General features: G+C 46.6%; 9 non-coding genes across 9 annotated transcripts; all 9 read right to left on the reverse strand.

Annotated features, from left to right (window-relative positions):
• Positions 1 to 958: 958 nt before the first annotated feature.
• Trnak-uuu (transfer RNA lysine (anticodon UUU)) lies at positions 959 to 1031 on the reverse strand. The gene has a single exon. It is a non-coding gene; the product is annotated as a tRNA-Lys (tRNA).
• A 1925-nt stretch (positions 1032 to 2956) lies between these two features.
• On the reverse strand, positions 2957 to 3029 carry Trnak-cuu (transfer RNA lysine (anticodon CUU)). Its single transcript has one exon. It is a non-coding gene; the product is annotated as a tRNA-Lys (tRNA).
• Positions 3030 to 10232: 7203 nt separating this feature from the next.
• Positions 10233 to 10305, reverse strand: Trnar-ucg (transfer RNA arginine (anticodon UCG)). The gene has a single exon. It is a non-coding gene; the product is annotated as a tRNA-Arg (tRNA).
• A 5985-nt stretch (positions 10306 to 16290) lies between these two features.
• Positions 16291 to 16363, reverse strand: Trnak-cuu (transfer RNA lysine (anticodon CUU)). Its single transcript has one exon. It is a non-coding gene; the product is annotated as a tRNA-Lys (tRNA).
• Positions 16364 to 21894: 5531 nt separating this feature from the next.
• On the reverse strand, positions 21895 to 21967 carry Trnak-cuu (transfer RNA lysine (anticodon CUU)). The gene has a single exon. It is a non-coding gene; the product is annotated as a tRNA-Lys (tRNA).
• Positions 21968 to 39936: 17969 nt separating this feature from the next.
• Trnak-cuu (transfer RNA lysine (anticodon CUU)) lies at positions 39937 to 40009 on the reverse strand. The gene has a single exon. It is a non-coding gene; the product is annotated as a tRNA-Lys (tRNA).
• A 1421-nt stretch (positions 40010 to 41430) lies between these two features.
• Positions 41431 to 41503, reverse strand: Trnak-cuu (transfer RNA lysine (anticodon CUU)). Its single transcript has one exon. It is a non-coding gene; the product is annotated as a tRNA-Lys (tRNA).
• An 18187-nt stretch (positions 41504 to 59690) lies between these two features.
• Positions 59691 to 59763, reverse strand: Trnak-cuu (transfer RNA lysine (anticodon CUU)). The gene has a single exon. It is a non-coding gene; the product is annotated as a tRNA-Lys (tRNA).
• Positions 59764 to 67292: 7529 nt separating this feature from the next.
• Positions 67293 to 67365, reverse strand: Trnak-cuu (transfer RNA lysine (anticodon CUU)). Its single transcript has one exon. It is a non-coding gene; the product is annotated as a tRNA-Lys (tRNA).
• Between the last annotated feature and the right edge of the window lie 4724 nt (positions 67366 to 72089).

Below are 72089 nucleotides of genomic sequence, written 5' to 3' on the forward strand. Positions count from 1 at the left end.
TGTACCGCTTTGACAAATGCTTTATCTGCGCCATTCGCCTTAATCACATCTGAGAGTAATTCTTAATAAAACGAGTGTCGCTAATTGTTCGTCATCCCAATTACTGTTTGCTATACGGCCACGACGCACAACTGATATCCAAAATTCGTCTGCCTCCTGTGAGAATCGAACTCATGACCCCTGGTTTACTAGACCAGTGCTCTGCAACTTCTTTTTTTTTTTTTTTTTTGATGTGGTGAGAGTGATTTTGCCCCAGTGAGTAAAACGTGTACCTCTGGTGGGACTCGAACCCACAATCCCCAGTTTAGGAGACCGATGCCTTATCCATTTTCTTTAACGAGCATTTCCGGTACCGGGAATCGAACCCGGGCCTCCTGGGTGAGAGCCATGTATCCTAGCCACTTTTTTTTCTTTTTATCTTTTTTTCCCTTCCTCTGAGGGTTGAACTCACGACCCCTGGTTTACCACACCAGTGCTCTGCCACTTTTTTTTAATATACAATCATGTATATGAAGGAGATTATAACTGAAAATTATCGCGGCTCCATTGCCTTGTGGTAACAGAAAAACGACAAAGAAGTGAAAGGAAAAGGGAAAATTAATCCACTGAGCTAAAGATGCGCGGCCTAGCGGTACTTTTGCGTACTTCGTCCTTACGGTCGTCTGGATAATCAGTCTTCAGCTGACAACACTTCATATTACCGACTAATATTTGCAGCTATGGATACCCATTACTGCTTGGCTACACATCTGACACGTAACCGCTGTGATCTCCGACCAACACCACTTGCATTTCAGAACATGTCTTTCAAACATGTCTACAAAATCACCTTCACCTTCAAATACAGTTTCCTTGCGACTGACGGAGACCTAGGCAAAGTTTAAAGTTGCAATTTCCATTAAATCACGTTAATCAGAAAAATGGTAATTTACATCTGCAGCGGAACAAAATTCCGTTCCGCCCAGCGTGGGGCTCGAACCCACGCCCCTGAGATTAAAAGTCTCATGCTCTAGCGACTGAGCTAGCCGGGCTGCCTCTGTGAACACATGCCGGGTACCACGTCACACAGTACTCGTTTGGGTTGGGTGGTCCAATACAGAATCTCTCCATGCTGCCTAATGTGTTCCTAACGTCACACTCGTCACGTACTTCACTTTTATTTCACAATCATTTCTGAGAGGTAAAGGAATTGCATGAAAACCTGCAGAGCTAGTGGCGTCAAAATTAACACACATACTGGATGTGCCTCATAAGCCGAACGAGTTACTTTCCGACGTTGTCTTAGATGTACAAGTGCCAGTCAAAACTCGCGGCGACGGCACTCTGCCGACCATTTCGCTAGTTAACACCGGTCTTGTTGTGTGTGTTTCAAGCTGAAGAACATCTCCAAGCAGGAAATGGTCAACAGCAACATTCAGACGGTTTCGTACTGCTCAATTGCTACATTAAAACGGTATGTTTCTTTTTCAGAACTGGAAAAACACGACCGTGACAGAATTCAAACCTGCAGTCTTCGGATCCGAAGTCCGACGCCTTATCCTTTTTTTTTTTTAATCTCATTTTGTGCGCTTTTCTTTGTTGTATCTGCTCGGGGCGGGCGTTGTAAGACATCCGATGAAGTTCATTGATGATCGATCAATTCAGTTCACGGTACGTAACCCTCTGACCGAACACTCTGAGCTAACGTGCCGGCAAAAATCTCATATTGTTCGTTTCATCTGCTAGTGGCGGACGTCGTAAGACGTCCGTTTCAGTTCGTCGTTGATCCCTTAACTCAGTTGTTTTTTTATTACAGAGGCAGCTAACACTGACCGAACACGCTGAGCTCCGTGCTGGCAAGACCATTTCGCTAGTTAACATCGGTCTTGTTGTGTGTGTTTCAAGCTCAAGAGCATCTCCAAGCAGGAAATGGTCAACAGCAACATTCAGACGGTTTTTGTACAGCACAATTGCTACACTAAAACGGTATGTTTCTTTTTCAGAACTGGAAAAACACAACCGTGACAGGATTCGAAAGTGCAATTTTCGGATCCGAAGTCCGACGCCTTATCCATTAGGCCACACGGTCACTGACGACTTAGTATAACTTATATACGACTCATCTCGAAACGCTCACACCCCTGAGGAATTGTGTTTTCGTTCTACACAGCCGCTGCCCCTTGCTCTTTCCCACCCATTCGTTACTTTCAACCTCTTACGAGAACGACCAAATATAAACTGGGAAACAAGACCACACTCTTAGTGCATTCGGAATCGAAGGCGGGGCGTCTCTCGCCGCATTTGCTACGATGGCCATTTGCTACTTCTGCAGAAGCGGCGGCGACGACGGCCGCAAGAGGCTCTGAGATATGTGAAATATACATCTATAAGATATAATTCAGACTGCCTCGTCCCACCTTATGCTGTACCGCTTTGCTTTATCTGCGCTATTCGCCTTAATCACATCTGAAAGTAATTCTTAATAAAACGCCTGTCGCTAATTGTTCGTCATCCCACATACTGTTTGCTATACGGTCACGACGCGCAACTGATTTCGAAAATTCGTCGGCCTCCTGTGAGGATCGAACTCACGACCCCTTGTTTACTAGACCAGTACTCTGCCACTGAGCTAAATAGGCGCGGCGTAGCTGTTCTTTTGCGTACTTCGTTCTTACGGTCGTCTGGATCATCAGTCTTCAGCTGATAACACTTCATATCACCGACTAATATTTGCAGCTTTGGCGACCCATTACTGCTTGGCTACACATGTGACGCGTAACCGATGTGCTCTCCAAACAACAACACTTTCATTTCAGAACATGTCTTTCACACAAGTCTACAAAATCACCTTCACCTTCAAATACAGTTTCCTTGCGACTGACGGAGACCTAGGCAAAGTTTAAAGTTGCTATTTCCATTACATCACGTTAATCAGAAAAACGGTGATTTACATCTGCAGCGGAACAAAATTCCGTTCCGCCCAGCGTGGGGCTCGAACCCACGACCCTGAGATTAAGAGTATCATGCTCAAGCGACTGAGCTAGCCGGGCTGCCTTTTAAATTTTTTTTAAAATTTTTTAATAGTTTATTTTCTTTTTTTATGCATCTCAGCGCTAGGCAGTCGGCGGCAAGGCGGGCAGGCGTCGCATCCTTAGGCCTGGCCACGATGTCACCGCCATACCCCGCACTCATTCGCATGGTTTTGTGATTTTATGTTATGGCTATTTGTGTATTATTCATTTTTGTATTAATTTTCAAAGTGGCATCATGTGCGCCAGTGTTTTTATACATATAAACAGAATGTTAAAATAAATCCATGTCTGGTCTTAGGATCACGCAGCACACTATGAAATCCAGCACAGCAGATACTCTAAGTTGGTCTTCGCGTACAAATAATTTTCCCAGTTTCCATGTCGTTTATTAGTATGGTGAATTCTGTTGCCAGATGGTTGATTGTGGATTCCTGCTTCTCAAAACCTTGAGCATGCTATGCGTTTGAAGATGCGCGCTGGTAACGTGGGGGCACCATAGAGCAGGGACATGCCAAACAACCATTTCCCGTATTATAAGTCCTCTTGATAGGAATAATAGAAGCTGCAGAAAACTTCTGGTTCTTACTAAATCTTTGTGCAGCTTTGATGAAAGATAATGCGAAATGAAAGTAAACAAATGAGTATCCTCTTCTGGGTGTCGCACTGCGGAACCAAAAGTAAAGTGCTTTCATTGCAAAACGAAAAGGAACACCAAAATACAATTAAATGTTCGAGGCCGAGTGCACGATGTACTCTGTACCGTCTATTGATCCATGATGCAAATCACCCACATCTGACGGTGCGGAGCAGACCAATCCATGGAAACAATAACAATAATAACAAAGTAGTGAAAAAAAAGAAAAACTCCGCCCAATGGATTTAGAAACTTAAATTCTTCCATCACTTAAAGCAATAGTGAGAAAATATTGGAACTGGTCTTTATACTGTCGCAATTTCCTAATCGCATAGTACTCTTCGATGAGGTACATCTGATAATCGTGTAGCGTTGCCGTTGTATGGACGAGCATGTAATAGACGAACTGGCCCATGAGCCAGACATAACTATTATTCTTAGATTGAGGATAAAGCTGCCAGTCCGGTCGGAGCGCGTCTTGAAGTTGAATGGAAGTATCCGACGTCCTATTAATGGCAGCGAGTTTCTTTCGTGTCCACTGCCATATCTGTGTTTGATCCCTGCAGTGGAAGAGATGCGGCAGGGTTTCCACTAGGTTACACTTGGCACAAAACGGGGTGGGCCGCAGCTTGATTTTGTGCAATTTCTCTCCAGTGGGAATCACCTTATTGACAGCGTCATGCCAAACAGATCGAACTCTGGAACGAAGGAACGGATAACTAATGTTCTTCCATATATTTCTATAGTTTATGCCTAAATGTTTCTTCTCAATTGGGTTATTCAGCTGCCGTTTAGTAAGAGCACGATAGATCTCCGCCGTGTGGAACGGATGCGGGTTATCCTGAACATAGCTGAGCTCCACGTAATAACGCCAGACATAGCTGAGCTCAGGATGAATGTGTCCCACATACGTTGGCGCAGACAACTCCTTTGGACGTAAGGTCTTGAAAAGCTGTTCCGTAAGGCTATTTTGGTTACTGTGTAGTATGCGGGAAGTACGAGTTAAAAAAGTAGCAACACATTGGGATTCAACGTCTTTGACGCCTAAGCCACCTCGGGAACGAAGTAACGAAGTAGCTTTAAAGGAAACTTTAAAGATGTTCCCTCCCCAGACATACCAGCAAGCAAGTGCTAAAAATTTTTTCGCAATGGCTGTTGGGATTGGTAAAACAGCGGCAGTATGATAGAGCTTACTGAAAACGTAACTATTAATAAACTGTGCCCTCTGCATCCGGTCTAAAGACCGCATGTTATGTTCTTTGATCACCGCACGTAAGATGGTAAGCTTGCGTTCCCAATTCGCGTTGAGCATTGCCTGGGGATGTGGTGATATAACCAGTCCTAAATGCCACAGATGTTCGGTCTTCTCCAACCAAGAAATATCGATGGAGTTTGGATTACGACCCAACGGCATGATTTTGGACTTTCGCTCATTAAGTCTGGCGCCACAAGCGACAGAGTACTGATGGACAATCCGACGAACTGACCCCAGCTCTTCGGTGGTGGTAATAATCACACTGATATCGGCGGCATAGGCGTGGTAGACCGTTTTGTTGTTTAACGTTTGCAACCCATGTAAAGTTATGTAAAACTTTTTAAGAAGTGGCTCTATAGCAATCGAGAATAAAGTCATGGAAAGGGGGCACCCTTGTCGTACTGATTGTCGTATAGGCACAGGGGCGGTTAACTGGCCGTTAACCTTCACGCGTGAAGACGTTCCGCAGATACATTTCTTAATAAGCTGTCGAAAACGCTGACTGAATCCCATTTTACTCATTGTGCGCAATAAAAATCAGTGATTAATTCTGTCAAACGCCTTATCGAAGTCGAGAAACAGTAACGCCAAATCAGTGTTGGTAATCCAAGTTAAATAAGCCAGGTCACGATATTCACACAGGGCATTTAACATAGATCGACCACTGACTGCACTCGTCTGATAAGGGCCAAGTACTTTGCCAAGAAGCACTTTAAGCCTGTTGCTTATAATCCTAGTCAAGATCTTGAAATCGGAGTTAAACAACGTAATGGGCCGAAAATCATTTAACATAGTCGGATTTGATGTTTTAGGAACCAGGACAACCATTCCTTGCGTGAACTGCGGGGGGAAGGCAGAATGCGAGAACAATTCATTGTACATTCGGGTCAATTCGTCACCGATCACATCCCAATACTGTGAATAAAATTCGACCGGTAAGCCGTCTAAGCCGGCAGCTTTGTTCTTGGCAGCGCACGCAATAATGGACTTAACTTCAGAGTTGGTGACATTGGCCAAGAGATCAGCGTTATCATCCTGATCCACTGTGGAGGCGATGTCGGTTAAAAATCATCCCCCGCCGATAGATCGGTATCTGACTCGGAATAATGTTCTCGAAAATAATTGAAGACATACGCCTTGATAGCACCCTGCTCATTGTACAGATGCCCCCCAGCATCCGTAAGATGAGCAATAAGTTTTTGTTTACCACGTTTCTTTTCCCGTATGATATGGAATAACGATGTGGACTCGTGGGAAACGTCATCAGAAGAGCGCGATCGTACCCGATTACCAACAAGTGCTTCACGAACTAAAGTTGTAAGTTTTGCTTTGATACGCTTGATGCGGATCAGGTTGTCGGACAATGCGGAGGGATCGCTGTACAGCTGGCGTAAACCGAGGAAATAAAATTCTAGAGACTGTTTCCTCCAATAAGCCCTGGTCCTGGCAAACTTGCAGAGACATTTCTGAATCCGCGGCTTAACAAAATCCGTCCACCAAAGAATGCGCTCCCTATACCGAGCTTGCCTCTGGAGGCACTGCTGCCACGTGGCAACGAGGCAACGCCTTCTTCTAGCAGAGAGACATTCAGCTGCCACGTGCCGCGTCCCAAAAATGTCTTCTGTCGCAAATGCCGTAACGTTACGTGGTATGCGGAGTGGTCACTAAAACTGAGCGGCCATAGTTCACAATCACGAATGGTATTTAAAAGGTCTTGAGAAACATAAAACCTATCCAGACGGCTGGAAGAAGCAGCGCTCACATAGGTATATCCCATCGTGTGTGGTCGAAGGTGACACCAACTATCTTTTAAATGCAGTCCATCTGTTAACATTAGTAGGTCGGGACAAAAATTAAAATTCGGACGTTGATCTGCTTTGCGCAAAACGCAGTTAAAATCCCCACCCAGGATGATCTTCAGACGAACGTTTGTCAATAATGGCACAACTTCAGCCCTAAAAAAATCACTTCTGTCCCGTCCGCCAGCGGACCCTGTCGGGGAGTACACGTTCAGGAGAAGCAAATCCTGTAATTGGGCGGCAATGCCGCGTCCCGTTTCTAAGATCGCAGTAGGTTGGTAAGCCATGCCAGCTTTGAATAAAATCGCAGTTCCCGTCTCAGTGCCTAGATTTAATATGGCATCATACCCAGGTATTTTTCTAACCTTGGGTGACACAACTTCTTGGAAGAAAACTATATCGATATCTGCTGCATGTAGAGAGTCGGTCAAACATTTAAGTTTGACATCGGATGCGATCCGATTTAAATTAACTGTGACAAGTGTGTAATCTTGCATGGTGGGGATAGGAAGGGTCCGTTTTATTCACTGTCGTCGGCCCAAGACTTTTCGGATGGCGTATGCTGATGGCCAGTATCCATCAGCTCAGGACTCGGACGGTCGACATGCATGTCCATATCGGCCTCCCCCACGTGGCGGGCGACGGAACCCATTTCATCTGTGCTGCCGCGGTCACTGCCGTCTTTTCGGATCTGCTTTATGGTGCGCTGCAGTTTCTTTTCCAGAGTGCGTATCTCCTCCTCACTCTGCTTCCGTGCCGCCCGCTTAGATTTCCCCGTTCTTTGGGGAGGTGCGTCGGCGTCAGAAACGGTTTTGGTATCCGTCAAGAGGCTGTGCGTAGAGCCTTCCTCAGATTGGTCACTGCCGGGAGGGAGGGGTGTGGGGGGCGCAACGTCAGGGGTGCAAGAAACGCGCGACCTGTCGCCACCATCCGACAACTGTTTCAGCTCAGCGAACATGGTTGGAGTAATGACGGGAGTCGGTCCTGCATGGTCGGCACGACGGCCGACAGTCGCGCTATTCGTTCACGAGACTCAAAGGGCCTTAGACACGGGTTCACAGGTAGATGCCGTGTTTCTTGACTTCCGCAAGGCGTTTGACACAGTTCCCCATAGTCGTTTAATGAACAAAGTAAGAGCATACGGACTATCAGATCAATTGTGTGATTGGATTGAGGAGTTCCTAGATAACAGAACGCAGCACGTCATTCTCAATGGAGAGAAGTCTTCCGAAGTAAGAGTGATTTCAGGTGTGCCGCAGGGGAGTGTCATAGGACCGTTGCTATTCACAATATACATAAATGACCTGGTGGATGACATCGGAAGTTCACTGAGGCTTTTTGCAGATGATGCTGTGGTGTATCGAGAGGTTGCAACAATGGAAAATTGTACTGAAATGCAGGAGGATCTGCAGCGAATTGACGCATGGTGCACGGAATGGCAATTGAATCTCAATGTAGCGAAGTGTAATGTGATGCGAATACATAGAAAGATAGGTCCCTTATCATTTAGCTACAAAATAGCAGGTCAGCAACTGGAAGCAGTTAATTGCATAAATTATCTGGGAGTACGCATTAGGAGTGATTTAAAATGGAATGATCATATAAAGTTGATCGTCGGTAAAGCAGATGCCAGACTGAGATTCATTGGAAGAATCCTAAGGAAATGCAATCCGACAACAAAGGAAGTAGGTTACAGTACGCTTGTTCGCCCAATGCTTGAATACTGCTCAGCAGTGTGGGATCCGCACCAGGTAGGGTTGATAGAAGAGATAGAGAAGATCCAACGGAGAGCAGCGCGCTTCGTTACAGGATCATTTAGTAATTGCGAAAGCGTTACGGAGATGATAGATAAACTCCAGTGGAAGACTCTGCAGGAGAGACGCTCAGTAGCTCGGTACGGGCTTTTGTTGAAGTTTCGAGAACATACCTTCACCGAAGAGTCAAGCAGTATATTGCTCCCTCCTACGTATATCTCGCGAAGAGACCATGAGGATAAAATCAGAGAGATTAGAGCCCACACAGAAGCATACCGACAATCCTTCTTTCCACGTACAATACGAGACTGGAATAGAAGGGAGAACCGATAGAGGTACTCAGGGTACCCTCCGCCACACACCGTCAGGTGGCTTGCGGAGTACGGATGTAGATGTAGATGTAGAACCTGCAGGTGTGCAGCGTGGCTGTCGGCATCGGTGACATCACTACGAACGGGACATTGGGGGGTTGTCGCAGAGTTGTTGACAATAACTGCGCCGGCGTCTGGGGTCACCGCAGCCGGTTGGTGGAGCGTCGGGTGTGTCACAGGCGACTCCATCAGAGTCTGGGCGTAAGACAACCGATTGTCATCTTGCCCATCGAGAGGCGTAAGACAATGTTGCATTCTTCGTCGACCCGCCCGGACACGGGGACAAGCAGATTTTAAATGGTCGGTAGAACCACAAATTACACAAGTTCTCGGTTGTCCTTCGTACATCACCACCGCTCGAAAACCCTGCACCAAAATGTTGGACGGGATGTGCTTCGTCAAATCAATTTTCGCATTCCTAAAGCCATTATCTAAATTGAAATGTCTGTAACCCCTCCACTGCCCGGCATGAATTTGCAGGACATTACTGTAGCGAGACAAAGCTTGCCGAATTCTATCGAAGCTAACTTCGAAAGGCAAATTAAATATCCGGACGGTTCGTAGCCCTAGGCCAGCATGACTAACAGACACTTTGCATATTTCGCCTTTAGAATTTACAAAATCCGCTGTGCCCTCAATGAGGGTCATAATACGAACGCAAGGATCGTCACTAACAAATTTTACATACACAGCGTTCGCAAGAAAATCATATGAAAAGCCAAGAACTTCTTCATCTCGCAGTCCTAAACGATCGTAAAACCAGTCAACGAGTTCGTGAACCTGAGGTCAAGCATATCCATACGGAAATCCAAATCGTAGCGTGTAACGTCTCAACTCATCTTCCATCACTTTCTTGAAGTACTACTTACAGTACCAACAGCTGCGGGCGACGCCAAGCTCAGGCGAAGCGACCACTACCGCACGTCTGCTCATGGCCGCGGCCGCGGTGGAACTATCTGCCTAGGTGAATATGTGCCGGGTAGCACGTCACACAGTACTCGTTTGGGTAGGGTGGTCCCATACAGAATCTCTCCATGCTGCCTAATGTTTTCCTAACGTCACACTCGTCACGTACTTCACTTTTATTTCATAATCATTTCTGAGAGGTAAACGAATAGCATGAAAACCTGCAGAGCTGGTGGCGTCAATATTAACACACATACTTGATGTGACTCATAAGCCGAACGAGTTACTTTCCGACGTTGTCTTAGATGTGCAAGTGCCAGTCAAAACTCGCGGCGACGGCACTCTGCCGACCATTTTGCTAGTTAACACCGGTATTGTTGTGTGTGTTTCAAGCTGAAGAACATATCCAAGCAGGAAATGGTCAACAGCAACATTCAGACGTTTTCGTACTGCACAATTGCTACACTAAAACAGTATATTTCTTTTTCAGAACTGGAAAAAACGACCGTGACAGGATTCGAACCTCCAATCTTCGGATCCGAAGTCCGACGCCTTATCCATTAGGCCACACGGTCACTGACGACCAAGTATAACTTATATACGACTCATCTCGAAACGCTCACACCCCTGAGGAATTGTGTTTTCGTTCTACACAGCCGCTGCCCCTTGCTGTTTCCCACCCATTCGTTACATTCAACCTCTTACGAGACCGACCAAATATAGACTGGGAAACAAGACCACACATTTTGTGCATTCGGAATCGAAGGCGGGGCGTCCCTCGCCGCATTTGCTACGATGGTCATTTGATACTTCTGTAGAAGCGGCGGCGCCGCCGCCGCCGACGACGACGACCGCGAGTGGCTCTGAGATATGTGAAAAATACATCTATAAAATATAATTCAGACTGCCTCGTCCCACATTATGCTGTACCGCTTTGGCAAATTCTTTATCTGCGCTATTCGCCTTAATCACATCTGAGAGTAATTCTTAATAAAACGCCTGTCGCTAATTGTTCGTCGTCCCAGATACTGTTTGCTATACGGCCACGACGCACAACTGATTTCCAAAATTCGTCTGCCTCCTGTGAGGATCGAACTCACGACCCCTGGTTTACTAGACCAGCGCTCCGCCACTTTTATTTTTTTTATTTTTATTTTTTTGCAGGCTGTGTGTACTATGTCCCTCTTGTTGTAAGCACTAGACAATCAGAACAGCTACAGGGCGGAGTAATTCACATCCTCAGCGGTAATTGCACAGTCACAAAGGCAGAGCAATTCCATAGGCGTCAGCTTCAAAAAGATCGCATGCCGATACCCGGGTTCGAACTAGGGACCTTTAGATCTTCAGCCTAACGCTCTCCCAACTGAGCTTTTTTTTTTTTTTTATCAACAACTAAAACACTCTTCTTTGCTTGTCTCTGATTGCTTCTGGAGAAGTATAGAAAAAAAATAGCTCCGTTGCTAACAGGAGAATTGTCCTCATTTTCCGGAGTACTGGAGTATGCGAGTGGCGGGGGTGGGAACCAGGACGCGTGACAGAAGCAGTGGGGCCTCTTCGCGGCACCACTGGTGTCCTGCGGCCCGGGCTCACCCACTTACACTCACATGTCTCACCCTATACCCATTCTATTAAATGTTAATTTAAGCATATTGCCGAATATGTTGCCATGATTAGGATATCCGCAGGTTTTTGCGAATTCGATGTCCATAAACAGCTTGAATTCTAAGTGATCGTCACCACCAAGTTTATTAAAAACATAGCTGGAATAAGTGCCCAGCAACCACATAACTACATTATTTTTCGACGGCGGATAAAATCGCACGTCGGGTCGAGACAACATAGTTGAAGGTATGTTGGTGGTTGTGGTCCTCGTAATAATGGCTAGTTTTTCTCTCAGCCAACCCCAATTTCGTGCACGTTCTCCGCAGGTATAACGGTGCATAACGGTATCCACCAGTTGACGGCTATGGCACAGAGTTGTATCACTGAGTCCGATTTTATGTAGCCTCTCACTTGTACTAATCACTTCATTGATTGCTTTGTACCATGCAGTTCGAGCGGCTGAAGTAAGGATCCTGGAACTGACATTACGCCACACTATATTCCAGTTGATGCCACTGCACTTCGTAACAATTGGATTTGGTCCTTCATGTTGTCGCCAGTATGCCAATATTGCTGTAGCTGCTAAATGTCGAGAATTTAAGCTCTTGACTGATGTTGCTGCATGCAAGGAAATAGTCGCGGATGTATTTGAGCTTGTAACTGATGGTCTGAATGTTCAGCGGGTGGTCAAGACTTTGCGGCCTGACAGCATAGAATAATTGCGCCGTAATGCCCGAAGGGCAGTTGGTAAGGATAGAGACCGTCCTTGTGACATAGAGAGCCGCTGCCTTTTTCTTGATGTCGACTAAGCCCATCCCTCCGTTCAGGGGGTGGAGTGTAGCAGTTTTGGCAGATACACGAAAAATTTCCACGCGCTAAATAAAATTTGTTATCGTCGACATAATATTTCTAGCAATGACAGCAGGGAGCGGCAGAAGCTGCGCCATGTAGTAGGCTTTTGATAAGATACAGGCATTGATAAGTTGAATGCGATCAAATTGGTTGAGGCTGCGATGGTAATTATCAATTAGGGCTCCATTTATTTTACGTGCTACATCTCGCCAGTTAGCCGCTATCATCTGTAGAGAGGACGCCGTCAACATGATCCCCAGAGCCTTGTGTTCTCTGACTTGTTTAGCATAATCAACACGCAAATGCTGGAGGCCACAGAGGTTCAGAAATTTGCTTTTGTGTTCATTTAACTGCACCCCTGACACCAGACAGTATTTCCGAAGTTCAGCCTCTAATACCGTGACATCATCGACATCGCGAATCACCACACCCACATCGTCGGCATAAGCTCCGATTACACTTTTTACCCCAGAAATTGTAATCCCAGTGAGTTTCGTCTACAACTGTTGTAACAGAGGTTCAAGGAAAAGTACAAAAAGCAACATAGACAGAGGGATCCCTTGTGGAACCCCTCGATTTTGTCCCCGATGATGTGCCAATATTGCTTGTAAAATTCAATTGGTAAACCATCAGGGTCCGGCGATTTCCCAATCGGCGAACTGCAGACAACCCCCAAAACATCTTTATTACTGAAGGCCAACGAGATAGAGTCATTGTCTTCCCTAGTTACGGTAGATGAAATGGCACTAAACAGTCCATCATAGCAGTCATCGTGTAGAGTCACTGATGCGTAGGTGTTGACAAAATAGTCGTGCAGTGCTGTGACACTCTCTCGTTGTGTGTCAACCGTTGTTCCATCCTCGAGTTTCAGGGCGCCAATAAAAGTCCGCCTCCTGTTCCTTGTATGTTTGACGAGGTGGTACAGAGCCGCTGCTTCATCATCTCTGACCGACGTCACTTTAGATTTTATCTTAAGGCCGTCCAGTTGGCTCCTCTTCAGACAGATTAATTTTGCCTTTATTTTCCGAATGTCGTCAATTCTGGTGGCCGTCGCGTCTGCACGATCGTACAGGTCCCGTAAGATTGTGTAATAAAATTCCATCGTCTTTTTGATTTCCGCCGCCCTTTCAATTCCGAATGACATGATAACTTTTCGCAGTTTCGGCTTTGCCTGCGGAGTCCACCACTCTATAGTGCTGCGAAACTTGTGAGTAGCGCGCAAGCACTGCTCCCAAGCACGACGCACCCCCTCCTCCAGCTCAACATCCGATAACAAAGACACATTCAGGTTCCATTGATCTTTATACCATCGCGTGGGTTGGGGAAGTAATTTCAAGCACGCGATGACACCACTGTGATAGGAGAAACTGGAGGGGATCGTCTCTACTTTTAATAAATCATTCTCGATAACATCGGAAACATAAATCCGGTCGATTCTGCTACAGGAATTTGCGACGATGTGAGTGAAGCGTACCAATGTGGGGTACCTAATTTCCCACGCATCTTTAAGTTTGAGGTCGGTCACGAGGCGCTTTAATTCAGACGAATAATTAAAAGTTGGGGACTGATCTTTCCTGGATAAGACACAATTAAAATCACCACCAATGATAATGTGTCGGGGATTTTTCCGAAAGAAAAAAAGTAGCTCGTTCCGCTCTATAGGTATTACCAGAAGGTGCGTACAAGTTGATGATGGTGACGCCGAAAACGGTGATCCCGATCCTTCTACCCGATTCCAATTTGTCGATCTGAGTAACTGGAATCCCTTCTCTAATTAAGACTGCGGTGCCCACGGTCGTTTCCAGGGAAAAATTTGCAATGCCGACAAACCCAGGAAGAGTAAATTGTGGCATCGACACCTCCTGCAAAAGTGGTATATCAGTACCGGGCTCATATAGATATTGTTTTAATGCATGCAGTTTCACTTCTGATCTGATTTTATTAATATTGAGGGTCGTGATCGTATAGGCCTGTGACATAATAACAGGACGTCTGAGAGAAGGAGGGATCAACTGCCGTTAATTGCCCACATCTCCATGCCATTCCATGTGAGCAGCGGCCGCGGAATTCCTGTCTGGAACGTCACTGAGTTGATCTCTTGCATCTTTGTTTTTACTCTTTTTCCGGACAGCATTAACATTGGGTGGTACTCGGATCCTGTGACGGACACTCTGCAGCACCGCTGCAGTCGGAGGTGTGGGAGGGTCTTGGGTGATGTCAATCGTCTCTCCCGACACATCTTGCGCCGGGAGCGCATGCGCCGAAACCGCTGGCGAGCGATCAGCTGAGCCACCACTTTCACTATCAGCTTGTTTGGCAACACTCGCTGCCCGAAGTTGTTTGTTGTCACTGACAGTCCCAGGCTGCTGTGTTTGTATACCGTCGCGGAGTTGCTGACATTCATGTTGTTCTGAGGCTAGGGTCGGAGCAGTTGCCACGTGTTGTGTACCGTCCGCTCCCGGAGACATTGTTTGTATACCATCACGGCGAGCCGCGATGTGAGTACTTCCAGTAGATACGTGAGCCACATCTACTTGTTGACCTTCCTGAGTGTGCTGTTGCGGAAGTTCTGAGACATGAGCCTGTGGTAACTGAACGGCGTCGACGGAAGTATCGACGCTTGAAATTGCGGTAGAAGAATCGTCCAAAATCGCTGCACCGGTTATAACTTTAGTATCCGAAGCGATCCCCCGTACGACAGATTCCGCGGTCTCGTGCGCACTGAAGGTTTTATCATCAGAGTCACGGCTGTCACAAGTTCAACGCCTCTTATTAGTCGTGGCATCGACCTTCGTGGGTGGCTTAGCACCATTGTCTCTCCTAACCAGAGCTGGAAACTCTTCAGGGCGAAATTCTTTTAGCTCTTCCGAAGGTACGGCAGAACTAGGGACCTCACCCTCTACGATAGGGTTATCCGAAACTACATCAGCCAACGTAAGACTTTTACGCTTCTGTAGCGAATTTTTTAGCACAAACATTCGCCTGGGACAGTCATGACGCAGGTGACCACTCTCATTACATATATGGCATGTGGGAGTTTGGCCACTGTAAGTAACATGAGCCCTATAGTCACAAACGGTAACATGCGAGGGTATATTCTGCTTTATATGCATTTCTACTGATCGGACGCCACTGTAACATTGTAACCTGTGCTGGTTTGACCACCGTTCGTTACGAATCTGCTTGATATCCCCGAATTTGGACAGAACTTCCTTCAGATAACAATTTTCTACTTCAAGGGGTAGGTTAAAGATACGCACATTGGTATACTCCACATCGGCATTGGAAATGAGCACAGTACTTACAGACTCGTCCCGGTGTCGAAAAACAGCTCTCCCTCCGTGTTTCGTCAGAATCTTTTCCAGTAATACAGGATTCAGCAATTTTACAAAGAAGCAATATTGCTCGGTATCATAATACGCCGTGTGCACTTGATCAGAGGTAATTCCAATGACATCCACAACCCAATCTGGTATTTCCAAGGAACTAGGCTGCACAGAACGGGTAGACTTGTCAAATTCAAATCAGAGTGTACACTTTCTAGGAAATAACCTGGACATTGCAAAACGATAACTAGCAAAGGAACCGCTAGAAGAACACAAGAATGAAAATCAAACTCAAGAACAATATACACTAAATAAAAACACTTCACGATAAAGAGAAAACTTAAGTTGTTATCACGACTTGTAAACACGTGGCGGAGTGGAGCACTTTACACGTCCGATCAGCACGGTGTCACAGGCGCGACTTCCACTGAGCTAAAGAGGCGCGGCCTAGCGGTTCTTTTGTGTACTTCGTCCTTACGGTCGTCTCGATCATCAGTCTTCAGCTGACAACACTTCATATCACCGACTTATATTTGCAGCTTTGGCGAACCATTACTGCTTGGCTACACATCTGACACGTAACCGATGTACTCTCTAACCAACACCAAATGCATTTCAGAAAATGTCTTTCTCACATGTCTACAAAATCACCTTCACCTTCAAATACAGTTTCCTTGCGACTGACGGAGACCTAGGCAAAGTTTAAAGTTGCTATTTCCATTACATCACGTTCATCAGAAAAACGGTTATTTACATCTGCAGCGGAACAAAATTCCGTTTCGCCCAGTGTGGGGCTCGAACCCACGACCCTGAAATTAAGAGTCTCATGCTCTAGCGACTGACCTAGCCGGGCTGCCTCGGTAAATATGTGCCGGGCAGCACGTCACACAGTACTCGTTTGGGTTGGGTGGTCCCATACAGAATCTCTCCATGTTGCCTAATGTTTTCCTAACGTCACACTCGTCACGTACTTCACTTTTATTTCATAATCATTTCTGAGAGGTAAAGGAATTGAATGAAAACCTGCAGAGCTAGTGGCGTCAAAATTAACACACATACTTGATGTGGCTCATAAGCCGAACGAGTTACTTTCCGACGTTGTTTTAGATGTGCAAGTGCCAGTCAAAACTCGCGGCGACGGAACTCTGCCGACCATTTCGTTAGTTAACACCGGTCTTGTTGTGTGTGTTTCAAGCTCAAGAGCATCTCCAAGCAGTAAATGGTCAACAGCAACATTCAGACGGTTTTTGTACAGCACAATTGCTACACTAAAACGGTATGTTTCTTTTTCAGAACTGGAAAAAAACGACCGTGACAGGATTTGAACCTGCAATCTTTGGATCCGAAGACCGCCGCCTTATCCATTTTTATTATTAATATTATTTTTCTTCTGCTTACGAGATGAAGCTTGAAAATCTTGCCAATCGAATCCTTCAATATGGTTGTAACTTGGGAGTCGGTCAACATGATATATTATTCGCCTTATAGATGGTCCGCCTTTTTGCAGTGAATATCTGCTGAACGTTCTGTAACATGAAATTCAATCAGTTGACCTGTTAGTTTCTTTATTTTACGTCACAGTTTTGAGCAGGTAGTTGGCGAAGTGATCCTTGTAGTTTTGTGTTTTCATTAGCAGATGGTGCTGAGTTGTAAGATAGACCCAGAAGTCTTCTTTACTCTTTTCTTCTTTTGTAAATAAGTAGTGTACTGTAGCGGATTTTACCCAGTTTAGTGCGTTCCTTCTCGTCCGTGGGTACGGAGTATCATCCGGCGTTAGAATGGCAGCAGGCGTTATATATCTGGGAGATGTTCTGCTGATGAGCGCCAACTTGTTCGTAATATATGCCCATATATCTTTTACTTTGTCGCACACAAATCTGTGTTCATCAGTATCTATTAAATTACACGTGATGCATAAAGGTGATTCTGCGAGGTGTATGTTATGTAGTTTGGAGTTAGTGGCCAATTTTCTGTTAACTGCGAAATACCAAGTGGCATGCATTGTTGACGGCTAGTGTGGACAATGGATGTTCACCCAGATTACCTTCCAGTCGTAAAAATTGTATTTGTCTTCGACGTTATTTGGCTTCTTATCTTTCATGAGTTCCTGGTACACGCGTTTCACTGCCGTCATTGCTTGTACGGGGATCCTTGTCTGTGCATAACTGTACTCCAATAAAAACCGTTTTAAATGATAAAGTCCGTTTGGAATATGTTGCACCGTGATGGGTGGACTGAGGTTGGCCGGAGCTATCTCAGTAAGCAGGTGAGCAGCGAGACTATCAGCTGAGTGTTTCCACTGGTGGAAAGTTTTTGATATGTATAAAGCTTGCGCCTTCTTTCCAACATCGACAAGCTTTAAGCCACCATTTTTTGTGGCCAGCGTTAAGGTGTCAAACTGAACTTTAAAAATGTGACGATGGCTGACAAACTGTCCTAATGCTGACATAATTCGTTTTGCAGTGAGTGCAGACATTGGTAAAATTTGAGCGATATAATTGAGTTTTGAGGTGAGATATACATTTGCGACCGTGACTTTCTGAATTTCATTTAGTTTTCGTACACTGTGTTCCCGTATGCCTTCACGAATAGTCTGTAGAAGCTTTCTATAGTTGGTTGCAATTGTGTGCCGGATACTACGCTGAAAATCAATTCCAAGACACTTGAAGATCTTCAGCTGACGTAGTTGCCTGTGAGGGCGCGATCCTAGGCCGCGGCCAATATTGAATATTCCAGACTTTGTTCAGTTTAGTTGTGCAGCGGACGCTTGCTCATATTGCCTGACTGTCTGTAGTGCGGTTTCCACTTCAGTTCTATTTATGATAAGGAAACCGACATCGTCTGCATACGCCTTGCACACAACTCGGGATCCATGTATGACGATGCCCTGTAAACTTTTCGTCAGGGTAGCTAACAAAGGCTCAATGGCAATCGCAAAAAGCGCCATGGACATTGGGCAGCCCTGCCTGACGGAAATGACTATCTCTATTGCTCTCGTAGGCTGGCCATTGATGATGATTCTGGATGAATTAGTCGCTACCATCTGTTGTATAATGGCAACGAACCCAGGTGGAAAACCCATCGCAGACATGGTACGAAAGAGATACTGGTGGTTTACCCTGTCAAAGGCTTTGTCGAAATCTAAGGACATGATGGAACATTTCAGTTTACAGACTTCCGCAATGGAGATTAAATCACGGTAGTCGCATAAAGTCTGTTGAATTTTCCGATCCTTGCCCACGCTGGTCTGGTAAGGTCCAATGATGCTGGTCATCGTGGATTTCAGCCTTTGGGCCAATAGTCTCGCAAAGATTTAATAGTCGCTGTTGAGCAGCGTTATCGGTCTTAGATTTTTTACGTTGGCACCGCCTGAGTTTTTTTTAATTAGAACGATTGCGCCTTCACAGAAGCTGGTGGGGATCACGTTGTTGTGGTCTAGAAGTTCGTTACACATGCAAGTGATCTTCGCCTTTATGGTGTTCCAGAATTTTTGATAGAATTCGGCGGGAATTCCGTCAGGTCCGGGGGATTTATTCTTAGCACTTTCCCAGATGACATATTCCACGTCGTCTTCGGTTGCCACGGCTAATAGCTGTTCCGCGTTCGCGAGACTGACTCTGTTGTGCAAATTATTCAAAAGATCGTCCCGCACTTGCACGTTAATTTCTATTTTTGACATCAAGGTGGTGAAGTAGTTTAGCACCGCCGCCTTAATCTCATTGTGCTTAGTCAGCGTTGCGCCATCCTCAGCAGTTAACTCCGTCAGAATTTTACGGGATCCTTTCCTACTTTCTTGGATCATATGGTAGACTGAGGTGAGTTCTTGGTGTGCAGTAGTCTGGACCCGCGACCTGACTTTATAGCCTTCTAGCTGCGTCCTCCTTAGGGTTAGGATTTTGGCCTGGATTTTCTTAATTCGTTTACATTGCTCGACGGCCGAAGTGCCGAGCGCATACAGTTCCCGCAGACAATGAAAATAGAAATGGATCGTCCTGTGAAGCCAAAAGCTCTTTTCCCGTGCGTAGTTCATGAAACACCACCTAATTTTAGGTTTGGCGCACCTGAGCCACCAATCAATGGCTGTATTGTAAGAGGCAAATCTCTGTTCACATTCTCGCCAGGTTTGGAGGAAGGCTTCTTGACACGCCGAGTCTTGAAGATGTGAAATATTTAATTTCCACAGGCCCCTGTATCGATACGTTCGTTGTCGGTCTAGAGTGATAGTACAGATGTATGCAGCATGATCTGAGAACGCCACTGGCCATACTTCTGACTGCAGAATGTTATTCCTCAAATTAGGTGTGACATAAATTCGATCGAGACGGCTTGCCGAATGGGTCGTAATATGGGTAAACCCAGGTGCAGCCCCATGCTTGAGCTCCCAAGAGTCAATTAAGCGTAAGTCTCGTACAATTCGTTCCAGTTCAAGTGATCTGTTAAGATTGGGAGTCTGGTCCTTTGCACTGATGACACAGTTAAAGTCACCTCCGAAGATAACATTGTCGTGGCGGACGCCAAAGATTGGAACTATTTCTCCTTTAAAAAAATCTGCTCTTTGACGTCTATTACTGGAACCGGATGGGGCATATACATTAATTAGTCTGTTTTTATAAAAAGTGCCCGCAATGCCCCTACTGTTCGGCAATTCTGTGACGTCAGTGATAATAATACCTTCCTTGGCAATAAAAGCTGTACCTAGTTCACAACCGGCTCCAGGATTAGTAATCACATTATAACCTGGTATGCAATCAAGTCCGACCTCTGTTATTTCTTGGACAAATAAAATGTCTACATCAGCTGCATATAAAAAGTCCTTTAAATGTTGTAATTTACAAGCGCTACGTATCTTATTAATATTTAGAGTAGCAAGTCGATAGGCCTGTGGCTGAATTGTGGGTGACTAAACAGAAGCAATGCCTAAAACCCGTCCAATATCAATCATAAATAGCGCTGGAAAAGCAAACCACGTCGAAAATGCACTGTGCAAGCAATTTAAAAACATCTATGGACAGTCACTGTAAAGGCAGAATTAAAAATATTCTCCGTTTGAAAATGGATGTCGCGAGTTCTTTTTGCACAGTAGTTTCTGTCGAGGCGTTACCTTTCTCATTAACATCGTCGTCCTTGGGGACCGAAGTTATGGCTGTCACCGTTTCTGAAGTATCCATACTGTCTACTTCGACATTGGATTCTGTATCGTCTGCCCAACTAGTTGGCTGTGGGCCTGTCGAGGTGGTTATTGACGCTTCAACAGGATAGAGGTCGATCATGTGGTTATCACGGTCGGCTCGAAGTGTAGCTGACTGTTCGGGGTTCAGAGGTAGAGCATCTGAGACATTGTCAAGGACTGATGGTAAACTAGCTGAGGGATGATCATGGTTTGTGCTATCAGATGCTTTTGCACTGATTTGTTCACCGATCTGTTTAGCCTTTTCGCGCAGAACCGGTGCAATCAGTTCGGCACCCTGGCGGGCAACTCTCCGTTTTTTAGTTTTTCTGGGAGATGCACACTTTTGTGGGCTTTTATCATCACCTGCTTGAGATTGCCCCCGTGGAGTAGCATAGGCCGGTGGAGACGCAGCCGTTTGCAACGCAGATGCCCGTTCTTCGGTGACTACGATAGACGTCGATATTTCTACTGGTTTAGGTTGACTCTGATCAGGCGTTTCAGCAGTCTCTATTCGTCTCACAGTCGCAGGCAGTTCAGTGGTTTCACTAACTTCTGGGACCGTGGGTATAGCCGAAAGCACACGCGCCACGGCCACATACGTTACAGACAGTGTTGTCATTCAGGGGGGCGTGGCAGCCCCGCCGATAGACAGCTGCGCCACTCGCCTCTGCATGCATTCGGCTTGCACGTGACCTGTCGAGTTGCATGCTGCACATGTTCGAGGCTGGTCATCGTACATTACTATCGCACGATACACGCAAACGTGAACATAAGACGGGATGTAATTCTGCAGCTCGATTCTTATTTGCCGCACCCCGTTAAGAACTGGGAATTTATGTGCACTAGACCAGCGTTCCGCAATATTGCTTATGATTTTACCGCAAGGACAAAGCACTGCGTTTATCTGTTCACTGGTTATTTCAAATGGAAGTTCAAAAATTCGAACGGTTCGTATTCCTAGGCCGGCATGCGAAATAACAACTTCTCCCACATTTCCATCGCTATGTTTAAACGTTAGGATACCACCACAAGATGCAACAATTTTCTCGCACATGTCGGATCTCGCTAATTTAACGAAAACGGTGCTACTGACAATCGAAAGATGTCCTGGCGACTGACAGAGACGTAGGCAAAGTTTAAAGTTGCTATTTCCATTACATCACGTTAATCAGAAAAACGGTAATTTACATCTGCAGCGGAACAAAATTCCGTTCCATCCAGCTTGGGGCTCGAACCCATGACCCTGAAATTAAGAGTCTCATGCTGTACCGACTGAGCTAGCCGGGCTGCCTCGGTGAATACCTACCGGGTAGCACGTCACACAGTAATCGTTTGGGTTGGGTGGTCCCATACAGAATCTCTCCATGCTGCCTAATGTTTTCCTAACGTCACACTCGTCACGTACTTCACTTTTATGTCATAATCATTTCTGAGAGGTAAAGAAATTGCATGACAGCATGCAGAGCTAGTGGCGTACAAATTAACACACATACTTTATGTGACTCAAAAGCCGAACGAGTTACTTTCTCGTCGTTGTTTTAGATGTGCAAGTGCCAGTCACAACTCGCGGTGTCGGCACTCTGCCGACCATTTCGCTAGTTAACACCGGTCTTGTTGTGTGTGTTTCAAGCTCAAGAGCATCTCCAAGCAGAAAATGGTCAACAGCAACATTCAGACGGTTTCGTACTGCTCAATTGCTACATTAAAACGGTATGTTTCTTTTTCAGAACTGGAAAAACACGACCGTGACAGCATTAGAACCTGTAATCTTCAGATCCGAAGTCCGACGCCTTATCCATTAGGCCACACGGTCACTGACGACCAAGTATAACTTGTATACTACTCATCTCGAAACGCTCACACCCCTGAGGATTTGTGTTTTCGTTCTACACAGCTGCTACCCCTTGCTCTTTCCCACCCATTCGTTACATTTAACCTCTTACGAGACCGACCAAATATAGACTGGGAAACAAGACCACAAACTTTGTGCATTCGGAATCGAAGGCAGGGCGTCCCTAGCCGCATTTGCTACGATGGCCATTTGCTACTTCTGCAGAAGCGGCGGCGGCGACGACCGACGACCGACGACCGACGACGACGACGACGACGACGACCGCGAGAGGCTCTGAGATATGTGAGAAATACATCTATAAAATGTAATTCAGACTGCCTCGTCCCACCTTATGCTGCACCGCTTTGGCAAATGCTTTATCTGCGCCATTCGCCTTAATCACATCTGAGAGTAATTCTTAATAAAACGCCTGTCGCTAACTGTTATTCATCACAGATACTGTTTGCTATACGGCCACGTTGCGCAACTCATTTCCAAAATTCGTCTTCCTCCTGTTAGGATGGAACTCACGACCCTAGTTTACTAGACCAGTGCTCTACCACTTTTTTTTTTTTTTTTTGCCGTCAATTGAGGCCGCGAACCATATTTTACGTAGTTTTCTGCAAGCGTCAGCAGAGCGCCAGTCGAGCTAAGTCGGGACAAGTCGCATAAGAGGAGCAACAAAATGTGCATTTCCGGTACCGGGAATCGAACCCGGGCCTCCTGGGTGAGAGCCAGGAATCTTAGCCACTTTTTTTTTATTCGCCTTAATCACATCTGAGAGTAATTCTTAATAAAACGCCTGTCGCTAATTGTTCGTCATCACAGATACTGTTTGCTATACGCCCACGATGCGCAACTGATTTCCAAAATTCGTCTTCCTCCTGTGAGAATGGAACCCATGACCCCTGGTTTACTAGACCAGTGCTCTACCACTTTTTTTTTTTTAATACTGGGTGAGAGCCAGGTATCCTAGCCACTTTTTTTTTATGACCCCTGGTTTACAAGACCAGTGCTCTGCCCCGTTTTTTTTCTTTTTTTTACCATTATTTTGTGTCGTTTTCGTCTGCCATTGTTTAAAAGTTAGGGGTGACAATCAGATTCAGGCCTACGGAAACAAAGCGGGCAGGGGTCGAAACCCGATGCCTGGCCACGATGATTCCACCGTCCTGTTTCCGAATGGCACCTGTACAACGGCGTCGTACTTTCCCCTACTGTCTCGGTTCTTGGTCTTACGTTTGTTTCTCTTGTTCGCCCTAAAGGTCCACGTAAACTTCAGTCCAGGTGTAGAGAAGAATTTTACATAAAGGCGGCAAAACCAGCTACAGTATAAAAGAAATCTGCTCACACAGGCGACCTTAGCCAACACCCTCCCTTTCAAATGTCAGGCTAAGCATATTTGCAAAATTTTTACGGAGTCCTGGCAAGCGCAGTCGGTTCCAGTAAGCAGTAACGATGTACTGCCGAAACGTTAGGTGTTCTTCCTCTTCATGACAACTATTGACAAAATGTACGAAGTGTCCAAGCAACCATATAACGGTATTGAGCTTCGTTCACGGATAAAAGGAAGATTCGGGCCGTACGATGATGTCAATGGTATAAGCGGTTTCAGCAGTCCTAGTGACAAAAGCCAGTTGTTTCCTGAGCCAAAGCCAATTAGCAAGGTGCCCACTGCAGGTGAATCGATGCTCAAGTGTGTCCAGGAGACCACACCGAGTGCAGTTGTCCGTGTCGGAAAGACCAATACGGTGCAGTCGTACGTTGGTGGGGACCAAACCATTAACTACCCTATACCACGTGGACGCCACAGCCATAGAGTGGATCGGCAGACTAACATTCTTCCAGACGTTCCTCCAGGACACTGATGGAGACGCCAGTTCGATTGGATTGGGACCAGCCAGCCCCTCACAACGGGCAATCAAGCTCTTGGTCGTTGGCACCGGTCGTCGCAAGAAGACGTCACCGAGGTAACTAACCGCAATATAAAATTCCCGGACGTGTTTCAACTTAAAATTGAGGCGACCGACGTCGGCAGGTGGAGCAAGGCTCTTCGGACGCAGAACAGTAAAAAGTCTGGATGTAATTGAAGTCACTTCTTGCGTAACAATTAGAGTCGTACGGTGGACGTACAAGGCAGATGTCTTGCGAGTAATGTCAGTGAGGCCCAAGCCTCCGGAGATACGCGGTTTCGTCATAACCTCGTAACGCAACTTGAATAGATGACCCTTCCATATAAACCTGCTAGATAATTGGCGCAACCTTTTCGCCACCATAATGGGAAGTGGGAACAGCTGAGCAACATAATAGGCTTTACATAACACGTATGTGTCTAAAATTCTGACTTTTTGCAAAATGGTAGCAGAGCGCTGCTCATGGACCATCAGAGCCCCCTGTATCTTCTCGGTGACAGATTTCCAATTAAGAGCCGCCATTTTTATTGGACACCGATCAATGGTAATCCCCAATGACGTATGGCGATCGACAAAAGTGGCCCAAGGGACACCAGCATCGCGAAACCCTCGAATATCAAGGAACTTACATTTACCCTGATTGAGACGCCCTCCAGAGACACAACAGTATGCATCAACTGCCCCTTTCAACAATGTGATATCATCACGTTGACGGAGGAGAACAACGACATCGTCCGCGTACGCCTTAACAGTGAGCTTCCCACCAGAGAGGGTCATACCCTGAAGCTTGAAAGCAAGAGTCCGAAGCAGCAGTTCCAGGGACAATATGAATAGAGACATAGAGAGCGGACTACCCTGAGGTACCCCTCGGCGGATAGCAATGGGCGGCGTCAGCTGCCCATTGACTGACACCCGAGCAGTTATTCCCCTATACAAATTGCCGAGAACACCACGTGATGAAGCGTTAAAACCTATTGTATCTAAAACACGATCTAAAAACACATGACTGACGTGATCAAAAGCCTTATAAAAATCGAGGAAAGCAAAGGCACAATGAACATTTGTAACCGCCGCAACCGAGACAACATCCCGATATTCGGCTACTGGGGTCACAATAGATCTACAAGGAAAACAACATTGATGTGCACCAATCACACGCCGAAGCAGAGAAGACAATCGACTATTTAACGCTCTAGCAGCTGTCTTGTAATCAAAGTTCAGCAATGTGAGCGGACGAAGATTGGCAGCAGATAAACGACCAGTGGACTTCGGAATTAAAACAATTTTCCCTACTTTAAAATCGGCTGGCACATCCATCCCCCTGACAATGTAATTTAAAATCTGAGTGAAAGTGCCACCCAAAAGAGGCCAAAAACGGAGATAAAATTCTTTAGGCAGGCCGTCTGGACCCGGCGATTTACCGGACGGAGAGCAAGCAATAAAATCAAAAACATCATCTACCTGGAACTCCCGGAGAAAGTCGCCGTTCGCGTCAGGCGAGATCGTCGCAGGAAGATCCTCAAGAACATCATCAGAAAGTGACGCACCAGAATCATCGGCAGAATAGAGACTAGCGTAATACTGATGAAGAGCACGAGTCACTTCCTCCTGTGCAATAAGCTGTTGTCCATCACCCACCATAAGAGAAGAGATGAAGGAGCGACGACGTCGAGTCTGATGCCGCAGCAGGTGGTACAAAGAAGTCAGTTCACCTTCAACAAGAGAGTGAGTTTTCGACATTACTCGCAGACCATCCAATTGTCGTCGTTTGAGGGTCAAGAGCTTGGCTTTAATACGACGAACATCATGGATCCGCAGAGGAGAAGGACCCGCCGCGTCATACAGTTCACGCAGGACACAGTAGTAAAATTCATACGTGTTCTTAAAATCACGCGCCCTTGCGGCACAGTAAAAAATCAAAGACTGACGAATCTTGGGCTTGGCAAACGCAGTCCACCAAACGAGCAAGGAGGGGTAACGCGGGACAGAGCGAAGACATCGCTCCCACACGGCACTTACAACTTCATCAATGGCACTGTCGGCAAGGTGGGAAACATTTAACATCCACTGGGAACGAGAAAGTTTTGCTGGTTGGTGACTAAGATTTACAGTTGCAGTAAAAGCACAATGGTCAGAAAAACTAGTAGGAATAACATCGACAGAAAGTAGGTTATCACATAAAAAATCAGAGAAGTAGAATCTGTCGAGTCTACTGCATGAGGACGCGGTAAAAAACGTAAATTTCACCAGGGTGGGATATTTGTGTTCCCAAACATCACGCAGGTGCATCGTACGAACCAAGTCATGTAGATCTCGGCAATAATTAAAAGTCGGGGACTCGTCTTCAGGGCGTAAAACACAATTAAAATCGCCTCCGAGCAGGAGACTCCGAGGACTCTTGCGCAAAAGATAAATAAGCTCTTCCTTATAAAAGCGCAATCGAGCCACAGTGCGACCCGAACCAGAGGGGGCATACAAAACAACTAGGCAGATATCAAAAAGACGACAACCAATCCCACGGCCAGAGTCAAGGAATTCAATGTCGGTAACAGGAATACCTTCTCGAAAGAAAAGAGCAGTTCCTGTTGAATTTTCCGGTGCGACATTAAAAACAGTTGAAATCCAGGTAGAGAGAGATCAGAAAACAATACTTCCTGCAAAAATACTACGTCCGCACAGGAGTCGTAGAGAAACTGCCGTAAAGAGGCAATGCGAACGAGAGACTCAATACGGTTAACATTTAAGGTAATAAAGGTGTATGCTTGAACCATGGAGAGAAAAGCGAGAGAAGAAACCACCTACACCGACGCATCAACATCACAGTCCATATCAGGGGAGACGGAGGCATCCGAGGGAGGGGGACTGCTACCCCCTTCCACGGATCCCTTACGTTTCGGTTTTTTACGAACAGCATTGACGTTCGGCTGAACGCGCAACTTGCGTCGGCTGACGGGCAAGGAAGCGGCAGCCCCCGGTGACGTGGGAGGGTCAAGTTCTGTATCCGACACCACCCGCGCCGGTCCACAGTCAGGGTCCGGCGTCGCGGGGGAAACATCCGACGAAACGGACTGGTCTACACCAATACTAGCTTCCGGCAAACATGGACTACACGGAGGTGAAACGTGAGCAGGAAGCTCCGAAGCTGCTAAGTTGGAAGGAAGCGGAGCAGCTCCGCTGGCAGAGGTGTGGGGCAGCGAAGCAGGAAGTTATTGCGACTCAACTTGTTGTGACAACGAAGTCGGTTCGGAAGGCGGCGCCAACAGGCCCGACCGACGAGCCGACTCGAGAGAAGCCGCGTCGGAAGCCGGAGGGGCGTCAGCAGCCGCTACTGGAACAGCTACTTCAGGGGAACAGGGAGCATCTACACTACTCTGTGGCTCGGAGGATGTCGGTCTCTCGGAGTGGGTCATCTCGGGGAGATCCTCATCCGTACTATTTCCATCTTGTGCGCGACGCCGTTTATTATTCAAAAGCGGCACACCCACCTGAGGAACAGACTGAACAACATCAGATTTTGCACGCAAAGGAGGAAATTCTGTGTCAGGGGCGTGCAAAACCTGCGGCTGGGCGCTACTACCACTGGACTGTTCGACACCAAGAGCAGAACCACCGGCAACGAGGTCAGCGACCGTTAACTTGCGACGCTGTTCGAGAGAATTTTTTAACACAAAAAAACCTCCGCGGACAGTTGGTACGCACGTGGCCACTCTCATTACACAAAAAACAGGTGCCAACCTGACCACTATATGTTACATGGACACGATATCCACCGATCTGCAGGTGCGAGGGAATATTCTGCTTCACGTGCATTTCGACGGAACGAATGCCACTGTAACACTGCAGGCGATGTTGGCTGGATCAGCGTTCAAGGCGAATACTCTTAACATCACCATACTTGAGTAAACACTCCTTAAGATACACATTATCAACCTCCGGCGGAAGGTTGTAAGCACGAATACTGGTGTACGTAATGGAAGCATTTGAAAGCAGTACGGTACTGACAGAACCATCCCGATGCCGAAAGAGAACCTGATGACCAAATTTGGAAATAATTTTATCAACCTGAAGGGGGTCCATAAATTTAACATAGAGTTCTGTATCAAAATAGGCAGTGTGCACCTGATCGGAATGAATGCCAAAGGTATCTACTAACCAATCATGAATCTCAAGGGAACTAGGTTCCACATGGCGGGTGGCCTTGTCAAAAGCAAAACTAACTGTAGCCTGACGAGGAATAACCTGAGACGACATTTTCAAAAACTACGCGGTCTAAACCGCTACACAAAAAAACACTGAAATACACACAGAAAGTAACACAAAGAACGAAACAACGACGGAGAAAAACTCACAAAAGGTACAACACTACACATAACCCAACGATATCCCACTATACGTAACGCTACGGCGGAGCGGAAGACTAGGCACGTCCACACTGCACGACGTCTGAAGCGGAACTGTCACTGAGCTAAAGAGGAGCGGTCTAGCGGTACTCTTGCGTACTTCGTCCTTGCGGTCGTCTGGATCATCAGACTTCAGCTGACAACACTTCATATTACCGACTAATATTTGTAGCTATGGCGACCCATTACTGCTTGGCTACACATCTGACACGTAAACGATGTGCTCTCCAAACAACAACACTTGCATTTCAGAACTTGTCTTTCACACATGTCTACAAAATCATCTTCACCTTCAAATACAGTTTCCTTGCGACTGACAGAGACGTAGGCAAAGTTTAAAGTTTCTATTTCCATTACATCACGTTAATCAGAAAAACGGCAATTTACATCTGCAGCGGAACAAAATTCCGCTCCGACCAGCGTGGGGCTCGAACCTACGACCCTGGGATTAAGAGTCTCATGCTGTACCGACTGAAATAGCCGGTTCCCTCGGTGAATTCCTGGCTGGTAGCACGTCACATAGTACTCGTTTGGGTTGGGTGGTCCCATACTGAATCTCTCCATGCTGCCTAATATTTTCCTAACGTCACACTCGTCACGTACTTCACTTTTATTTCATAATCATTTCTGAGAGGTAAAGGAATTGCATGACATCCTGCAGAGCTAGTGGCGTCAAAATTAACACTCATACTTGATGTTACTCAAAGGGCGAACGAGTTACTGTCTGACGTTGTTTTAGATGTGCAAGTGCCAGTGAAAATTCGCGGTGACGGCACTCTGCCAACCATTTCGCTAGTTAACACCGGTCTTGTTGTGTGTGTTTCAAGCTCAAGAGCATCTCCAAGCAGAAAATGGTCAACAGCAACATTCAGACGGTTTCGTACTGCTCAATTGCTACATAAAAACGGTATGTTTCTTTTTCAGAACTGATAAAACACGAGCGTGACAGCATTCGAACCTGTAATCTTCAGCTCCGAAGTCCGACGCCTTATCCACTAGGCCACACGGTCACTGACGACCAATGCCAACTTGTATATGACTCATCTCGAAACGCTCACACCCCTGATGATTTGTGTTTTCGTTCTAGACAGCCGCTGCCCCTTGCTATTTCCCACCCATTCGTTACATTCAACCTCTTACGTGACCGACCAAATATAGACTGGGAAACAAGACCACACACTTTGTGCATACTGAATCGAAGGCAGGGCGTCCCCCGCCGCATTTGCTACGATGGCCATTTGCTACTTCTGCAGAAGCGACGGCGACGACGACAACGACGACGACGACGACGACGACCGCGAGAGGCTCTGACATATGTGAGAAATACATCTATAAAATGTAATTCAGACTGCCTTGTCCCACCTTATGCTGTACCGCTTTGGCAAAGGCTTTATCTGAACCATTCGCCTTAATCACATCTGAGAGTAATTCTTAATAAAAGGCATGTCGCTAATTGTTCGTCATCACAGATACTGTTTGCTATACGGCCACGACGCGTAACTGATTTCCAAAATTCGACTTCCTCCTTTGAGAACGGAACTTACGACCCTTTGTTTACTAGACCAGTGCTCTACCACTGAGCTAAAGAGGCGCGGCCTAGCAGTGCTTTTGCGTACTTGGTCCTTACGGTCGTCTGCATCATCAGACTTCCTCTGACAACACTTCATATTACCGACTAATATTTGCAGCTATGGCGACCCATTACTGCTTGGCTACACATCTGACACGTAACCGATGTCCTCTCCAAACAACAACACTTGCATTTCAGAACATGTCTTTCACACATGTCTACAAAATCACCTTCACCTTCAAATACAGTTTCCTTGCGACTGACAGAGACGTAGGCAAAGTTTAAAGTTGCTATTTCCATTACATCACGTTAATCAGAAAAACGGTAATTTACATCTGCAGCGGAACAAAATTCCGTTTCGCCCAGCGTGGGGCTCGAACCCACGACCCTGAGATTAAGAGTCTCATGCCCTACCGACCTTTTTTTCCAACTTTTTTTTGTTTAAGTTAAAGAGTGTTCGGTTATAAGTAGGTGGAGACAAGGCGGGCAGGGGTCGGAACTCGAGGCCTGGCCGCAATGTCTCCCCCGTCCCGTCCCTGAATCACTCCCTCAAACAAGCTTTGTTATTTATGGTTGTTTTATTTTATTATTTTTATTATTTTTTTTTCTTCTCCAGGAACAGGGTAAATGAACAAAAGATCTTTATTGGTACAAACTTAAATACAAGAAAAATGCCATCCTTCCGGTGAAAATAACACAAGACATGATATTCGTATAAGGTGAGCAAGTTTCTTTTTAGTATGAACAAGGTGTAGGGAAAAAAAACCTAATAATACTGATGGAAGCTAAGAGGTGTAAAGCAATTTATAGTGGAGTGAGGGAAAAGCCAGTGTTTATCTGGTGTAGTGCATAAAAGAAAGGAGGCGTGTGTCCATGCGCCTACTCCACTATGGGTTACCATGTAGAAAGCAGCGCGAGGGGTCTCAGATGTCAGCAGGGGGGGCGGGAGTGCTGTCGGCGTGTGGTACCATCCAACTGAGCGGGGGTGACGTAAAGATCACGTGTCTGTAATTAGCGAAGAAGGCGCGGTAGCGCGGTCGCTGTTCGACTTCGCTGTGGGCGGTTTGTAAGTACTGCCAGAAATCAAGGCGTGATTTGTCGCCATCATTATACATGTAGGTGATGGTCCATCCCTTGACCCATACAATCGCATGATTTTTAGTGGCGGAGAAATAAGTAATCTCAGGATGGATAAAAGTCCATGGGTCAATCGAATCCGGCGGAACATGGAGGTAACAGGCAACGAACTGTCGGGCAAGTTTCCAGACGTCACTGGTGGCAGCACAAGTCAGTTGATGGACATCGTCATCCATGAGGTGGTACATGGAGCAGAGTGGAGAGTCCTTTAGTCCTATGGCGTGAAGACGATGATTTGTGGCGAATTTTTCATTTGCGACCTGGTACCATGTTGTCCGGACTTTGGAGGGAATAAAAGGCTGGTGGATGTGTCGCCAAACCGTGGGCCACCGCGTGGACGGATGTCGCAGTTCGATATTGTTGCTGGATATGGAACGAAGGAGTGGGGTGTAAAAATCTTTAGGTCGAGGAGAACGCGTGGTCGGTAAGTGTGTGTGAGCATAACTGAAGTCGACGATGAAATCAGAAATGTGCGTCAGATGGTGCTTGATGCGTCCGACTGGTACTAGTGGTGTTATGGTCGCGGGCACAAGAATTTCCAGGAAAGCTGCGCGTAAGGGAGGTGCCCCCGTGCAACTGCTTGTGCATGGTGGACATGTACAAGGACGCCGCGCGGAGTCGCACATTGACAAGACCGAGGCCACCCGCTCGCGGGGGAGGGGTGAGCATGTCGTAGCGGACCTTAAAGAGCGTACCAGGCGTAAGGAAGTATCCGAAGGCAGCCTGGAGGCTACGTCCAATAGTTGATGGCAGCGGGAGGACCTGTGCAATGTGGACCATTCTGGACGCCACATGTTGATTGAGGTATTGGACACGTTGTAAAGAATCGAGTCGTCAGAGAAGATTTTGTCGCACCGTCGTGCGGATGGTTTGAAGAGCACGCCGAAAATTGATGGCAGCGGAGCGGCGCACGGTGGAGGTGAAAATGATACCAAGGTATCGTAGTTTCTGTACACACGGGAGAGGTGATAAGTTGTCGTGTGAGAGGCCGCGTCCAATGGGCATCGCCGCGGATTTAGTCACATTCATGTTACTGCCCGCTGTAGTGCCGTACGTTGATATCAAATCAAGTACATTGTGTGTTTCACTCCGTGAGCGGATCAAGAGGAGGAGGTCGTCCGCATACGCACGACATCGAAAACTGTGCTGTCGCAAAGTGAGACCAGAAAGGTGGCTCGTCAGACTCCCGATGAGTGGCTCCAGGCTGATGGCATAGAGTAGGGTCGAAAGTGGGCAGCCTTGCCATACGGAACTTCGGATCGCCACTGGTCCCGCCACACGGCCATTAACCTGAATCAGCGATTCGGCGGTGCCGTACAGGCGCCGGATTACGTCGATAAAGGCTGGCGGAAAACCCATGCGGTTCATCACGGAGAACAGAAAAGGATGTCGCACTTTGTCGAATGCGCTGTCAAAATCAATGGCAACCACTGCGGCGCGGTGTCTGCACGCCGCTGCCAGTGCAATTAAATCGCGACATTCTCCTGTTGCCGTTTGTACATTAACTGACCCGCCCGGAGTTGTCTGTTCCGGGGATAGAATGCTAGGCAGGACCTTGCGGCATCGCGTTGCCAGGAGGCGTGTAAAAATTTTACAGTCTGCGTTAAGCAGAGTCAGGGGACGGTAATGTGCTGTCGTCACACCTGGTGTCGGTCTGTGGATGGGTATAATAATTCCCGTGACGAAGGACGGCGGTACGCCGTTCCCCATCGTCAGCAGTTCATGAAACATCGTTGTCCACCGTGACGCCATTAGTGTGAAGAAAGCGCGATAAAATTCTATCGGCAATCCGTCGACGCCAGGTGACTTATTCAGAGCACCTTTTTTGATTGCATCGTGGATTTCGTCACGCGTAATGGGCTCCATCAGCTCATCCGCTTCGTCGCTGGTGAGGGTGCGAGTTACGTGTGGTAACACAGACTCCTCAGCGTGGTTGCTGGTAGTCTCCTCCTGGTACATTGTGCGGTAGTAGTCAACAAAGGCACTGACGATTTCGGCCTGGCAAGTGACGTGCTGGCCGCGACAAGTTGTGATCTCGGTGATGAGTTGTTGTCGCCGGTGTTTCCTATCGGAGGCGATATGATGCATGGTCGGATGTTCCTGTTCCGCCGAATCTTGATATCGGGTTCGCACCATAGCCCCCTGCAGTCGACGGCGTGTCAAAGTTACAATTTGGGTCTTAATCCTGCTGCGTTCCCTCTGGGTGTCGGGTGTGGGCGGTTGGGCGTCCAGGTCGCGGAGAACGGCGTAGAAATAGTCGGTAGTGTGCCGGCGCCACGTAGCAATTTCCTTTCCATACTGAATCAAAGTACGTCGAATGGCAGGTTTGGCATATTCCAGCCACCAGGTCAAGGTCGTGCAGTATTTAGGTAAGCGACGTTCACAGGTGGCCCATGTCTCGGTGACACGTTGAAGACATTCGGGATCATGAAGATGGGAGGTGTTTAGCTTCCACGGTGCACGACTATGCCAGACCACTTGCTTGGGGAAGAGAATGTTGCAGATGTAGGGACAGTGGTCCGAAAAGGCCAGGGGCCAAAGTTCTGCACCTTGGACTGCAGGTGTGAGTTCCCGAGAGACGTAAATTCTGCCCAGGCGGCTCGCGGAGTGACTAGTCTGGTAAGTACGTCCAGGGGCGTCGCCGTGCTGAACTTCCCAAGTGTCGCGGAGCAACAGATCTCGGACGACAAGACGCAGTTCTTGACAGGTGTTGTAGTGGGGCACTTGATCCTTAGGGTGCGAGGCACAATTAAAATCACCCCCAAACAAGTAATGGTCGCAGCGTCCAAGAAACAGAGGAGCGATTTCTTCTGAATAGAAGAGTGCCCTGTCGCGTCTGCGGGTGGAGCCCGACGGAGCGTAAATGTTGACGATACGCGTCCCCATGACGGTGACGGCCATGCCTCTGGCAGATGGAAGGTATGTTATATCGGCCACTGGAATGCCTTCTCTGGCGTAGATGGCTACGCCGCGTCCCAGGTGGTCACCAGGCGAAGGATAAGTGTTATATCCCACGACGTCTGGAAGTGTGGCCAAGTGTACTTCCTGTAGTAGTGCTATATCGACGTCTGACGCCCATATCATCTCTTGCAGCAGTTGAAGTTTCACGGGTGAGCTGATAGTGTTAGTGTTGATCGTCGCTATTCGGTAGGTTTGGAGCCGTCCCCCGCCGTGAAGGGAAACTCCACCGGCGGAGGATGAAGAGGGCGAGGCAACGGCGAGTCGTGCCGTGCGCCACCTGACGGCGTTGTCAGCGGCGTAACGATGCTTCCGTCTGGGGTAACTCTGTCCCCAGCGTGTGCTCCGGGTCCTCATCGACGTCCTCACTCCACACCATTGAGGGCGCTGTCGTTGTGATGGTCGTACGTTCCACTTCGGTCGTAGAGGCGGAGGACGTCTCGGCGGCAGTAGCATCGGTGGAGTCCATTGGTTCAGGAGCACCTGAGCGAGCCAGTAGAGTTGGCATCGAAACATCCACAGTCGGCGTCATGTTGTCGTCATTCGTATCGTCGTGTAGGTTCTCTGAGGCCTCGTCGTGTCGGACGGCCTCTGGAGCATCAGGGGGAGGTGATCCGTCTCGTTCCGAGACCATACGACGCCTCCTCTTGCGCCTCTTAGGTGAACGTTGTTTGCGGGTTCGTCCCTCTGTGTCGGAAGACGGAAGGGAGTCGCGTCGCTCTGAGAGGAAGGCCGTCGCGGGAACGTCAAATGAAGGGGTGTCCATATATTCAGGCTGGTGGGTGTCGGAAGTCGTCGCTGTTGGTAGTGGCGCCGTAGTAGCGTCTGGCTTTGAGCGCGACGTGTCGGCCCCGGCGGTATCCATAGCAGCTGGCAGGGTCACCGGTACATGGTCCGATGAGCGGCGGCCGGTGGGAGGAGAAGAGAGTGCCGATGCGTAGGTGATCGGTAAAATCGTCGGAGCCGTAGGTGCCACGGTAGCGCCTGGCAATTGGGTGATCCGTAGCTGAAGACACTCAGATCTGAGGTGGCCTTCTTTTCCGCACCCGGAACAGGTCTTGGGTTGGCCGTCGTATATGACAACCGCTCGGCACCCGCTAATTTGCAGGTAAGATGGCACGTGGCGATGGAGGTCGATGGTGATCTGCCGTACTCCGTTAAGAACGGGGTACGTTTGGAATTGCGCCCAGCGTTCGGCAGTGTGGCCATGTACAGTACCAAAGGGGCGGAAAGCCACGATAACGTCTTCCGCCGGTAGCTCGAACGGGAGTTCGAAAACTCGTATGGTGCGCATTCCTAAGCCGGCATGGTCGACAGTGACCGCTCCGACATTGCCGTCGGCGTGGCAAAAGCGTAATCCATGGTTGGTGTCACGAAGTATTCTTTCACACACCGCGTCGTTGACAACTTTCACGTACACAGTACTGCTTAATATGGACAAATGGATGCCCAAGATGTCGGAAGCTGGGATCTTAGCAACGTCGCGTAGGAAGCGTTCCACTTCCAAGGCCTTTGGTCGTGCGTAATCGTTGCAGAAGTTGAATCGTAAAGTTGATTTTCGAAAACGATTGGCCATGGCTCTAGTGCACGTAAGCGACCCGTAAGTGACAGCCGCTGAAATGTAAACAAACGCGAGCGCGCGCGCTGCGCAGGCGGAAACAACAACACGTCCGCACTGCACGGCGACGAAAGGCGGACTGGTGAATACTTGCCGGGGAGCACGTCACACAGTACTCGTTTGGGTTGGGTGGTCCCATACAGAATCTGTCCATGCTGCCTAATATTTTCCTAACGCCACACTCGTCACGTACTTCACTTTTATTTCATAATCATTTCTGAGAGGTAAAGGAATTGCATGACAACCTGCAGAGCTAGTGGCGTCAAAATTAACACTCATACTTGATGTGACTCAAAAGGCGAACGAGTTACTTTCTGACGTTGTTTTAGATGTGCAAGTGCCAGTGAAAACTCGCGGTGACGGCACTCTGCCGACCATTTCGTTAGTTAACACCGGTCTTGTTGTGTGTGTTTCAAGCTCAAGAGCATCTCCAAGCAGAAAATGGTCAACAGCAACATTCAGACGGTTTCGTACTGCTCAATTTCTACATTAAAACGGTATGTTTCTTTTTCAGAACTGATAAAACACGACCGTGACAGCATTCGAACCTGTAATCCTCAGATCCGAAGTACGACGCCTTATTCACTACGCCACACGGTCACTGACGACCAAGTGTAACTTGGATATGACTCAACTCGAAACGCTCGCACCAATGATGATTTGTGTTTTCGTTCTACACAGCCGCTGCCCCTTGCTATTTCCCACCCATTCGTTACATTCAACCTCTTACGTGACCGACCAAATATAGACTGGGAAACAAGACCACACACTTTGTGCATACGGAACCGAATGCAGGGCGTCCCTCGCCGCATTTGCTACGATGCCCATTTGCTTCTTCTGCAGAAGCGGCGGCGACGACGACGACGACGACGACGACGACGACCGCGAGAGGCTCTGACATATGTGAGAAATACATCTATAAAATTTAATTCAGACTGCCTCGTCCCACCTTATGCTGTACCGCTTTGGCAAAGGCTTTATCTGCGCCATTCGCCTTAATCACATATGAGAGTAATTCTTAATAAAAGGCATGTCGCTAATTGTTCGTCATCACAGATACTGTTTGCTATACAGCCACGACGCGCAACTGATTTTCAAAATTCGACTTACTCTTTTGAGGAGGGAACTCACGACCCTTGGTTTACTAGACCAGTGCTCTACCACTGAGCTAAAGAAGCGCGCCTGGCGGTACTTTTGCGTACTTCGTCCTTACGGTCGGCTAGATCATCAGACTTCAGCTGACAACACTTCATATTACCGACTAATATTTGCAGCTATGGCGACCCATTACTGCTTGGCTACACATCTGACACGTAACCGATGTCCTCTCCAAACAACAACACTTGCATTTCAGAACATGTCTTTCACACATGTCTACAAAATCACCTTCACCTTCAAATACAGTTTCCTTGCGACTGACAGAGACGTAGGCAAAGTTTAAAGTTGCTATTCTAGATGCCTCGAGCTAGTGATGAATGCTTGCGTTAGATACGTGTGCAATATTCGGTTGTATGATCATATCAGTCCTTCATACTCCCAGCTAGGTTGGATACGCCCACATACGGCACGCGATCTCCACACCATGTGCCTACTTCATCGATTTCTTAGCCACTGGTGCCCCCAATACTTATCTTCTCACATTAAACACCTATCATCATTCCACAATCGCAACACCAGATCGGATACGTCTATCATCTTGGCTGTACCTTTACATAATACAAAATCTTTCTCCGTGTCATTCTCCATCTCAGCCATACGACTATGGAACGCGCTCCCCTGTGATCTGCGTCTTATCCAGAACTACTCAACATTCAAGAGGGAACTCAAAACATACGTATTAGGGACGGTATAGCCACCATTCTTGTGCCCCTCCCATCTCTTTCTTTCTCCTCTCCATCACAGCTTCGAATTTTACCGTTCTATTTCTCTTCCTCTAACCTATCTACCTCTTATATATCTCTTTCACCCCATTCTATCGCCTTATGTCTCTGCTCGATGAGAATAACTCACAAGCTGCAAGAACATAACGAGAAAATTCCCAACTAACAATGTGACTGACATTCAGAAAAGAAAAGTATGTTTACTTTCATATACATAGTCATTATTATTATTAATATTATTACTATTATTATTATTATTATTACTATTATTATTGATTGTTATAATTATTTTTTATTGTTATAATTATCATTGTACTACTGTTATGATATCTATTTTTTTCTTTAACATCAATACTGCATAATAGGCTATATGTCCTTAATGTTAAGTAGAAACTGTAACTCGTTCAAACTGAGTATGCCTGGTTGGGTGTAAGAGAGGGCCTGAAGGCCCTAATCTTGCCAGGTAAAATAAATGAATAAATAAATATTAAGAGTCTCATACTATACCGACTGAGCTAGCCAGGATGCTTCGGTGAATACTTGCCGGGTAGCATGTCACACAGTACTCGTTTGGGTTCGGTGGTCCCATACAGAATCTCTCCATGCTGCCTAATGTTTTCCTAACGTCACACTCGTCACGTACTTCACTTTTATTTCATAATCATTTCTAAGAGGTAAAGGAATTGCATGACATCCTGCAGAGCTAGTGGCGTCAAAATTAACACTCATATTTGATGTGACTCAAAAGGTGAACGAGTTACTTTCTGACGTTGTTTTAGATGTGCAAGTGCCAGTGAAAACTCACGGTGACGGCACTCTGCCGACCATTTCGCTAGTTAACACCGGTCTTGTTGTGGGTGTTTCAAGCTCAAGAGCATCTCCAAGCATAAAAAAGGTCAACAGAATCATTCAGACGGTTTCGTACTGCTCAATTGCTACATTAAAACGGTATGTTTCTTTTTCAGAAGTGATAAAACTCTAGCGTGACAGCATTCGAACCTGTAATCTTCACCTCCGAAGTCCGACGCCTTATCCACTAGGCCACACGATCACTAACGATCAAGTGCAACTTGTATATGACTCACCTCGAAACGCTCACAGCCCTGATGATTTGTGTTTTCGTTCTACACAGCCGCTGCCCCTTGCTATTTCCCACCCATTCGTTACATTCAACCTCTTACGTGACCGACCAAATATAGACTGGGAAACAAGACCACACACTTTGTGCATACGGAATCGAAGGCAGGGCGTCCCTCGCCGCATTTGCTACGATGGCCATTTGCTACTTCTGCAGAAGCGGCGGCGACGACGACGACGACCGGGAGAGGCTCTGACATATGTTAGAAATACATCTATAAAATGTAATTCAGACTGCCTCGTCCCACCTTATGCTGTACCACTTTGGCAAAGGCTTTGTCTGCTCCATTCGCCTTAATCACATATGTGAGTAATTCTTAATAAAAGGGATGTCGCTAATTGTTCGTCATCACAGATACTGTTTGCTATACAGCCACGACGCGCAACTGATTTTCAAAATTCGACTTCCTCTTTTTGAGGAGGGAACTCACGACCCTTGGTTTACTAGACCAGTGCTCTACCAAGGAGCTAAAGAGGCGCGGCCTAGTGGTACTTTTGGGTACTTCGTCCTTACGGTCGTCTGGATCATCAGACTTCAGCTGACAACACTTCATATTACCGACTAATATTGCAGCTATGGCGACCCATTACTGCTTGGCTACACATCTGACACGTAACCGATGTCCTCTCCAAACAACAACACTTGCATTTCAGAACATGTCTTTCACACATGTCTACAAAATCACCTTCACCTTCAAATACAGTTTCCTTGCGACTGACAGAGACGTAGGCAAAGTTTAAAGTTGCTATTTCCATTACATCACGTTAATCAGAAAAACGGTAATTTACATCTGCAGCGGAACAAAATTCCGTTTCGCCCAGCGTGGGGCTCGAACCCACGACTGTGATATTAAGAGTCTCATGCTATACCGACTGAGCTAGCCAGGCTGCTTCGTGAATACTTGTCGGGTAGCACGTCACAAAGTACTCGTTTGGGTTGGGTGGTCCCATACAGAATCTCTCCATGCTGCCTAATGTTTTCCTAACGTCACACTCGTCACGTACTTCACTTTTATTTCATAATCTTTTCTGAGACGTAAAGGATTTGCATGACATCCTGCAGAGCTAGTGGCGTCAAAATTAACACTCATTCTTGATGTGACTCAAAAGGCGAACGAGCTACTTTCTGACGTTGTTTTAGATGTGCAAGTGCCAGTGAAAACTCGTGGTGACGGCACTCTGCCGACCATTTCGCTAGTTAACACCGGTCTTGTTGTGTGTGTTTCAAGCTCAAGAGCATCTCCAAGCAGAAAATGGTCAACAGCAACATTCAAACTCAATTGCTACATTAAAACGGTATGTTTCTTTTTCAGAACTGATAAAACACGAGCGTGACAGCATTCGAACCTGTAATCTTCACCTCCGAAGTCCGACGCCTTATCCACTAGGCCACACGGTCACTAACGATCAAGTGCAACTTGTATATGACTCATCTCGAAACGCTCACAGCCCTGATGATTTGTGTTTTCGTTCTACACAGCCGCTGCCCTTTGCTATTTCCCACCCATTCGTTACATTCAACCTCTTACGTGACCGACCAAATATAGACTGGGAAACAAGACCACACACTTTGTGCATACGGAACCGAAGGCAGGGCGTCCCTCGCCGCATTTGCTACGATGGCCATTTGCTACTTCTGCAGAAGCGACGGCGACGACGACGACGACGACGACGACCTGGAGAGGCTCTGACATATGTGAGAAATACATCTATAAAATGTAATTCAGACTGCCTCGTCCCACCTTATGCTGTACCACTTTGGCAAAGGCTTTGTCTGCGCCATTCGCCTTAATCACATATGAGAGTAATTTTTAATAAAAGGCATGTCGCTAATTGTTCGTCATCACAGATACTGTTTGCTATACAGCCACGACGCGCAACTGATTTTCAAAATTCGACTTCCTCTTTTGAGGAGCGAACTCATGACCCTTGGTTTACTAGACCAGTGCTCTACCACTGAGCTGAAGAGGCGCGGCCTAGCGGTACTTTTACGTACTTCGTCCTTACGGTCGTCTGGATCATCAGACTTCAGCTGACAACACTTCATATTACCGACTAATATTTGCGGCTATGGCGACCCATTACTGCTTGGCTACTCATCTGACACGTAACCGATGTCCTCTCGAAACAACAAAACTTGCATTTCAGAACATGTCTTTCACACATGTCTACAAAATCACCTTCACCTTCAAATACAGTTTCCTTGCGACTGACAGAGACGTAGGCAAAGTTTAAAGTTGCTATTTCCATTACATCACGTTAATCAGAAAAACGGTAATTTACATCTGCAGCGGAACAAAATTCCGTTTCGCCCAGCGTGGGGCTCGAACCCACGACCGTGATATTAAGAGTCTCATGCTATACCGACTGAGCTAGCCAGGCTGCTTCGGCGAATACTTGTCGGGTAGCACGTCACACAGTACTCGTTTGGGTTGGGTGGTCCCATACAGAATCTCTCCATGCTGCCTAATGTTTTCCTAACGTCACACTCGTCACGTACTTCACTTTTATTTCATAATCTTTTCTGAGAGGTAAAGGATTTGCATGACATCCTGCAGAGCTAGTGGCGTCAAATTTAACACTCATACTTGATGTGACTCAAAAGGCGAACGAGTTACTTTCTGACGTTGTTTTAGATGTGCAAGTGCCATTGAAAACTCTCGGTGACGGCACTCTGCCGACCATTTCGCTAGTTAACACCGGTCTTGTTGTGTGTGTTTCAAGCTCAAGAGCATCTCCAAGCAGAAAATGGTCAACAGCAACATTCAGACGGTTTCGTCCTGCTCAATTGCTACATTAAAACGGTATGTTTCTTTTTCAGAACTGATAAAACACGAGCGTGACAGCATTCGAACCTGTAATCTCCAGCTCCGAAGTCCGACGCCTTATCCACTAGGCCACACGGTCACTAACGATGAAGTGCAACTTGTATATGACTCATATCTAAACGCTCACACCCCTGAGGATTTGTGTTTTCGTTCTACACAGCCGCTGCCCCTTGCTCTTTCCCACCCATTCGTTACATTCAACCTCTTACGAGACCGACCAAATATAGACTGAGAAACAAGACCACACACTTTGTGCATTCGGAATCGAAGGCAGGGCGTCCCTCGCCGCATTTGCTACGATGCCCATTTGCTTCTTCTGCAGAAGCGGCGGCGGCAACGACGACGACCGCGAGAGGCTCTGAGTTATGTGAGAAATACATCTATAAAATGTAATTCAGACTGCCACGTCCCACCTTATGCTGTACCGCTTTGGCAAATGCTTTATCTGCGCCATTCGCCTTAATCACATCTGGGAGTAAATCTTAAAAAAACCCCTCTTGCTAATTGTTCGTCATCACAGATTCTGTTTGCTATACGGCCACGACGCGCAACTGATTTCCAAAATTCATATTTCTCCTGTGAGGATGGAACTTACCACGCCTGGTTTATTAGAGCAGTGCTCTAACACTGAGCTAAAGAGGCGCGGCCTAGCGGTACTCTTAGGTACTTCGTCCTTACGGTCGTCTGCATCATCAGACTTCAGCTGACAACACTTCATATTACCGGCTAATATTTGCAGCTACGGCGACCCATTGCTGCTTGGCTACACATCTGACACGTAACCGATGTGCTCTCCAAACAACAACACTTGCATTTCAGAACATGTCTTTCACACATGTCTACAAAATCACCTTCACCTTCAAATACAGTTTCCTTGCGACTGACAGAGTTGTAGGCAAAGTTTAAAGTTGCTATTTCCATTACATCTCGTTAATCAGAAAAACGGTAATTTACAACTGCACCAGAACAAAGTTACATTCCGCCCAGCGTGTGGCTCGAACCCACGACCCTGAGGTTAAGAGTCTGACGCTCTACCGACTGAGCTAGACGGCTACCTCGGTGAATATCTGCCGTGTAGCACGTCACACAGTACTCGTTTGGGTTGGGTGGTCCCATACAGAATCTCTCCATGCTGCCTAATGTTTTCCTAACGTCACACTCGTCACGTACTTCAACATTATGTCATTATCATTTCTCAGAGGTAAAGAAATTGCATGACAACATGCAGAGCTAGTGGCGTCAAAATTAACACACATACTTTACGTGACCCAAAAGTCGAACGAGTTACTTTCCGACGTTGTTTTAGATGTGCAAGTGCCAGTCAATACTCGCGGTGTCAGCACTCTGCAGAACATTTCGCTAGTTAACACCGGTCTTGTTGTGTGTGTTTCAAGCTCAAGAGCATCTCCAAGCAAAAAATGGTCAACAGCAACATTCAGACGGTTTCGTACTGCTCAATTGCTACATTAAAACGGTATGTTTCTTTTTCAGAACTTGAAAAACACGAGCGCTGACAGCATTCGAACCTGTAATCTTCAGATCCGAAGTCCGACGCCTTATCCATTAGGCCACACGGTCACTGACGACCAACTATAACATGTATACGACTCATGTCGAAACGCTCACACCCCTGAGGATTTGTGTTTACGTTCTACACAGCCGCTGCCCCTTGCTCTTTCCCACCCATTCGTTACATTCAACCTCTTACGAGACCGACCAAATATAGACTGAGAAACAAGACCACACACTTTGTGCATTCGGAATCGAAGGCAGGGCGTCCCTCGCCGCATTTGCTACGATAGCCATTTGCTACTTCTGCAGAAGCGGCGGCGGGGGCGGCGACGACTACGACGACGACGCCCGCGAGAGGCTCTGAGATATGTGAGAAATACATCTCTAAAATGTAATTCAGACTGCCTCGTCCCACGTTATGCTGTACCGCTTTGGCAATTGCTTTATCTGCGCCATTCGCCTTAATCACATCTGAGAGTAATTCCCAAAGAAACGCCTGTCGCTAATTGTTCGTCATTACAGATACTGTTTGCTATACGGCCACGACGCGCAACTGATTTCCAAAATTCATCAATCTCCTGTGAGGATGGAACTTCCGATGCCTTGTTTATTAGAGCAGTGCTCTACCACTGAGCCAAAGAGGCGCGGCCTAGTGGTACTCTTGGCTACTTCGTCCTTACGGTCGTCTGCATCATCAGACTTCAGCTGACAACACTTCATATTACCGGCTAATATTTGCAGCTATGGCGACCCATTACTGCTTGGCTACACATCTGATACGTAACCGATGTGCTCTCCAAACAACAACACTTGCATTTCAGAACATGTCTTCCACACATGTCTACTAAATCACCTTCACATTCAAATACAATTTCCTTGTGACTGACAGAGACGTAGGCAAAGTTTAAAGTTGCTATTTCCATTACATCTCGTTAATCAGAAAAACGGTAATTTACATCTGCAGCGGAACAAAATTCCGCTCCGCCCAGCGTGTGGCTCGATCCGACGACCCTAGGATTAAGAGTCTGACGCTCTACCGACTGAGCTAGCCGTCTACCTCGGTGAATACCTGCCGGATAGCACGTCACACCGTACTCGTTTGGATTGGGTGGTCCCATACAGAATCTCTCCATGCTGCCTAATGTTTTCCTAACGTCACATTCGTCACGTATTTCACTTTTATGTCATAATCATTTCTGAGAGGTAAAGAAATTGCATGACAGCATGCAGAGCTAGTGGCGTCAAAATTAACACACATACTTTATGTGACTCAAAAGCCGAACGAGTTACTTTCCGTCGTTGTTTTAGATGTGCAAGTGCCAGTCAAAACTCGCGGTGTCGGCACTCTGCTGACCATTTCGCTAGTTAACACCGGTCTTGTTGTGTGTGTTTCAAGCTCAAGAGCATTTCCAAGCAAAAAATGGTCAACAGCAACATTCAGACCGTTCCGTACTGCTCAATTGCTACATTAAAACGGTATGTTTCTTTTTCAGAACTGGAAAAAAACGAGCGTGACAACATTCGAACCTGTAATCATCAGATCCGAAGTGCGACGCCTTATCCATTAGGCCACATGGTCACTAACGACCAACTATGTCATGTATACCACTCATCTCGAAACGCTCACACCCCTGAGGATTTGTGTTTTCGTTCTACATAGCCGCTGCCCCTTGCTCTTTCCCACCCATTCGTTACATTCAACCTCTTACGAGACCGACCAAATATAGACTGAGAAACAAGACCACACACTTTGTGCATTCGGAATCGAAGGCAGGGCGTCCCTCGCCGCATTTGCTACGATAGCCATTTGCTACTTCTGCAGAAGCGGCGGCGGCGGCGGCGACGACGACCGCGAGAGGCTCTGAGATATGTGAGAAATACATCTATAAAATGTAATTCAGACTGCCTCGTCCCACTTTATGCTGTACCGCTTTGGCAAATGCTTTATCTGCGCCATTCGCCTTAATCACATCTGAGAGTAATTCTTAAAAAAACGCCTGTCGCTAATTGTTCGTCATCACAGATACTGTTTGCTATACGGCCACGACGCGCAACTGATTTCCAAAATACATCTTTCTCCTATGAGGATGGAACTTCCGATGCCTGGTTTATTAGAGCAGTGCTCTACCACTGAGCTAAAGAGGCGCGCCCTAGCGGTACTCTTGGATTCTTCGTCCTTACGGTCGTCTGCATCATCAGACTTCAGCTGACAACACTTCATATTACCGGCTAATATTTGCGGCTATGGCGACCCTTTACTGCTTGGCTACACATCTGACACGTAACCGATGTGCTCTCCAAACAACAACACTTGCATTTCAGAACATGTCTTCCACACATGTCTACAAAATCACCTTCACATTCAAATACAGTTTCCTTGTGACTGACAGAGACGTAGGCAAAGTTTAAAGTTGCTATTTCCATTACATCTCGTTAATCAGAAAAACGGTAATTTACATCTGCAGCGGAACAAAATTGCGTTCCGCCCAGCGTGTGGCTCGATCCGACGTCCCTAGGATTAAGAGTCTGACGCTCTACCGACTGAGCTAGCCGGCTACCGCGGTGAGTACCTGCCGGATAGCACGTCACACCGTACTCGTTTGGGTTGGGTGGTTCCATACAGAATCTCTCCATGCTGCCTAATGTTTTCCTAACGTCACACTCGTCACGTACTTCAATTTTATGTCATAATCATTTCTGAGAGGTAAAGAAATTGCATGACAGCATGCAGAGCTAGTGGCGTCAAAATTAACACACATACTTTATGTGACTCAAAAGCCGAACGAGTTACTTTCCGTCGTTGTTTTAGATGTGCAAGTGCCAGTCAAAACTCGCGGTGTCGGCACTCTGCTGACCATTTCGCTAGTTAACACCGGTCTTGTTGTGTGTGTTTCAAGCTCAAGAGCATTTCCAAGCAAAAAATGGTCAACAGCAACATTCAGACCGTTTCGTACTTTCTCAATTGCTACATTAAAACTGTATGTTTCTTTTTCAGAACTGGAAAAAAACGAGGGTGACAACATTCGAATCTGTAATCATCAGATCCGAAGTCCGACGCCTTATCCATTAGGCCACATGGTCACTGACGACCAACTATGTCATGTATACGACTCATCTCGAAACGCTCACACCCCTGAGGATTTGCGTTTTCGTTCTACACAGCCGCTGCCCATTGTTCTTTCCCACCCATTCGTTACATTCAACCTCTTACGAGACCGACCAAATATAGACTGAGAAACAAGACCACACACTTTGTGCATTCGGAATCGAAGGCAGGGCGTCCCTCGCCGCATTTGCTACGATAGCCATTTGCTACTTCTGCAGAAGCGGCGGCGGGGGCGGCGACGACGACGACGACGACGACGACGACGACGACGACGACGACCGCGAGATGCTCTGAGATATGTGAGAAATACATCTATAAAATGTAATTCAGACTGCCTCGTCCCACGTTATGCTGTACCGCTTTGGCAAATGCTTTATCTGCGCCATTCGCCTTAATCACATCTGAGAGTAATTCTCAAAAAAACGCCTGTCGCTAATTGTTCGTCATCACAGATACTGTTTGCTATACGGCCACGACGCGCAACTGATTTCCAAAATTCATCTTTCTCCTGTGAGGATGGAACTTTCGATGCCTGGTTTCTTAGAGCAGTGCTCTACCACTGAGCTAAAGAGGCGCGGCCTAGTGGTACTCTTGGGTGCTTCGTCCTTACGGTCGTCTGCATCATCAGACTTCAGCTGACAACACTTCATATTACCGGCTAATATTTGCAGCTATGGCGACCCATTACTGCTTGGCTACACATCTGACACGTAACCGATGTGCTCTCCAAACAACAACACTTTCATTTCAGAACATGTCTTCCACACACGTCTACAAAATCACCTTCACATTCAAATACAGTTTCCTTGTGACTGACAGAGACGTAGGCAAAGTTTAAAGTTGCTATTTCCATTACATCTCGTTAATCAGAAACACGGTAATTTACATCTGCAGCGGAACAAAATTCCGTTCCGCCCAGCGTGTGGCTCGAACCCACGACCCTAGGATTAAGAGTCTGACGCTCTACCGACTTAGCTAGCCGGCTACCTCGTTGAATACCTGCCGGATAGCACGTCACACAGTACTCGTTTGGTTGGGTGGTCCCATACAAAATCTCTCCATGCTGCCTAATGTTTTCCTAACGTCACATTCGTCACGTACTTCACTTTTATGTCATAATCATTTCTGAGAGGTAAAGAAATTGCATGACAGCATGCAGAGCTAGTGGCGTCAAAATTAACACACATACTTTATGTGACTCAAAAGCCGAACGAGTTACTTTCCGTCGTTATTTTAGATGTGCAAGTGCCAGTCAAAACTCGCGGTGTCGGCACTCTGCTGACCATTTCGCTAGTTAACACCGGTCTTGTTGTGTGTGTTTCAAGATCAAGTGCATTTCCAAGCAAAAAATGGTCAACAGCAACATTCAGACCGTTTCGTACTGCTCAATTGCTACATTAAAACGGTATGTTTCTTTTTCAAAACTGGAAAAAAAAAAACGAGCGTGACAACATTCGAACCAGTTATCATCAGATCCAAAGCCCGACGCCTTATCCATTAGGCCACACGGTCACTGACAACCAACTATGTCATGCATACGACTCATCTCGAAACGCTCACACCCCTGAGGATTTGTGTTTTCGTTCTACACAGCCGCTGCCCCTTGCTCTTTCCCACCCATCCGTTACATTCAACCTCTTACGAGACCGACCAAATATAGACTGAGAAACAAGACCACACACTTTGTGCATTCAGAATCGAAGGCAGGGCGCCCCTCGCCGCATTTGCTACGATAGCCATTTGCTACTTCTGCAGAAGCGGCGGCGGCGACGACGACGACGACGACGACGACGACGACGACGACGACGACCGCGAGAGGCTCTGAGATATGTGAGAAATACATCTATAAAATGTAATTCAGACTGCCTCGTCCCCTTTAATGCTATACCGCTTTGACAAATGCTTTATCTGTGCCATTCGCCTTAATCACATCTGAGAGTAATTCTCAAAAAAACGCCTGTCGCTAATTGTTCGTCATCACAGATACTGTTTGCTATACGGCCACGACGCGCAACTGATTTCCAAAATTCATCTTTCTCCTGTGAGGATGGAACTTCCGATGCCTGGTTTATTAGAGCAGTGCTCTACCACTGAGCTAAAGAGGCGCGGCCTAGTGGTACTCTTGGGTACTTCGTCCTTACGGTCGTCTGCATCATCAGACTTCAGCTGACAACACTTCATATTACCGGCTAATATTTGCAGCTGTGGCGACCCATTACTGCTTGGCTACACATCTGACACGTAACCGATGTGCTCTCCAAACAACAACACTTGCATTTCAGAACATGTCTTCCACACATGTCTACAAAATCACCTTCACATTCAAATACAGTTTCCTTGTGACTGACAGATACGTAGGCAAAGTTTAAAGTTGCTATTTCCATTACATCTCGTCAATCAGAAAAACGGTAATTTACATCTGCAGCGGAACAAAATTCCGTTCCGCCCAGCGTGTGGCTCGAACCCACGATCCTAGGATTAAGAGTCTGACGCTCTACCGACTGAGCTAGCCGGCTACCTCGTTGAATACCTGCCGGATAGCACGTCACACAGTACTCGTTTGGTTGGGTGGTCCCATACAGAATCACTCCATGCTGCCTAATGTTTTCCTAACGTCACACTCGTCACGTACTTCACTTTTATGTCATAATCATTTCTGAGAGGTAAAGAAATTGCATGACAGCATGCAGAGCTAGTGGCGTACAAATTAACACATATACTTTATGTGACTCAAAAGCCGAACGAGTTACTTTCTCGTCGTTGTTTTAGATGTGCAAGTGCCAGTCAAAACTCGCGGTGTCGGCACTCTGCTGACCATTTCGCTAGTTAACACCGGTCTTGTTGTGTGTTTCAAGCTCAAGAGCATTTCCAAGCAAAAAATGGTCAACAGCAACATTCAGACGGTTTCGTACTGCTCAATTGCTACATTAAAACGGTATGTTTCTTTTTCAGAACTGGAAAAAAACAAGCGTGACAACATTCGAACCTGTAATCATCAGATCCGAAGTCCGACGCCTTATCCGTTAGGCCACATGGTCACTGACTACAAACTATGTCATGTATACGACTCATCTCGAAACGCTCACACCCCTGAGGATTTGTGTTTTCGTTCTACACAGCCGCTGCCCCTTGCTCTTTCCCACCCATTCGTTACATTCAACCTCTTACGAGACCGACCAAATATAGACTGAGAAACAAGACCACACACTTTGTGCATTCGGAATCGAAGGCAGGGCGTCCCTCGCCGCATTTGCTACGACAGCCATTTGCTACTTCTGCAGAAGCGGCGGCGGCGACGACGACGACGACGACAACGACGACGACGACGACGACCGCGAGAGGCTCTGAGATATGTGAGAAATACATCTATAAAATGTAATTCAGACTGCCTCGTCCCACTTTATGCTATACCGCTTTGGCAAATGCTTTATCTGCGCCATTCGCCTTAATCACATCTGCGAGTATTTCTTAAAAAAACGCATGTCGCTAATTGTTCGTCATCACAGATACTGTTTGCTATACGGCCACGACGCGCAACTGATTTCCAAAATTCATCTTTCTCCTGTGAGGATGGAACTTCCGATGCCTGGTTTATTAGAGCAGTGCTCTACCACTGAGCTAAAGAGGCGCGGCCTAGTGGTACTTTTGGGTACCTCGTCCTTACGGTCGTCTGCATCATCAGACTTCAGCTGACAACACTTCATATTACCGGCTAATATTTGCAGCTATGGCGACCCATTACTGCTTGGCTACACATCTGACACGTAACCGATGTGCTCTCCAAACAACAACACTTGCATTTCAGAACATGTCTTCCACACATGTCTACTAAATCACCTTCACATTCAAATACAGTTTCCTTGTGACTGACAGAGACGTAGGCAACGTTTAAAGTTGCTATTTCCATTACATCTCGTTAATCTGAAAAACGGTAATTTACATCTGCAGCGGAACAAAATTCCGTTCCGCCCAGCGTGTGGCTCGAACCCACGACCCTAGGATTAAGAGTCTGACGCTCTACCGACAGAGCTAGCCGGCTACCTCGTTCAATATCTGCCGGATAGCACGTCACACAGTACTCGTTTGGGTTGGGTGGTCCCATACAGAATCTCTCCATGCTGCCTAATGTTTTCCTAACGTCACACTCGTCACGTACTTCACTTTTATGTCATAATCATTTCTGAGAGGTAAAGAAATTGCATGACAGCATGCAGAGCTAGTGGCGTCAAAATTAACACACATACTTTATGTGACTCAAAAGCCGAACGAGTTACTTTCTCGTCGTTGTTTTAGATGTGCAAGTGCCAGTCAAAACTCGCGGTGTCGGCACTCTGCTGACCATTTCGCTAGTTAACACCGGTCTTGTTGTGTGTGTTTCAAGCTCAAGAGCATTTCCAAGCAAAAAATGGTCAACAGCAACATTCAGACGGTTTCGTACTGCTCAATTGCTACATTAAAACGGTATGTTTCTTTTTCAGAACTGGAAAAAAACGAGCGTGACAACATTCGAACCTGTAATCATCAGATCCGAAGTCCAACGCCTTATCCATTAGGCCACATGGTCACTGACTACAAACTATGTCATGTATACGACTCATCTCGAAACGCTCACACCCCTGAGGATTTGTGTTTTCGTTCTACACAGCCGCTGCCCATTGCTCTTTCCCACCCATTCGTTACATTCAACCTCTTACGAGACCGACCAAATATAGACTGAGAAACAAGACCACACACTTTGTGCATTCGGAATCGAAGGCAGGGCGTCCCTCGCCGCATTTGCTACGATAGCCATTTGCTACTTCTGCAGAAGCGGCGGCCGGGGCGGCGACGACGACAACGACGACGACGACGACGACGACGACGACGACCGCGAGATGCTCTGAGATATGTGAGAAATACATCTATAAAATGTAATTCAGACTGCCTCGTCCCACGTTATGCTGTACCGCTTTGGCAAATGCTTTATCTGCGCCATTCGCCTTAATCACATCTGAGAGTAATTCTCAAAAAAACGCCTGTCGCTAATTGTTCGTCATCACAGATACTGTTTGCTATACGGCCACGACGCGCAACTGATTTCCAAAATTCATCTTTCTCCTGTGAGGATGGAACTTTCGATGCCTGGTTTCTTAGAGCAGTGCTCTACCACTGAGCTAAAGAGGCGCGGCCTAGTGGTACTCTTGGGTGCTTCGTCCTTACGGTCGTCTGCATCATCAGACTTCAGCTGACAACACTTCATATTACCGGCTAATATTTGCAGCTATGGCGACCCATTACTGCTTGGCTACACATCTGACACGTAACCGATGTGCTCTCCAAACAACAACACTTTCATTTCAGAACATGTCTTCCACACACGTCTACAAAATCACCTTCACATTCAAATACAGTTTCCTTGTGACTGACAGAGACGTAGGCAAAGTTTAAAGTTGCTATTTCCATTACATCTCGTTAATCAGAAACACGGTAATTTACATCTGCAGCGGAACAAAATTCCGTTCCGCCCAGCGTGTGGCTCGAACCCACGACCCTAGGATTAAGAGTCTGACGCTCTACCGACTTAGCTAGCCGGCTACCTCGTTGAATACCTGCCGGATAGCACGTCACACAGTACTCGTTTGGTTGGGTGGTCCCATACAAAATCTCTCCATGCTGCCTAATGTTTTCCTAACGTCACATTCGTCACGTACTTCACTTTTATGTCATAATCATTTCTGAGAGGTAAAGAAATTGCATGACAGCATGCAGAGCTAGTGGCGTCAAAATTAACACACATACTTTATGTGACTCAAAAGCCGAACGAGTTACTTTCCGTCGTTATTTTAGATGTGCAAGTGCCAGTCAAAACTCGCGGTGTCGGCACTCTGCTGACCATTTCGCTAGTTAACACCGGTCTTGTTGTGTGTGTTTCAAGATCAAGTGCATTTCCAAGCAAAAAATGGTCAACAGCAACATTCAGACCGTTTCGTACTGCTCAATTGCTACATTAAAACGGTATGTTTCTTTTTCAAAACTGGAAAAAAAAACGAGCGTGACAACATTCGAACCAGTTATCATCAGATCCAAAGCCCGACGCCTTATCCATTAGGCCACACGGTCACTGACAACCAACTATGTCATGCATACGACTCATCTCGAAACGCTCACACCCCTGAGGATTTGTGTTTTCGTTCTACACAGCCGCTGCCCCTTGCTCTTTCCCACCCATCCGTTACATTCAACCTCTTACGAGACCGACCAAATATAGACTGAGAAACAAGACCACACACTTTGTGCATTCAGAATCGAAGGCAGGGCGCCCCTCGCCGCATTTGCTACGATAGCCATTTGCTACTTCTGCAGAAGCGGCGGCGGCGACGACGACGACGACGACGACGACGACGACGACGACGACGACCGCGAGAGGCTCTGAGATATGTGAGAAATACATCTATAAAATGTAATTCAGACTGCCTCGTCCCCTTTTATGCTATACCGCTTTGACAAATGCTTTATCTGTGCCATTCGCCTTAATCACATCTGAGAGTAATTCTCAAAAAAACGCCTGTCGCTAATTGTTCGTCATCACAGATACTGTTTGCTATACGGCCACGACGCGCAACTGATTTCCAAAATTCATCTTTCTCCTGTGAGGATGGAACTTCCGATGCCTGGTTTATTAGAGCAGTGCTCTACCACTGAGCTAAAGAGGCGCGGCCTAGTGGTACTCTTGGGTACTTCGTCCTTACGGTCGTCTGCATCATCAGACTTCAGCTGACAACACTTCATATTACCGGCTAATATTTGCAGCTGTGGCGACCCATTACTGCTTGGCTACACATCTGACACGTAACCGATGTGCTCTCCAAACAACAACACTTGCATTTCAGAACATGTCTTCCACACATGTCTACAAAATCACCTTCACATTCAAATACAGTTTCCTTGTGACTGACAGATACGTAGGCAAAGTTTAAAGTTGCTATTTCCATTACATCTCGTCAATCAGAAAAACGGTAATTTACATCTGCAGCGGAACAAAATTCCGTTCCGCCCAGCGTGTGGCTCGAACCCACGATCCTAGGATTAAGAGTCTGACGCTCTACCGACTGAGCTAGCCGGCTACCTCGTTGAATACCTGCCGGATAGCACGTCACACAGTACTCGTTTGGTTGGGTGGTCCCATACAGAATCACTCCATGCTGCCTAATGTTTTCCTAACGTCACACTCGTCACGTACTTCACTTTTATGTCATAATCATTTCTGAGAGGTAAAGAAATTGCATGACAGCATGCAGAGCTAGTGGCGTACAAATTAACACATATACTTTATGTGACTCAAAAACCGAACGAGTTACTTTCTCGTCGTTGTTTTAGATGTGCAAGTGCCAGTCAAAACTCGCGGTGTCGGCACTCTGCTGACCATTTCGCTAGTTAACACCGGTCTTGTTGTGTGTTTCAAGCTCAAGAGCATTTCCAAGCAAAAAATGGTCAACAGCAACATTCAGACGGTTTCGTACTGCTCAATTGCTACATTAAAACGGTATGTTTCTTTTTCAGAACTGGAAAAAAACAAGCGTGACAACATTCGAACCTGTAATCATCAGATCCGAAGTCCGACGCCTTATCCGTTAGGCCACATGGTCACTGACTACAAACTATGTCATGTATACGACTCATCTCGAAACGCTCACACCCCTGAGGATTTGTGTTTTCGTTCTACACAGCCGCTGCCCCTTGCTCTTTCCCACCCATTCGTTACATTCAACCTCTTACGAGACCGACCAAATATAGACTGAGAAACAAGACCACACACTTTGTGCATTCGGAATCGAAGGCAGGGCGTCCCTCGCCGCATTTGCTACGACAGCCATTTGCTACTTCTGCAGAAGCGGCGGCGGCGACGACGACGACGACGACAACGACGACGACGACGACGACCGCGAGAGGCTCTGAGATATGTGAGAAATACATCTATAAAATGTAATTCAGACTGCCTCGTCCCACTTTATGCTATACCGCTTTGGCAAATGCTTTATCTGCGCCATTCGCCTTAATCACATCTGCGAGTATTTCTTAAAAAAACGCCTGTCGCTAATTGTTCGTCATCACAGATACTGTTTGCTATACGGCCACGACGCGCAACTGATTTCCAAAATTCATCTTTCTCCTGTGAGGATGGAACTTCCGATGCCTGGTTTATTAGCGCAGTGCTCTACCACTGAGCTAAAGAGGCGCGTCCTAGTGGTACTTTTGGGTACCTCGTCCTTACGGTCGTCTGCATCATCAGACTTCAGCTGACAACACTTCATATTACCGGCTAATATTTGCAGCTATGGCGACCCATTACTGCTTGGCTACACATCTGACACGTAACCGATGTGCTCTCCAAACAACAACACTTGCATTTCAGAACATGTCTTCCACACATGTCTACTAAATCACCTTCACATTCAAATACAGTTTCCTTGTGACTGACAGAGACGTAGGCAACGTTTAAAGTTGCTATTTCCATTACATCTCGTTAATCTGAAAAACGGTAATTTACATCTGCAGCGGAACAAAATTCCGTTCCGCCCAGCGTGTGGCTCGAACCCACGACCCTAGGATTAAGAGTCTGACGCTCTACCGACAGAGCTAGCCGGCTACCTCGTTCAATATCTGCCGGATAGCACGTCACACAGTACTCGTTTGGGTTGGGTGGTCCCATACAGAATCTCTCCATGCTGCCTAATGTTTTCCTAACGTCACACTCGTCACGTACTTCACTTTTATGTCATAATCATTTCTGAGAGGTAAAGAAATTGCATGACAGCATGCAGAGCTAGTGGCGTCAAAATTAACACACATACTTTATGTGACTCAAAAGCCGAACGAGTTACTTTCTCGTCGTTGTTTTAGATGTGCAAGTGCCAGTCAAAACTCGCGGTGTCGGCACTCTGCTGACCATTTCGCTAGTTAACACCGGTCTTGTTGTGTGTGTTTCAAGCTCAAGAGCATTTCCAAGCAAAAAATGGTCAACAGCAACATTCAGACGGTTTCGTACTGCTCAATTGCTACATTAAAACGGTATGTTTCTTTTTCAGAACTGGAAAAAAACGAGCGTGACAACATTCGAACCTGTAATCATCAGATCCGAAGTCCAACGCCTTATCCATTAGGCCACATGGTCACTGACTACAAACTATGTCATGTATACGACTCATCTCGAAACGCTCACACCCCTGAGGATTTGTGTTTTCGTTCTACACAGCCGCTGCCCATTGCTCTTTCCCACCCATTCGTTACATTCAACCTCTTACGAGACCGACCAAATATAGACTGAGAAACAAGACCACACACTTTGTGCATTCGGAATCGAAGGCAGGGCGTCCCTCGCCGCATTTGCTACGATAGCCATTTGCTACTTCTGCAGAAGCGGCGGCGGGGGCGGCGGCGACGACGACGACGACGACGACGACGACGACGACGACCGCGAGAGGCTCTGAGATATGTGAGAAATACATCTATAAAATGTAATTCAGACTGCCTCGTCCCACTTTATGCTGTACCGCTTTGGCAAATGCTTTATCTGCGCCATTCGCCTTAATCACATCTGAGAGTAATTCTTAAAAAAACGCCTGTCGCTAATTGTTCGTCATCACAGATACTGTTTGCTATACGGCCACGACGCGCCACTGATTTCCAAAATTCATCTTTCTCCTGTGAGGATGGAACTTCCGATGCCTGGTTTATTAGAGCAGTGCTCTACCACTGAGCTAAAGAGGCGCGGCCTAGTGGTACTTTTGGGTACTTCGTCCTTACGGTCGTCTGCATCATCAGACTTCAGCTGACAACACTTCATATTACCGGCTAATATTTGCAGCTATGGCGACCCTTTACTGCTTGGCTACACATCTGACACGTAGCCGATGTGCTCTCCAAACAACAACACTTGCATTTCAGAACATGTCTTCCACACATGTCTACAAAATCACCTTCACATTCAAATACAGTTTCCTTGTGAGTGACAGAGACGTAGGCAAAGTTTAATGTTGCTAATTCCATTACATCTCGTTAATCAGAAAAACGGTAATTTACATCTGCAGCGGAACAAAATTACGTTCCGCCCAGCGTGTGGCTCGAACCCACGACCCTAGGATTAAGAATCTGACGCTCTACCGACTGAGCTAGTCGGCTACCTCGTTGAATACCTGCCGGATAGCACGTCACACAGTACTCGTTTGGTTGGGTGGTCCCATACAGAATCTCTCCATGCTGCCTAATGTTTTCCTAACGTCACACTCGTCACGTACTTCACTTTTATGTCATAATCATTTCTGAGTGGTAAAGAAATTGCATCACAGCATGCAGAGCTAGTGGCGTCAAAATTAACACACATACTTTATGTGACTCAAAAGCCGAACGAGTTACTTTCCGTCGTTGTTTTAGATGTGCAAGTGCCAGTCAAAACTCGCGGTGTCGGCACTCTGCTGACCATTTCGCTAGTTAACACCGGTCTTAATGTGTGTTTCAAGCTCAAGAGCATTTCCAAGCAAAAAATGGTCAACAGCAACATTCAGACGGTTTCGTACTGCTCAATTGCTACATTAAAACGGTATGTTTCTTTTTCAGAACTGGAAAAAAACGAGCGTGACAACATTCGAACCTGTAATCATCAGATCCGAAGTCCGACGCCTTATCCGTTAGGTCACATGGTCACTGACTACAAACTATGTCATGTATACGACTCATCTCGAAACGCTCACACCCCTGAGGATTTGTGTTTTCGTTCTAAACAGCCGCTGCCCCTTGCTCTTTCCCACCCATTCGTTACATTCAACCTCTTACGAGACCGACCAAATATAGACTGAGAAACAAGACCACACACTTTGTGCATTCGGAATCGAAGGCAGGGCGTCCCTCGCCGCATTTGCTACGATAGCCATTTGCTACTTCTGCAGAAGTGGCGGCGGCGACGACGACGACGACGACGACGACGACGACGACGACGACCGCGAGAGGCTCTGCGATATGTGAGAAATACATCTATAAAATGTAATTCAGACTGCCTCGTCCCACTTTATGCTGTACCGCTTTGGCAAATGCTTTATCTGCGCCATTCGCCTTAATCACATCTGAGAGTAATTCTTAAAAAAACGCCTGTCGCTAATTGTTCGTCATCACAGATACTGTTTGCTATACGGCCACGACGCGCAACTGATTTCCAAAATTCATCTTTCTCCTGTGAGGATGGAACTTCCGATGCCTGGTTTATTAGCGCAGTGCTCTACCACTGAGCTAAAGAGGCGCGGCCTAGTGGTACTTTTGGGTACTTCGTCCTTACGGTCGTCTGCATCATCAAACTTCAGCTGACAACACTTCATATTACCGGCTAATATTTGCAGCTATGGCGACCCATTAATGCTTGGCTACACATCTGACACGTAACCGATGTGCTCTCCAAACAACAACACTTGCATTTCAGAACATGTCTTCCACACATGTCTACAAAATCACCTTCACATTCAAATACAGTTTCCTTGTGACTGACAGAGACGTAGGCAAAGTTTAAAGTTGCTATTTCCATTACATCTCGTTAATCAGAAAAACGGTAATTTACATCTGCAGCGGAACAAAATCCCGTTCCGCCCAGCCTGTGTCGCGAACCCACGACCCTAGGATTAAGAGTCTGACGCTCTACCGACTGAGCTAGCCGGCTACCTCGCTGAATACCTGCCGGATAGCACGTCACACAGTACTCGTTTGGTTGGGTGGTCCCATACAGAATCTCTCCATGCTGCCTAATGTTTTCCTAACGTCACACTCGTCACGTACTTCACTTTTATGTCATAATCATTTCTGAGAGGTAAAGAAATTGCATGACAGCATGCAGAGCTAGTGGCGTACAAATTAACACACATACTTTATGTGACTCAAAAGCCGAACGAGTTACTTTCTCGTCGTTGTTTTAGATGTGCAAGTGCCAGTCAAAACTCGCGGTGTCGGCACTCTGCTGACCATTTCGCTAGTTAACACCGGTCTTGTTGTGTGTGTTTCAAGCTCAAGAGCATTTCCAAGCAAAAAATGGTCAACAGCAACATTCAGACGGTTTCGTACTGCTCAATTGCTACATTAAAACGGTATGTTTCTTTTTCAGAACTGGAAAAAAACGAGCGTGACAACATTCGAACCTGTAATCATCAGATCCAAAGTCCGACGCCTTATCCGTTCGGCCACATGGTCACTGACTACAAACTATGTCATGTATACGACTCATCTCGAAACGCTCACAATCCTGAGGATTTGTGTTTTCGTTCTACACAGCCGCTGCCCCTTGCTCTTTCCCACCCATTCGTTACATTCAACCTCTTACGAGACCGACCAAATATAGACTGAGTAACAAGACCACACACTTTGTGCATTCGGAATCGAAGGCAGGGCGTCCCTCGCCGCATTTGCTACGATAGCCATTTGCTACTTCTGCAGAAGCGGCGGCGGCGACGACGACGACGACGACGACGACGACGACCGCGAGAGGCTCTGAGATATGTGAGAAATACATCTATAAAATGTAATTCAGACTGCCTCGTCCCACTTTATGCTGTACCGCTTTGGCAAATGCTTTATCTGCGCCATTCGCCTTAATCACATCTGAGAGTAATTCTTAAAAAAACGCCTGTCGCTAATTGTTCGTCATCACAGATACTGTTTGCTATACGGCCACGACGCGCAACTGATTTCCAAAATTCATCTTTCTTCTGTGAGGATGGAACTTCCGATGCCTGGTTTGTTAGAGCAGTGCTCTACCACTGGGCTAAAGAGGCGCGGCCCAGCGGTACTCTTGGATACTTCGTCCTTACGGTCGTCTGCATCATCAGACTTCAGCTGACAACACTTCATATTACCGGCTAATATTTGCAGCTATGGCGACCCATTAATGCTTGGCTACACATCTGACACGTAACCGATGTGCTCTCCAAACAACAACACTTGCATTTCAGAACATGTCCTCCACACATGTCTATAAAATTACCTTCACGTTCAAATACAGTTTCCTTGTGACTGACAGAGACGTAGGCAAAGTTTAAAGTTGCTATTTCCATTACATCTCGTTAATCAGAAAAACGGTAATTTGCATCTGCAGCGGAACAAAATTCCGTTCCGCCCAGCGTGTGGCTCGAACCCACGACCCTAGGATTAAGAGTCTGACGCTCTACCGACTGAGCTAGCCGGCTAACTCGTTGAATACCTGCCGGATAGCACGTCACACAGTACTCGTTTGGTTGGGTGGTCCCATACAGAATCACTCCATGCTGCCTAATGTTTTCCTAACGTCACACTCGTCACGTACTTCACTTTTATGTCATAATCATTTCTGAGAGGTAAAGAAATTGCATGACTGCATGCAGAGCTAGTGGCGTACAAATTAACACACATACTTTATGTGACTCAAAAGCCGAACGAGTAACTTTCTCGTCGTTGTTTTAGATGTGCAAGTGCCAGTCAAAACTCGCGGTGTCGGCACTCTGCTGACCATTTCGCTAGTTAACACCGGTCTTGTTGTGTGTGTTTCAAGCTCAAGAGCATTTCCAAGCAAAAAATGGTCAACAGCAACATTCAGACGGTTTCGTACTGCTCAATTGCTACATTAAAACGGTATGTTTCTTTTTCAGAACTGGAAAAAAAACGAGCGTGACAACATTCGAACCTCTAATCATCAGATCCGAAGTCCGACGCCTTATCCGTTAGGCCACATGGTCACTGACTACAAACTATGTCATGTATACGACTCATCTCGAAACGCTCACACCCCTGAGGATTTGTGTTTTCGTTCTACACAGCCGCTGCCCCTTGCTCTTTCCCACCCATTCGTTACATTCAACCTCTTACGAGACCGACCAAATAAAGACTGAGAAACAAGACCACACACTTTGTGCATTCGGAATCGAAGGCAGGGCGTCCCTCGCCGCATTTGCTACGATAGCCATTTGCTACTTCTGCAGAAGCGGCGCCGGCGACGACGACGACGACGACGACCGCGAGAGGCTCTGAGGTATGAGAGAAATACATATATAAAATGTAATTCAGGCTGCCTCGTCCCACTTTATGCTGTACCGCTTTGGCAAATGCTTTATCTGCGCCATTCGCCTTAATCACATCTGAGAGTATTTCTTAAAAAAACGCCTGTCGCTAATTGTTCGTCATCACAGATACTGTTTGCTATACGGCCACGACGCGCAACTGATTTCCAAAATTCATCTTGCACCTGTGAGGATGGAACTTCCGATGCCTGTTTATTAGAGCAGTGCTCTACCACTGAGCTAAAGAGGCGCGGCCTAGTGGTACTTTTGGGTACTTCGTCCTTACGGTCGTCTGCATCATCAAACTTCAGCTGACAACACTTCATATTACCGGCTAATATTTGCAGCTATGGCGACCCATTACTGCTTGGCTACACATCTGACACATAACCGATGTGCTCTCCAAACAACAACACTTGCATTTCAGAACATGTCTTCCACACATGTCTACAAAATCACCTTCACATTCAAATACAGTTTCCTTGTGACTGACAGAGACGTAGGCAAAGTTTAAAGTTGCTATTTCCATTACATCTCGTTACTCAGAAAAACGGTAATTTACATCTGCAGCGGAACAAAATCCCGTTCCGCCCAGCCTGTGGCGCGAACCCACGACCCTAGGATTAAGAGTCTGACGCTCTACCGACTGAGCTAGCCGGCTACCTCGCTGAATACCTGCCGGATAGCACGTCACACAGTACTCGTTTGGTTGGGTGGTCCCATACAGAATCTCTCCATGCTGCCTAATGTTTTCCTAACGTCACACTCGTCACGTACTTCACTTTTATGTCATAATCATTTCTGAGAGGTAAAGAAATTGCATGACAGCATGCAGAGCTAGTGGCGTCAAAATTAACACACATACTTTATGTGACTCAAAAGCCGAACGAGTTACTTTCTCGTCGTTGTTTTAGATGTGCAAGTGCCAGTCAAAACTCGCGGTGTCGGCACTCTGCTGACCATTTCGCTAGTTAACACCGGTCTTGTTGTATGTGTTTCAAGCTCAAGAGCATTTCCAAGCAAAAAATGGTCAACAGCAACATTCAGACGGTTTCGTACTGCTCAATTGCTACATTAAAACGGTATGTTTCTTTTTCAGAACTGGAAAAAAAAGGGCCGTGACAACATTTGAACCTGTAATCATGAGATCCGAAGTCCGACGCCTTATCAATTAGGCCATATGGTCACTGACGACCAGCTATGTCATGTATACGACTCATCTCGAAACGCTCACACCCCTGAGGATTTGTGTTTTCGTTCTACACAGCCGCTGCCCATTGCTCTTTCCCACCCATTCGTTACATTCAACCTCTTACGAGACCGACCAAATATAAACTTAGAAACAAGACCACACACTTTGTGCATTCGGAATCCAAGGCAGGGCGTCCCTCGCCGCATTTGCTACGATAGCCATTTGCTACTTCTGCAGAAGCGGCGGTGGCGACGACGACGACGACGACGACGACGACGACGACGACCGCGAGAGGCTCTGCGATATGTGAGAAATACATCTATAAAATGTAATTCAGACTGCCTCGTCCCACTTTATGCTGTACCGCTTTGGCAAATGCTTTATCTGCGCCATTCGCCTTAATCACATCTGAGAGTAATTCTTAAAAAAACGCCTGTCGCTAATTGTTCGTCATCACAGATACTGTTTGCTATACGGCCACGACGCGCAACTGATTTCCAAAATTCATCTTTCTCCTGTGAGGATGGAACTTCCGATGCCTGGTTTATTAGCGCAGTGCTCTACCACTGAGCTAAAGAGGCGCGGCCTAGTGGTACTTTTGGGTACTTCGTCCTTACGGTCGTCTGCATCATCAAACTTCAGCTGACAACACTTCATATTACCGGCTAATATTTGCAGCTATGGCGACCCATTAATGCTTGGCTACACATCTGACACGTAACCGATGTGCTCTCCAAACAACAACACTTGCATTTCAGAACATGTCTTCCACACATGTCTACAAAATCACCTTCACATTCAAATACAGTTTCCTTGTGACTGACAGAGACGTAGGCAAAGTTTAAAGTTGCTATTTCCATTACATCTCGTTAATCAGAAAAACGGTAATTTACATCTGCAGCGGAACAAAATCCCGTTCCGCCCAGCCTGTGTCGCGAACCCACGACCCTAGGATTAAGAGTCTGACGCTCTACCGACTGAGCTAGCCGGCTACCTCGCTGAATACCTGCCGGATAGCACGTCACACAGTACTCGTTTGGTTGGGTGGTCCCATACAGAATCTCTCCATGCTGCCTAATGTTTTCCTAACGTCACACTCGTCACGTACTTCACTTTTATGTCATAATCATTTCTGAGAGGTAAAGAAATTGCATGACAGCATGCAGAGCTAGTGGCGTCAAAATTAACACACATACTTTATGTGACTCAAAAGCCGAACGAGTTACTTTCTCGTCGTTGTTTTAGATGTGCAAGTGCCAGTCAAAACTCGCGGTGTCGGCACTCTGCTGACCATTTCGCTAGTTAACACCGGTCTTGTTGTATGTGTTTCAAGCTCAAGAGCATTTCCAAGCAAAAAATGGTCAACAGCAACATTCAGACGGTTTCGTACTGCTCAATTGCTACATTAAAACGGTATGTTTCTTTTTCAGAACTGGAAAAAAAAAACGGCCGTGACAACATTCGAACCTGTAATCATCAGATCCGAAGTCCGACGCCTTATTCATTAGGCCACATGGTCACTGACGACCAGCTATGTCATGTATACGACTCATGTCGAAACGCTCACACCCCTGAGGATTTGTGTTTTCGTTCTACACAGCCGCTGCCCCTTGCTCTTTCCCACCCATTCGTTACATTCAACCTCTTACGAGACCGACCAAATATAAACTGAGAAACAAGACCACACACTTTGTGCATTCGGAATCGAAGGCAGGGCGTCCCTCGCCGCATTTGCTACGATAGCCATTTGCTACTTCTGCAGAAGCGGCGGCGGCGGCGACGACGACGACGACGACGACGACGACGACCGCGAGAGGCTCTGAGATATGTGAGAAATACATCTATAAAATGTAATTCAGACTGCCTCGTCCCACTTTATACTGTACCGCTTTGGCAAATGCTTTATCTGCGCCATTCGCCTTAATCACATCTGAGAGTAATTCTTAAAAAAACGCCTGTCGCTAATTGTTCGTCATCACAGATACTGTTTGCTATACGGCCACGACGCGCAACTGATTTCCAAAATTCATCTTTCTCCTGTGAGGATGGAACTTCTGATGCCTGGTTTATTAGAGCAGTGCTCTACCACTGAGCTAAAGAGAAGCGGCCTAGTGGGACTTTTGGGTACTTCGTCCTTACGGTCGTCTGCATCATCAGACTTCAGCTGACAACACTTCATATTACCGGCTAATATTTGCAGCTATGGCGACCCATTACTGCTTGGCTACACATCTGACACGTAACCGATGTGCTCTCCAAACAACAACACTTGCATTTCAGAACATGTCTTCCACACATGTCTACAAAATCACCTTCACATTCAAATAGAGTTTCCTTGTGACTGACAGAGACGTAGGCAAAGTTTAAAGTTGCTATTTCCATTACATCTCGTTAATCAGAAAAACGGTAATTTACATCTGCAGCGGAACAAAATTCCGTTCCGCCCAGCGTGTGGCTCGAACCCACGACCCTAGGATTAAGAGTATGACGCTCTACCGACTGAGCTAGCCTGCTACCTCGTTGAATACCTGCCGGATAGCACGTCACACAGTACTCGTTTGGTTGGGCGGTCCCATACAGAATCTCTCCATGCTGCCTAATGTTTTCCTAACGTCACACTCGTCACGTACTTCACTTTTATGTCATAATCATTTCTGAGAGGTAAAGAAATTGCATGACAGCATGCAGAGCTAGTGGCGTACAAATTAACACACATACTTTATGTGACTCAAAAGCCGAACGAGTTACTTTCTCGTCGTTGTTTTAGATGTGCAAGTGCCAGTCAAAACTCGCGGTGTCGGCACTCTGCTGACCATTTCGCTAGTTAACACCGGTCTTGTTGTGTGTGTTTCAAGCTCAAGAGCATTTCCAAGCAAAAAATGGTCAACAGCAACATTCAGACGGTTTCGTACTGCTCAATTGCTACATTAAAACGGTATGTTTCTTTTTCAGAACTGGAAAAAAACGAGCGTGACAACATTCGAACCTGTAATCATCAGATCCAAAGTCCGACGCCTTATCCGTTCGGCCACATGGTCACTGACTACAAACTATGTCATGTATACGACTCATCTCGAAACGCTCACAATCCTGAGGATTTGTGTTTTCGTTCTACACAGCCGCTGCCCCTTGCTCTTTCCCACCCATTCGTTACATTCAACCTCTTACGAGACCGACCAAATATAGACTGAGTAACAAGACCACACACTTTGTGCATTCGGAATCGAAGGCAGGGCGTCCCTCGCCGCATTTGCTACGATAGCCATTTGCTACTTCTGCAGAAGCGGCGGCGGCGACGACGACGACGACGACGACGACGACGACGACGACGACGACGACGACGACCGCGAGAGGCTCTGAGATATGTGAGAAATACATCTATAAAATGTAATTCAGACTGCCTCGTCCCACTTTATGCTGTACCGCTTTGGCAAATGCTTTATCTGCGCCATTCGCCTTAATCACATCTGAGAGTAATTCTTAAAAAAACGCCTGTCGCTAATTGTTCGTCATCACAGATACTGTTTGCTATACGGCCACGACGCGCAACTGATTTCCAAAATTCATCTTTCTTCTGTGAGGATGGAACTTCCGATGCCTGGTTTGTTAGAGCAGTGCTCTACCACTGAGCTAAAGAGGCGCGGCCCAGCGGTATTCTTGGATACTTCGTCCTTACGGTCGTCTGCATCATCAGACTTCAGCTGACAACACTTCATATTACCGGCTAATATTTGCAGCTATGGCGACCCATTAATGCTTGGCTACACATCTGACACGTAACCGATGTGCTCTCCAAACAACAACACTTGCATTTCAGAACATGTCTTCCACACATGTCTATAAAATCACCTTCACATTCAAATACAGTTTCCTTGTGACTGACAGAGACGTAGGCAAAGTTTAAAGTTGCTATTTCCATTACATCTCGTTAATCAGAAAAACGGTAATTTGCATCTGCAGCGGAACAAAATTCCGTTCCGCCCAGCGTGTGGCTCGAACCCACGACCCTAGGATTAAGAGTCTGACGCTCTACCGACAGAGCTAGCCGGCTACCTCGTTCAATATCTGCCGGATAGCACGTCACACAGTACTCGTTTGGTTGGGTGGTCCCATACAGAATCACTCCATGCTGCCTAATGTTTTCCTAACGTCACACTCGTCACGTACTTCACTTTTATGTCATAATCATTTCTGAGAGGTAAAGAAATTGCATGACTGCATGCAGAGCTAGTGGCGTACAAATTAACACACATACTTTATGTGACTCAAAAGCCGAACGAGTAACTTTCTCGTCGTTGTTTTAGATGTGCAAGTGCCAGTCAAAACTCGCGGTGTCGGCACTCTGCTGACCATTTCGCTAGTTAACACCGGTCTTGTTGTGTGTGTTTCAAGCTCAAGAGCATTTCCAAGCAAAAAATGGTCAACAGCAACATTCAGACGGTTTCGTACTGCTCAATTGCTACATTAAAACGGTATGTTTCTTTTTTAGAACTGGAAAAAAACGAGCGTGACAACATTCGAACCTCTAATCATCAGATCCGAAGTCCGACGCCTTATCCGTTAGGCCACATGGTCACTGACTACAAACTATGTCATGTATACGACTCATCTCGAAACGCTCACAATCCTGAGGATTTGTGTTTTCGTTCTACACAGCCGCTGCCCCTTGCTCTTTCCCACCCATTCGTTACATTCAACCTCTTACGAGACCGACCAAATATAGACTGAGAAACAAGACCACACACTTTGTGCATTCGGAATCGAAGGCAGGGCGTCCCTCGCCGCATTTGCTACGATAGCCATTTGCTACTTCTGCAGAAGCGGCGCCGGCGACGACGACGACGACGACGACCGCGAGAGGCTCTGAGGTATGTGAGAAATACATATATAAAATGTAATTCAGGCTGCCTCGTCCCACTTTATGCTGTACCGCTTTGGCAAATGCTTTATCTGCGCCATTCGCCTTAATCACATCTGAGAGTATTTCTTAAAAAAACGCCTGTCGCTAATTGTTCGTCATCACAGATACTGTTTGCTATACGGCCACGACGCGCAACTGATTTCCAAAATTCATCTTTCTTCTGTGAGGATGGAACTTCCGATGCCTGGTTTATTAGAGCAGTGCTCTACCACTGAGCTAAAGAGGCGCGGCCTAGCGGTACTCTTGGATACTTCGTCCTTACGGTCGTCTGCATCATCAGACTTCAGCTGACAATACTTCATATTACCGGCTAATATTTGCAGCTATGGCGACCCATTACTGCTTGGCTACACATCTGACACGTAACCGATGTGCTCTCCAAAACAACAACACTTGCATTTCAGAACATGTCTTCCACACATGTCTACAAAATCACCTTCACATTCAAATACAGTTTCCTTGTGACTGACAGAGACGTAGGCAAGGTTTAAAGTTGCTATTTCCATTACATCTCGTTAAGCAGAAAAACGGTAATTTACATCTGCAGCGGAACAAAATTCCGTTCCGTTCCGCCCAGCGTGTGGCTCGAACCCACGACCCTAGGATTAAGAGTCTGACGCTCTACCGACTGAGCTAGCCGGCTACCTCGTTGAATACCTGCCGGATAGCACGTCACACAGTACTCGTTTGGTTGGGTGGTCCCATACAGAATCTCTCCATGCTGCCTAATGTTTTCCTAACGTCACACTCGTCACGTACTTCACTTTTATGTCATAATCATTTCTGAGAGGTAAAGAAATTGCATGACAGCATGCAGAGCTAGTGGCGTACAAATTAACACACATACTTTATGTGACTCAAAAGCCGAACACTTTGCGCATTCGGAATCGAAGGCAGGGCGTCCCTCGCCGCATTTGCTACGATAGCCATTTGCTACTTCTGCAGAAGCGGCGGCGGCCGTCGACGACCGCGAGAGGCTCTGAGATATGTAGGAATACATCTATAAAATGTAATTCAGACTGCCTCGTCCCACTTTATGCTGTACCGCTTTGGCAAATGCTTTATCTGCGCCATTCGCCTTAATCACATCTGAGAGTAATTCTTAAAAAAACGCCTGTCGCTAATTGTTCGTCATCACAGATACTGTTTGCTATACGGCCACGACGCGCAACTGATTTCCAAAATTCATCTTTCTTCTGTGAGGATGGAACTTCCGATGCCTGGTTTATTAGAGCAGTGCTCTACCACTGAGCTAAAGAGGCGCGGCCTAGCGGTACTCTTGGATACTTCGTCCTTACGGTCGTCTGCATCATCAGACTTCAGCTGACAACACTTCATATTACCGGCTAATATTTGCAGCTATGGCGACCCATTACTGCTTGGCTACACATCTGACACGTAACCGATGTGCTCTCCAAACTACAACACTTGCATTTCAGAACATGTCTTCCACACATGTCTATAAAATCACCTTCACATTCAAATACAGTTTCCTTGTGACTGACAGAGACGTAGGCAAAGTTTAAAGTTGCTATTTCCATTACATCTCGTTAAGCAGAAAACGGTAATTTACATCTGCAGCGGAACAAAATTCCGTTCCGTTCCGCCCAGCGTGTGGCTCGAACCTACGACCCTAGGAGTAAGAGTCTGACGCTCTACCGACAGAGCTAGCCGGCTACCTCGTTGAATACCTGCCGGATAGCACGTCACACAGTACTCGTTTGGTTGGGTGGTCCCATACAGAATCTCTCCATGCTGCCTAATGTTTTTCTAACGTCACACTCGTCACGTACTTCACTTTTATGTCATAATCATTTCTGAGAGGTAAAGAAATTGCATGACAGCATGCAGAGCTAGTGGCGTACAAATTAACACACATACTTTATGTGACTCAAAAGCCGAACGAGTTACTTTCTCGTCGTTGTTTTAGATGTGCAAGTGCCAGTCAAAACTCGCGGTGTCGGCACTCTGCTGACCATTTCGCTAGTTAACACTGGTCTTGTTGTGTGTGTTTCAAGCTCAAGAGCATTTCCAAGCAAAAAATGGTCAACAGCAACATTCAGACCGTTTCGTACTGCTCAATTGCTACATTAAAACGGTATGTTTCTTTTTCAGAACTGGAAAAAAAACGAGCGTGACAACATTCGAACCTGTAATCATCAGATCCGAAGTCCGACGCCTTATCCGTTAGGCCACATGGTCATTGACTACAAACTATGTCATGTATACGACTCATCTCGAAACGCTCACACCCCTGAGGATTTGTGTTTTCATTCTACACAGCCGCTGCCCCTTGCTCTTTCCCACCCATTCGTTACATTCAACCTCTTACGAGACCGACCAAATATAGACTGAGAAACAAGACCACACACTTTGTGCATTCGGAATCGAAGGCAGGGCGTCCCTCGCCGCATTTGCTACGATAGCCATTTGCTACTTCTGCAGAAGCGGCGGCGGCGGCGGCGACGACGACGACGACGACGACGACGACGACGACGACGACGACGACGACCGCGAGAGGCTCTGAGATATGTGAGAAATACATCTATAAAATGTAATTCAGACTGCCTCTTCCCACCTTATGCTGTACCGCTTTGGCAAATGCTTTATCTGGGCCATTCGCCTTAATCACATCTGAGAGTAATTCTTAAAAAAACGCCTGTCGCTAATTGTTCGTCATCACAGATACTGTTTGCTATACGGCCACGACGCGCAACTGATTTCCAAAATTCATCTTTCTCCTGTGAGGATGGAACCTCCGATGCCTGGTTTATTAGAGCAGTGCTCTACCACTGAGCTAAAGAGGCGCGGCCTAGTGGTACTTTTGGGTACTTCGTCCTTACGGTCGTCTGCATCATCAGACTTCAGCTGACAACACTTCATATTACCGGCTAATATTTGCAGCTATGGCGACCCATTACTGCTTGGCTACACATCTGACACGTAACCGATGTGCTCTCCAAACGACAACACTTGCATTTCAGAACATGTCTTCCACACATGTCTACAAAATCACCTTCACATTCAAATACAGTTTCCTTGTGACTGACAGAGACGTAGGCAAAGTTTAAAGTTGCTATTTCCATTACATCTCGTTAATCAGAAAAATGGTAATTTACATCTGCAGCGGAACAAAATTCCGTTCCGCCGAGCGTGTGGCTCGAACCCACGTCCCTAGGATTAAGAGTCTGACGCTCTACCGACTGAGCTATCCGGCTACCTCGTTGAATACCTGCCGGATAGCACGTCACACAGTACTCGTTTGGTTGGGTGGTCCCATACAGAATCTCTCCATGCTGCCTAATGTTTTCCTAACGTCACACTCGTCACGTACTTCACTTTTATGTCATAATCATTTCTGAGAGGTAAAGAAATTGCATGACAGCATGCAGAGCTAGTGGCGTACAAATTAACACACATACTTTATGTGACTCAAAAGCCGAACGAGTTACTTTCTCGTCGTTGTTTTAGATGTGCAAGTGCCAGTCAAAACTCGCGGTGTCGGCACTCTGCCGACCATTTCGCTAGTTAACACCGGTCTTGTTGTGTGTGTTTCAAGCTCAAGAGCATTTCCAAGCAAAAAATGGTCAACAGCAACATTCAGACGGTTTCGTACTGCTCAATTGCTACATTAAAACGGTATGTTTCTTTTTCAGAACTGGAAAAAAACGAGCGTGACAACATTCGAACCTGTTATCATCAGATCCGAAGCCCGACGCCTTATCCGTTAGGCCACATGGTCACTGACTACAAACTATGTCATGTATACGACTCATCTCGAAACGCTCACACCCCTGAGGATTTGTGTTTTCGTTCTACACAGCCGCTGCCCCTTGCTCTTTCCCACCCATTCGTTACATTCAACCTCTTACGAGACCGACCAAATGTAGACTGAGAAACAAGACCACACACTTTGTGCATTCGGAATCGAAGGCAGGGCGTCCCTCGCCGCATTTGCTACGATAGCCATTTGCTACTTCTGCAGAAGCGGCGGCGGCCGTCGACGACCGCGAGAGGCTCTGAGATATGTAGGAATACATCTATAAAATGTAATTCAGACTGCCTCGTCCCACTTTATGCTGTACCGCTTTGGCAAATGCTTTATCTGCGCCATTCGCCTTAATCACATCTGAGAGTAATTCTTAAAAAAACGCCTGTCGCTAATTGTTCGTCATCACAGATACTGTTTGCTATACGGCCACGACGCGCAACTGATTTCCAAAATTCATCTTTCTTCTGTGAGGATGGAACTTCCGATGCCTGGTTTATTAGAGCAGTGCTCTACCACTGAGCTAAAGAGGCGCGGCCTAGCGGTACTCTTGGATACTTCGTCCTTACGGTCGTCTGCATCATCAGACTTCAGCTGACAACACTTCATATTACCGGCTAATATTTGCAGCTATGGCGACCCATTACTGCTTGGCTACACATCTGACACGTAACCGATGTGCTCTCCAAACTACAACACTTGCATTTCAGAACATGTCTTCCACACATGTCTATAAAATCACCTTCACATTCAAATACAGTTTCCTTGTGACTGACAGAGACGTAGGCAAAGTTTAAAGTTGCTATTTCCATTACATCTCGTTAAGCAGAAAAACGGTAATTTACATCTGCAGCGGAACAAAATTCCGTTCCGTTCCGCCCAGCGTGTGGCTCGAACCTACGACCCTAGGAGTAAGAGTCTGACGCTCTACCGACAGAGCTAGCCGGCTACCTCGTTGAATACCTGCCGGATAGCACGTCACACAGTACTCGTTTGGTTGGGTGGTCCCATACAGAATCTCTCCATGCTGCCTAATGTTTTTCTAACGTCACACTCGTCACGTACTTCACTTTTATGTCATAATCATTTCTGAGAGGTAAAGAAATTGCATGACAGCATGCAGAGCTAGTGGCGTACAAATTAACACACATACTTTATGTGACTCAAAAGCCGAACGAGTTACTTTCTCGTCGTTGTTTTAGATGTGCAAGTGCCAGTCAAAACTCGCGGTGTCGGCACTCTGCTGACCATTTCGCTAGTTAACACTGGTCTTGTTGTGTGTGTTTCAAGCTCAAGAGCATTTCCAAGCAAAAAATGGTCAACAGCAACATTCAGACCGTTTCGTACTGCTCAATTGCTACATTAAAACGGTATGTTTCTTTTTCAGAACTGGAAAAAAAACGAGCGTGACAACATTCGAACCTGTAATCATCAGATCCGAAGTCCGACGCCTTATCCGTTAGGCCACATGGTCATTGACTACAAACTATGTCATGTATACGACTCATCTCGAAACGCTCACACCCCTGAGGATTTGTGTTTTCATTCTACACAGCCGCTGCCCCTTGCTCTTTCCCACCCATTCGTTACATTCAACC

The sequence above is a fragment of the Schistocerca gregaria genome, unplaced genomic scaffold (assembly GCF_023897955.1).
Source record: "Schistocerca gregaria isolate iqSchGreg1 unplaced genomic scaffold, iqSchGreg1.2 ptg000077l, whole genome shotgun sequence".
NCBI classification, from domain to species: domain Eukaryota; kingdom Metazoa; phylum Arthropoda; class Insecta; order Orthoptera; family Acrididae; genus Schistocerca; species Schistocerca gregaria.